Raw genomic sequence first — 72,089 nt, forward strand, 5'->3', positions numbered from 1 at the left:
TCTGAATAACCTGGCTCCCCACCTCACCTGCTTGGAGCAGTTCTCTTAGGGTTACTTGAGACGCTGTCTCCCAGGCTTGAAGTCCTAAAAATTCGCACTAAATAAAATATAACTCTCAGCTTTCAGGTGGTGAATATTTTTTGAGTCTACAGCACCTGTGGGGGTGGACGCCAGGCCTGGGGCCCTGGGGCAGGCTGTCGGGTTGGGGGAAGGTCTAAAGTCCAAAGCTCACTACTACGGGAAGTCCCGCCCCTGCAAACAGCCGCCAGTCTGGATATTCTCAGACTGCTGCCAAAGGGAGGGTGACTTCTGTGTCCCCACGAGGTCCTCACTCTCCAGACTGTCTCCCCTCCCCCCATCTCCAAGGTGAAAAAGCCCCTGGGAGTCACCTGCTCTATTCCCTTCATTTTACAAGGGAAACAGAGGCACTCGAGGAAACAGGGCTTGCTGGCGGTCCGCGGCCAGGCAGGGGCCAGGTGGGAACCCTGGTTTGCGGGTTCCCAGCCTAGAGCCCCCCACTTTGCCCTGGCAGGCTGAGTCCAGGGAGCAGAGGCCCCCAGGCACACTGCCGCCAGGCCTTTGTCCTTGCTCTTTGCTGGCCTGTTAGAGCTTTCTCCAAAGGCCGCTCCTCCTCATCCTTAGGGTCCCTGCTCAGCACGTCACCTCAGAGAAGGCGTCTCTGACCATGGTTTTGGAATGGCTCCCCACAAAGCCGGGCTCACATCCCTGATGGGTGACAATGGCTTAATCACTTCGCCCCTCTGAGCCTGTTTCTTCAGCTCAAAAGGCGATTAAAAAGGGCTGCTGTAGGCTGAGAGGTGGTAATGTAGCATAAGCGGTATGGTGTCACCCACATAGTAGGTGCTCAATAAATGCTGGTTTCCTGCCAGTTCCCACCCAATACTGGAAGGAACGTAGGACTCAAAACGTTCAGCACTGCCCTCAGGAGCACCTAGGTTACTTTCAGGGGTTGGGGTGGGGACGGAGGAGGCTGAAATGCTCAGCCCGATGGATACAATCACCTGGGCACAGAGAAGCCCAGTGTGGGCTTCCCTGCACTTGATGTGGAGTTCAGACCCCAAGCCCAATTCCGGTGTCTTTTATGGCTCTGCACAGTCAGGGTGTTGAAGCATTCCAAAGACACATCCAATTTCAAGGAGAGGGCACAGAGACCTCAGCTCTCGATGGAAAGAGTATCAAAGAATTTGTGGACATATTTTTGTGCTAAGTTGCTTTGGTAGTGTTCAACTGTTCGTGACCCCAATGGACTGCAACCTGCCAAGCTCCTCTGTCCACAGGACTTCCCAGGCAAGAATACTGGAGTGGGTTGCCATTTCCTCCTCCTGCGGGACATATTTTTAAAAGATCACAATTACAGAAAAGCAGAAAGTGGCTAGTGCTTCCCAGATGGAGCTCATGGTAAAGAACCCGCCTGCCAATCCAGGAGACAGGAGATTCTCGTTCGATCCCTGGGGTGGGAAGATCCCCTGGAGGAGGGCAGGCAGGAGTTCAAGGATTGGCCAAGTTGCCTTCCAACAACTTTTACCACCAGCAGGGTTTGAGAAAACCTGTTTCCCAATAGGAGATAGGAAGGACGGGATGGGGTGGGGAAATTTTTTTTACAGAAACAGAGTTGAGTATAACTCAACTGGCTTTGATTCCCGGTTCTGCCACCTGCCAGGGTGTGTGAGCTTGAGCCGGTGACATGGCCTCTCGGAGCCTCAGCTTCCTTGTCTATAAAACCCAGGACTTCCTGGAAATGAACGTGGGGCCTTTTTGTGAGAAGGGTGGACGGAGTGTCACCTGGACCCAGGTCAACCCACCCTCTCTCCCAGGCGGTGCCAACGGGGCTTTTAAATGACCCGTGACCCCAACAGTGTTGCAAGCAGGTTCCAGTCACTCAGCCTCCCCTTCCTGATGCCCGGAACACACCCCGCTCAGGAGCCGCCCTAGCCCTCAGGCCTCGGCTATTTAAGGGAGCTGGGCCCAGCCAGAGGCTGCGGCAGATCCAGAGCCCAGACCCCTGGGAATCCAGGATGGTGACCTTGGTGGGCACCCTGCCCTCCCTCCTGCTGGGAACGCTGCTCACATTCACCTTCGGGGCCCTGGGGGCCAATCCCGGCCTGGTTGTCAGGATCACCGACCGGGGCTTGGAGTACGGTAGGGAGCCGCAGCTGTCGGCTGGATTGGCTGACCTGCTTGGCCCCAGGCTGCTCTGGGGACAGCTGGGGACACAGAGGGGACTCTCTCACTCAGGGTGGTTGCAGGCTTCCCGGTCAGGCAGCCCTGGCTCGGGGTCTGGCCTTGTCACCCAACCGCTGGGCCTCGTTGGGCACGTTGCTTGTCTTAGCCAGGTTCCCACGAGCCAACAGAGATAAAGATTTGGGGGTGAATGTTTGGTTTGGGAGCTGATTCCAGGAAACACTGTAGCGGGATTGTTACATGAGATGGGGACAGAAGACAGCCAGGAGAGGCATGTCAGTGAGCCAGCTACCGCCCCTATGCTGGGAACAGTTTTGCTGGAGAATTCTTGCTCAAGTTTGGAAACACATGCCCTAGAACCAGAGGTTAGAATGGTGGTGACCAGTCAGAAGGGGCACAGAGAGCCTGCAGGGGTGCTGAGAAGGCCCGGTGTCTTGCTCGGGGTGTTGGCTACGTGGGTGCGTAAACATGTGAAAATTACCTCACAGTAGGTTCCCTGCGGGCTCTGATGGTAAACAATCCACCTGCAATGCAGGAGACCCAGGTTTGATCCCTGGGTTGGGAAGATCCCCTAGAGAAGGGTATGACAACCCACTCCAGTATTCTTGCCTGGAGAATTCAATGGACAGAGGAGCCTGGTGGGCTACAGTCCGTGGGGTCACAAAGAGTCAGACAGGACTGAGCAACTAACACACACCTTTAATAAGACAAGTGTCCTTTAGGTTGTGCTTCTACAGATGCTATACTTCAATTTAAAAGAATGGGCAAAAGTAGAACTGTATTTTATTTTTTATTGATGTATAGTTGATTTACAGTAATGTGTTAGTTCCAGGTATACAGCAAAATGACTCAGTTCTTTGCAAATTATATTCCATTATAGGTTTATTACAAGATATTAAATATAATTCCCTGTGCTATACAGTAAATCCCTGTTGCTATATATATAGTCGTTCATATCTATTAATCACATACTCCTAATTTGTCCTGCCATCCACATTCCATAATCATGTCTGTTTTCAATGTCTGTGAGCTTCTTTATGTTTTGTATAACAATTCATTTGTAATTTTTTTTTTAAGAAGTTAAAACAAAGCCTCAGAAATTATCTGTCCAAGGGGCAAGGGATTGGGGGTATTTATATACCACTCCCCACAGTACTTGATGGAGAGCTGCTCCTCACATATATGGAGCCTCAATTGCCTTATCTGTTCAAATGGGACAATAACATTCCCTCAGGAAGAGTTGTTGGGAGCCCAGATTGGCTGGAGACAGAGAAGACAATCAAGGAGGCCTTCTTGGAGGAGGTAAGGTAGAAATGATATATGAAGTTTAGCCAGAGACAAGGGATAGCGTCTTGGCAGAGTACCAGCTCCTGCGTGTGCAGGAGGGAGGGCTGTAAAGTGGTGAGAGGCAGAGTGCTCTTTCGGGGAACTCAGTGGTCAACTGTGTACACACACCCACTCCAAGGGCAGAATCCTGGGTCTCTCATACCTCCAAATAAACAGAAAGTCCTAGTGTAAATACTGCTTATATTGAAACTCTAGATCAGGCAAAATTTGCCTCTTGTTCCTTTCTGCTGTGTAAATGTAACCAGTCCTCTAGAGCTGGACATTTTGGTTCCTCTCCATATTTTTAGACAAGATCCACCCTGCTTTGACCTCCTGGGTGTTTACCGAGTGCTTCGTGCATGCCAGGCACCATGCAAGAGTGCTTTTTATCCTGCCAGACTCCTTTTGGCTTTGCAAAGATCTCTCTCTTTTTTTTAAACACTTTTCTTTTCTTAGATTTTTTTTTTTTTTGGTTTAATAATTTTATTTATTTATTTATTTAGGCTTTGCTGAGTCTTCACTGTTGTACGGGCTTTCTCTAGTTCTGGCGAGTGAGGACTATTCTCTAGTTGTAGCACGCGGGCTCCTCATTGTGCTGGCTTCTCTTGTTGTGGACCACAGGCTCTAAAGTGCAGGGGCTCAGTAGTTGTTTCACATGGGATGCTCGGCAGGTGGAATCTTCCCAGACTAGGGATTGAACCCGTGTCCCCTGCATAGGCAGGAGGACTCTTAACCACTGGACCACCACAGAAGCCATGCAGTGATCTCTTTTAATCCTCATGCCACCCCAGTGAGGAAAGTATTGCTGTGATTGCTTTTGGACAGACAGAGAATGCCAAGGTTGAGGATTTGCTCAAGGTCACCCAGCAAGAAAGACGCCAGTGCCAGGATCCTAGCCCTAAAATCTTTGCAGTCTCTTCTACACAGGCTAGACACTGTGAAGGACAGGAAAGAGGCCCAGCTACCAAGCACACAGCACTCCTTCCTCGTGGAGCTGCTGACGAAGACAGACACCCTGTCTCCTCATCCATAAAATGGGCATGAACACAACCAGCCCACCTGGAATGCCCTGATGCTCCTGAATATCTCTCCTGCCACTTGGTGCTCTTGGGCGTACATTTGTGCTTAGTCACTTCAGTTGTGTCCGACTCTTTGCAACCCCATGGACTGTAGCCCACCAGGCTCCTCCATCCATGGGGGTTCTCCAAGCAAGAATACTGGAGTGGGTTGCCATTCCCTCCTCCAGGGGATCTTCCCGACCCAGGGATCAAACCTGTGGCTCCTGCCACTCCTGCATTGCAGGCAGATTCTTTACCCACAGAGTTCCTTGGAAAGCCCCTGGTGTTCTAGAGGGGCTCAATAACCTGCAACCATAAGAATGCTAATCAGGAAGTTGGCCTCTTTCCCCAGGGCAGCTAGGAGCCACTGAAGGGTTTAGAGGGAGGGAAGCAGGCTGGCCAGGCTGACTCCCAGCTTTTTTGTGTCCTCAGTGGCCCAAGAGGAGCTGTTGGCCCTGCAGAGTAAGCTACACAAAGTCACGCTGCCCAACTTTGACGGGGACGTCAGGATCAAACATTTCGGCAGAGTGGACTATGAATTCCACAGGTGGGGCTCCACGGTGGCTGGGCAGGGGCTGTGGGGGGTGTCCAGAGAGGAAGGGCGAGAGAGCCCCAGGATGGCCTAAAACCTCTCTGGGGCAGGCAGTGGTGGGATGGTTCCTCGGAGAGTTCAGAGGGAAGTTCTGGAAGGAACTTGGGCCCTTCATTCGTTAATACAACAAATATTAATGAAGAACCACTAGCTATGTGACCTGAGCCTTTGTTTCCTTATCTGTAAAATGGGGATAACTTTCTGTCTCTTTGGAGTGATAATCCAGGCTCTGGCCTGACACTGGATGTAGTCTGGAAGGGAAGATAGACCTTAAATTGTTTTTTTTAAATAAACCTTAACTTAGATATAGTAGCCCAACTCTTGGAGCTGAGGTTGGCACATCTGGAGGCGTCAAGGAAGGCTTCCTGAAGGTGGTGGCATTTCACCTGAGTCTTCAAAGGATATTTAGACCGGAGCAGCTGATGCTTTAAAAAGAAACGCATCAGACTTCCCAGGTGGCTCAGTGGTAAAGAATCCGCCTGCAATGCAGGAGACATGGGTTCAGTCTCTGATCCTGGAAGATCTCACGTGCCTCGGAGCAACAAAGCCTGTGTGCCACCACTGTGGAGCCTGTGCTCTAGAGGCTGGGAGCCGCAACTACTGAGCTCATGTGCTGCAACTACCGAAGTCCAGGAGTGCTAGAGCTCTGCAACAAGAGAAGCCACTGCAAGGAGAAGCCGTCGCACCACAACTAGAGAGGAACTCAGCCTCACCGCAACCAAAGGAAAATTGTACGCAGCGATGAAGACCCAACCCAGCCAAAAATAAATAAGTAAACATTTCTTTAAAAAAAAGACATCAATCACTTTCTGAAGGATTGACAATGAAGCAGGGACAATTGAGCCCGTGACTTATCACACTCCTCTCTGCTCACCACTGACGGCTTCTTTCGGTCCTTCTTTTATTCAGTCCATCAGTAAACATCTATCAGGCACCTACTGTGCACCTCGCAAAGGAAAGGGAACTTGACCATTCCTTTCCCACTGACAGCCCCAGGATACGTGTGGTCTGGGTTTGCTTCTCCCAGGCCTTTCGTGTCTCTTCTTGAGGCTGCCCTCAGCCTTCTCTGAATGAGTTCCCCACATGGATGTGGGGAGGAAAGTGATGATGGGGTGCATCTCTGCACTTTACTTGGGGTCCCAGCCAGGGTCGTGAGATCTGTGGACTCTGATCCTGCCTGTGTGACTCTGGGCAAATGCATCCCTTCCAAGAAGTTCTCTTTCCCCCTGTGTGAAAAGGGAACCTGAACAGGGCCAACCCCATCTGTGAGGCCACCTGACACAATGCATGCAAAGTACTTGGCATTGGCTGCGTGGTTGGCTCGGGGCACACAGCAGGTAAGTAGGAGTTGGGTACCAGGTCCCAGGGTGAAAGCCAGACCCCTGCAGAGACTAGACCTGCCTCTGCCTCCTCACTGATGCCTCTTCTGTGGGTCTCTCTCCCCAGCCTGAACATTCAGAGCTGTAAGCTGCTCGGCTCTGCCCTGAAGCTCCTCCCCAACCAGGGCCTGCATTTCTCTATTTCCGACTCCTTCATCCAGGTCACAGGCGACTGGAAGGTGCGCAAGAGGATACTGTAAGTTGGCTGTGCTCCCAGGCCCTTGGAATCTTGACCTTGGCTTTCATTCCATCCTTCTTGGGTCCAGGGTGTTCTAGCTTTCCCCACAGCAGACCCCCAAGGCAAGAATTCAAGTCCAAGTACTTTATCTGGTGAGTGACTTAGGGAAACATCCAAGGGTTGTGCAGAAGTGAGGCGGGGAAGAAAGAAGTCAGCTTGGCAGCTACTGGAGCTCAACCCTCCCGGGGTCAACCCTCTTGGGGACATTGTAGGCAGAGCACGCCTCTGAGTTATCCCAGTCTCCTGTCTGCCATTGGTCAAGGTTGGGCTGACCTCTCCAGCATTTTGAACTGTTCTCTGACCTCTGAGGTTCTTAGATGGAAGGTAGGTTAGTCTCCTCAGGCTGCCATAATGGAATGTCACAGATCTCACACTTTCGGAGGCTGGAAGTTCAAGATCAAGATGTGGGCAGATTTAGTTTGCGCTGAGGCTTCTCTCCCAGGCTTGCAGATGGCTGCTCTGTCGCCACATCCTCACATGGCCATCCCTCCGTGAGCCTGCACCCCTGGTGGTTCTCTGTGTCCAGATCTCCTCTTCTTAGGAGGACAGACTGGGCTCTAGGCCACCCAAATGGCCTCATTTTAACTGGATCACTTCTTTAAAGGCTCTATCTCAAATACAGTCAAATTCCAGGTACTAAGTGGCCTGTAACGTATGAATTCAGGGGACACAATTCAACCTTTAACAGGAGGGCAAATATGGGTGACCTGGCCGTACTGACACTGTAGACCTGCCCTGTCCAATATAGTAGCCTTTGGCCCTACATCCTTACTGAGTACATGAAAAGTGGCCAGAACAGGTGGAGATCTGTTGTTAAGTGTAAAACACTAGATTTGAAGACTTAGTACAAAAAAGAACATAAGAAATCACATTAATAATGTTTATGTTGATCACACGTTGAAATGATAATCATATACTATTCAAATTATTCTCACTCCTTTAATTTTGCTTTTTTTAAATGTGGCTACTAGAAAATTTTAAATTTACCTGTGTAGTTCACATTATATTTCTGTTGGACAACACTGCTTTAGAAAGATGCTCAGGTATGTAGGTCAGTATATTGGGCTTCCCGGGTTGCTCAAATGGTGATGAATCTGCCTGCAATGTGGGAGATCTGGGTTCAATCCCTCAGTCGGGAAGATCTCCTGGAGAAGGAAATGGCAACCCATTCCAGTAGTCTTGCCTGGAGAATCCCATGGGCAGAGGAGCCTGATGGGCTACAGTCCATGGGGTCACAAAGAGTCGGACACAACTCGTGTCCAGCTCTGCAACCCCACGGACTGTAGCTTAACAGGCTCTTCCGTCCATGGGATTTTCCAGGCAAGACTACTGGAGTGGGTTGCCATTTCCTTCTCCAGGAGATCTTCCCGACCCAGGGATTGAACCCAGGTCTCCTGCATTGTAGGCAGACACTTTACCGTCTAAGCCACCATAGGTCATCAATAGTTGTTTTTCAGTAGCTAAGTCCTGTCCAACTCTTTTGTGACCCCATGAACTGCAGCATGCCAGGCTCCTCTGTTCTCCACTATCTCCTGGAGTTTGCTCAGAATCGTGCCCATTGAGTCAGTGATACTATCTAACCACTTTTTTCTCTATCAACCCTTTATCCTTTTGCCTTAAATTTTTGCCAGTGTCAGGGTCTTTTCCAGTGAGTTGGCTCTTCACATCAGGTGGCCAAAGTATTGGAGCTTCAGCTTTAGCAACAGTCCTTACAATGAATATTCAGGGTTGATTTCCTTTAGGATTGACTGGTTGGATGTCCTTGCAGTCCAAGGAACTCTCAATAGTCTTCTCCAACACCACAGTTCAAAAGCATCAATTCTTTGGTGCTCAGCCTTCTTCATGATTCAACTCACATCCATACCTGACTACTGGAAAAGCCATAGCTTTGGCTATATGGGCCTTTGTCAGCAGTCATTAATATTTGCATATTAACTCAATTTCCATGACAGGAATCAGGCCATACTCTTCAAGATCTCTTCATATGACCATATGAATATCTAGCTCATTCTTTTTTTAAATTTTTTTTAATGTAATATTTTTACTGAGGTGAAATTCACATAACATGAAATTAACCATTTGAAAGTACCCAATTCAGTGGCATCTAGTACATTCACAGTGTTGTGCAACCACCACCTCTACCTAGTCCCACAATATTTCCATCACCCCGAAAGATGCTCCACACCCATTAAGCACTCGCTCCTCATTTGCCCCTCCCCCAACCCTGGACCACCACCAGTCAGCCTCTGTCTCTATAGGTTTGCCTATCTGGGACCTTTCATATAAATGACATCATACAACACACATATTTTTCTGGCTTTTGTCATGCAGCATAATATTTTTTAAAAATATTAGTTAATTAATTTGGCTGCATCGGGTCTTAGTTACAGTACGTAGTATCCTCAGCCACATCATGTAGTAAACTTTACTCCCTGACCAGGGATCGAACCCAGGCCCCCTACATTAGGAGCGCAGAGTCTGAGCCACGGAACCACCAGGGAAGTCCCTTATGGAGCATGATATTGTTGAGGTTCATTCACGCTACAGCACATATCGGTGCTTTATTCCTTTGTATGAATGAGTAATATTTCACTGTATAACAGGACCACATTTGACCTCATTCTTTGTAAAGGCTTCATCACATAGATGCCCACGACTTATTGAACCTGTCCTGACTAGTTGACATTTAAGCTTAATTCCTCATTTCTTGCTATTCCCCATGATGCTTCAGTGAACTTCCCCACACAAATATCTTGACAGGATAGGCCACAGAGTAAAGACTTGGAAGTAAAATTACTGAACAAAATTATGTAATTACAATCAGGATCAGTTCAGTTCATTTCAGTCGCTTGGTCGTGTCTGACTCTTTGTGACCTCATGGACTGCAGCACGCCAGGCTTCCCTGTCCATCACCAACTCCCGGAGACTGCTCAAACTCATGTCCATCGAGTCGGTGATGCTATCCAACCATCTCATCCTCTGTCGTCCCCTTCTCCTCCTGCCTTCAATCTTTCCCAGCATCAGGGTCTTTTCCAGTGAGTCAATTCTTCCCATCAGGTGGCGAAGTACTAGAGTTTCAGCTTCAGCATCAGTCCTTCCAATGAATATTCAGGACTGATTTCCTTTAGGATGGACTGGTTTGATCTCCTTGCAGTCCAAGGGACTCTCAAGAGTTTTCTCCAACACCACAGTTCAAAAGTATCAGTTCTTTGGCGCTCAGCTTTCTTTATAGTCCAACTCTCACATCCATACATGACTACTGGAAAAACCATAGCTTTGACTAGACGGATATTTGTTGGCAAAGTAATGTCCCTGCTTTTTAATATGCTGTCTAGGTTGGTCATAGATTTTCTTCCAAGGAGCAAATGTCTTTTAATTTCATGGTTGCAGTCACCATCTTCAGTGATTTTGAAGCCCGAAAACATAAAGTCTATCACTGTTTCCATTGTTTCCCCATCTATTTGCCATAAAGTGATGGGATGGGATGCCATGATCTTAGCTTTCTGAATGTTGAGTTTTAAGCCAACTTTTTCACTCTCTTCTTTCACTTTCCTCAAGAGGCTCTTTAGTTCCTCTTCACTTTCTGCCATAAGGGTGGTATCATCTGAATATCTGAGGTTATTGATATTTCTCCCTGCAATCTTGATTCCAGCTTGTGCTTCCTCCAGCCCAGCATTTCTCATGATGTATTCTGCATATAAATTAAATAAGCAGGGTGACAATATACAGCCTTGGTGTACTCCTTTCCCAGTTTGGAACCAGTCTGTTGTTTCATGTCCAGTTCTAACTGTTGCTTCTTGACCAGCATACAGTTTTCTCAGGAGGCAGGTCAGGTGCTCTGGTACTTCCATCTCTTGAAGAATTTTCCACAGTTTATTGTGATCTACATAGTTGAAGGCTTTGGTGTAGTCAGTAAAGCAGAAGTAGATCTTTTTCTGGAACTCTCTTGCTTTTTTGATGACCCAATGGATGTTGGCAATTTGATCTCTGGCTCCTCTGCCTTTTCTAAATCCAGCTTGAATATCTGGAAGTTTTCAGTACTATTGAAGACTTTGCTTTGCTAGCATGTGACATGAGTGCAATTGTGCGGTAGTTTGAGCATTCTTTGGGATTGGATTGAAAACTGACCTTTTCCAGTCTTGTGGCCACTGCTGAGTTTTCCAAATTTGTTGGCATAGTGAGTGCAACACTTTCACAGCATCATCTTTTAGGATTTGAAATAGCTCAACTGGAATTCCATCACCTCCACTAGCTTTGTTCATAGTGATGCTTCCTAAGGCCCACTTGACTTCACATTCCAGGATGTCTGGCTCTAGGTGAGTGATCACACCATCGTGGTTTTCTGGGTCCTGAAGATCTTTTTTGTATAATTCTTCTGTGTATTCTTGCCCCCTCTTCTTAATATCTTTTGCTTCTGTTAGGTCCATACCATTTCTGTCCTTTGTTGTGCACAACATTGCATGAAACGTTCCCTTAGACATCTCTAGTCTTTCCCATTCTATTGTTTTCCTCTATTTCTTTGCATTAATCACTGATGAAGGCTTTTGTATCTCTCCTTGCTATTCTTTGGAACTCTGCATTCGAATGGGTATATCTTTCCTTTTTTCCTTTGCCTTTAGCTTCTCTTCTTTTCTCAGCTATTTATAAGGCCTCCTCAGACAACCATTTTGCCTTTTTGCATTTCTTTTCTTGGGGATGGTCTTGATCACTGCCTCCTGTACAATGTCACAAACCTCCATCCATAGTTTTTCAGGCACTCTGTCTGTCAGATCTAATCCCTTGACTCTATTTCTCACTTCCACTGTGTAATCATAAGGGATTTGATTTAGGTCATACCTGAATGGTCTAGTGGTTTTCCCTACTTTCTTCAATTTAAGTCTGAATTTTGCAATAAGGAGTTCATGATGTGAGCCACAGTCAGCTCCTGGTCTTGTTTTTGCTGACTGTATAGAGCTTCTCCATCTTTGGCTGCAAAGAACATAATCAATCTGATTTCGGTATTGACCATCTGCTGATGTCCATGTGTAGAGTCTTCTCTTGTGTTGTTGGAAGAGGGTGTTTGCTATGACCAGTGTGTTCTCTTGGCAAAACTCTATTAGCCTTTGCCTTGGTTCATTTTGTACTCCAAGGTCAAATTTGTACTCCAAGGTCAAATTTGCCTGTTACTCCAGGTATCTCTTGACTTCCTACTTTTGCATTCCAGTCCCCTATAATGAAAAGGACATCTTTTTTAGGTGTTAATTTTAGAAGGTCTTGTAGGTCTTGTAGAACCATTCAACTTCAGCTTCTTCAGCATTACTGGTTAGGGCATAGACTTGGATTAGTGTGATATTGAATGATTTGCCTTGGAAATGAACAGAGATCATTCTGTAATTTTTGCAATTGCATCCAAGTACTGCATTTCAGACTCTTTTGTCTGGAGAAATGGAGGGTTACTCCATTTCTTCTAAGGATAGGTCCCACCAATCTGTGTTCCTGGTATGTTCTCTCAACTAGTGTTTGGTTTTCCCATATCTTCACAAGCACTGGGTGTGAAAATCTCAACTTTTTCTCTCTCTGACAGATGAAAACTGGCATCATTGTTATTTTCATTTTTAATCATGTCCATGTGCTTATTTGCAATTGAACTTTCTGTTAACATCTTGAAGCTCTCTTTTCTTTTCTCTTTTGTCCTTTCCTTATTACTCTGTATAAGCTTGTTCTTTGTGTATTAAGGAAATTAACTCGTATATTAGCTCACGTGTTAAGCAAATTAGGTCTCTGGCTAGCTCACAATGCAATTTTTTAAAATTTGCATATGCCATTGTTTTTCTCTAAAGTTTTAATTTTCAGTGCTGGCAAGCTCAAAACCATTTCCATCATGGCTTCTGAGACTTGGATTTAACCTAGAAAGGCTTTTGCCCATCCCTGACCATGAATAAATGGACCCAAGCTTTCTTCTTGCTCTTTCATTGTCTTGTTTATAACAAATATTTATCTCATAATAACTATATTTGTAATAATTTCTGTAGTTAACTTCTTACTCTGGTTTCATTTAGTTGGGGGGTAAGAACTGAGATTTATATTTCCCCTCAAATGGTGGCCGACCATAGTCTATGAATCACTTACTACTTCTCCTTTCTCTTCTAGGAGACTAAAAGGCTCCTTTGATGTGAAGGTCAAAGGCATCACCATTTCAGTGAATCTTCTCTTGGACAGTGAGCCCTCTGGGAGACCCAAAATCGCTGTCTCCAGCTGCAGCAGCCACATCCATGACGTGGAGGTGCACATGTCAGGAGATTTGGGGTAGGTCACTACAGGGACACTGACCAGCTTGACCCCTGGCGGGAGCTAGAGGCCCATCCAACCTAAGGCCCAAGGCCTCTGATAAGCATGATGGTCCAGGGTCCTGCATGGGCACATCATGTGCACTTGGAGGTAATTCTTTGGGGGACCTGCTGAGATGAACAGAAGCAGATTTAAGCTCAGAGTAATGCTGGGTGAGCCGGGCTTCCCAGGTGGCTCAGTGGTAAAGAATACGCCTGCCAGTGCAGGAGCTGCAGGAGACACAGTTTTAATCCCTGGGTCCAGAAGAACCCCTGGAGGAAAGATATGGCCACCTATTCAAGTATTCTTGCCTGGATAATCCCATGGACACGGCGGGCTACAGATGAAGGGACTGCAAAGAGTCGGACACGACTGAGCATGCATTGGTGTGCCATTTTCACCAAAAAATAAAGAGCTTCACCACCATCAGACAAGTGCAGTTTGGCTACGGAAAGAACACAAAGGCTTCTGGTCAAATGAGAGTTTGTGAAAAACACACAAACCCTTGAGCCAATCTCTTCAAATCTCAGTTTCCTTGATTAGAAAAACATGAATTTGTGACTTCCCTGATGGTCCAGTGCTTAAGATTCCGCGCTTCCACTGCAGGAGGGGCCAGTTTGATCCCGGTCGGGGAACTGAGATCCCAGTTGCTGTGAGGCACAGCCAAAAATTTAAAAATAAGAATAAATAAAGATATATTCCAAAAAAAGAAAAAGAAAAACATGGATTCTCCAGGTGGTGGTAGTGTGCGTGCTCAGTCATGTCCGGCTCTTTGCAACCCCATGGACTGTAGCCCACCAGGTTCCTCTGTCCATGGAATTTTCCAGGCGATAATACTGGAATGGGTTGCCATTACCTACACCAGGGGATCTTCCTCATTCAGGGGTCAAAACTGTGTCTCCCTTGTCTCTCACATTAGCAGACAGATTCTTTACCACTGAGCCACCTGGGAAGTTGCATGGAGTCTCCAGCCCCTCCTCTACATCTATTGAATTTGGGGCTGGGCTGTCAGATGCACTGAATCAGGGGGTGTGCTGGGAAATGGGAGTCTGCATGCTCATCCCATTCAGGATTCTGGAACACCGCAGGGGCCAGGATGGGGAGGGTACCCTCTCTGGGGAACTGGTCTGACTCTCCCTGATGCCCCGCTTTCCCTGCATTCAGGGCCACCAAGCCGACCATCCACTGTGCTTCCCTCCCCAGGTGGCTGCTGAATCTCTTCCATAACCAGATCGAGTCCAAGTTCCGCAGGGTCTTGGAGAGCAAGGTAAGCTTGTCCAAGCAGCTGGCATTGAGGAGCTTCTCATGGGTTGGGTGCAGGTTCTCGGTGATCTCTGGACTTGAACAGCTCTAGGGGCTGACCCAGGCATATTTGGGCTCAAGGCCCAGAGAGGACAAATCAAGGTCATGGAGATGGTGTGCAGCAAAGCTGAGGGCAAGATGTAGGTGTCTGGACCCCGAGTCATTCAGTTCGACAGAAAATGGTCAGATGCTTGGCCAAAGGGTCAAACAATAGGGAATAAAGTCGGCTTGGCCTTGCTCACTGCCCGCCCCAGCTCTGCAGTCCACAAAAGCCAAAAAGGAAATCAACACTTAGGTGCCCGTGGAGACCAAGCAGGAAGCTTTGGGAGTGTGTGGACCAGGTAGGAGCTCTGGTTCCTACCTGGGTGAACGCATGAGCACCTGCTTTGTATTGCTTTGTAAAACAGCAACAGTGTCGGTTTTCCTCATTTAAAAAAATCCTGTGAAATCCCCAAATTTTGGAATCTGTGGCTAAAATAAGGAGGAGTATGTTAACTTTCAGTTCTCTCATTCACCTACCTCACCCTAAAATCCTGGCCCTGTTGTATCATATACCTGGAGCTGCATTTGTAGCGATGACTGCTTGGGAAGAGAGACAGTAACGAAGAGGAAAGGGGAAACACAGGCACCCGCCTCTCTTGATCCAAGTCTGGTTTGGCTTGGAGTGCCTCCTGGTGGTTGAAGTGAAAATAGCATGCAGACCCCAAGGATGGGACGTGGCAAGCAGTTCTGTTCCTTTTCTTGCTCTGGGGTCCCAGGGTCTAGGCGAGCTTGGGAAACACGCCAATCCTCTTCTCATGCACCCCGTTGCATGTTTCCATGCCTTTCCAGTGGGACATAGTATTCTTCATGGTGGTGTGGATTTATGCTCCCCTGTTGATGATGCAGACAATAATGACTAATAATATTATACAACAATAGTGCTGTGAATCCGGGTCTCCTGCATGGCAGGTAGATTCTTTACCATCTGAGCTACAACTTGTCCTGAAAGTGTCACCTCCTCATAGGAGCCATCAGTGACCCTCTCACTAGGCCAGGGCCACATGCGTGCTCTAGACCACCTCCCCCCGATAAGTCCCTCTCCTCCACTGTATGTGTGGAGGATAGGTGATAGCTGGTTAATCAAAAAAGCTGTTTAAAGTGAGGGCTCAGACTTCCCTGGTCGTCCAGTGGTTAAGAATCGGCCTGCCAATGCAGGGGACATGGATTCCATCCCCGGTCTGGGACTATTCCACGTGCAGCACAGCAACTAAGCCTGTAGGCCGCTACTATTGAGCCTGTGTTCTAGAGCCTGGCAGCGCGACTACTGAGCCCACATACCCTAGAGCCTGTGCCCCACAACAGGAGAAGCCAACGCCATGAGAAGCCTATGCACTGCAACAAAGAGTAACCCCGGCTCCCTGCAACTAGAGAAAGCCCGCGAGCAGCAAGGAAGACCCAGCACAGCCAAAAATAAAAATAAATAAATAAATGGAAAAAAAATAAAGTGAGGACTCACTCACACAGCCTTGAACAAAGAAAATATTTACATATGCATCCAAATATTTTAAGAAACAGTAAATGCACATTCCTTTGACCTAAGACGCAGAACCATTCTTTGTAAACAGTCTCTTAACTGGCCTAGCACTGTCCTTCAATTAACATGCATCAGCCACAGGTTCCGGCTTAGATTTCTTTAACCACAGTGAGAATCTAGACATGTTTGCTAAGCGATCTCAATGCAGAATCCTTCCGTATTTTTATAGTTGTTTTCCTGGTAAGCTTTTCTGGTCCAGAGCAGTTTACTGACATTTTCTTTAAGCAACTCACCTTTCCAATGCACTTACCATAGGTTTTTCAACTCTTTTCTCAGTCTTTATTTCATGGGTTTACATAAAAAAGAATTTTAAATATTTATTTATTTATTTGGCTACATCAGGTCTTGGTTTCAGCAGGTGGGATCTTTCGTTGTGGCATACAGATTCTCTAGTTGTCTCACATGGACTCAGTAGTTGTGGTGTGCAGGCTTAGTTGCTCCACAGCATCTCAGTTCCCCAACCAGGGATTGAACCCATATCCCCTGCATTGCAAGATGGACTCTTAATCTCTGGATTACCAGGGAAGTCCCTACGTAAGGAATAATTTGAGTGATTGCAATAGCAAGGAAAGCAAACAGGTTTGAGAGCATGCATTTCCATTTCTTGAGAAGCACACAATTTAACTGGGGCAACAAATTCTGAGTGTTTACTATGTGTGGTAGCCAGTTGGATGGGAGGATTCAGTCTTCCACAAGCAGCTGGGTTGAAACAAGTGTTGCAGGGAAAAGCCGATTCTGACTCTATGCTGGAACTGTTTCTTTGACTTGCTTTTCCTTGCTTTTGTTATTATACATAATGGCCTGCCTCAGAGAATCCTGCCCCTCTGCCTGACTGTTAAAGTGCCTTTGTTCAGAACCCTGGTCCACTTGTAGATGGCACAAAGGAAGAAATGAACACATCCCCTTTCCAAGGCTTGTCATTCTAGGACATATTTGCAAGATCAATGGCCTTTTTACTTTGTTTCCTCATCTCCCCCATCTCTGATCTATAAAAGAACCCTACATCCAGACCTGAGAAGATGGTTATTTTGAAGCATTAGTCTGCCATCTTCTTGGTCAGCTGGCTTTCCGAATAACATATTCCTTGTCTTACTACCTGTCTCCAATCCATTGGCCTGTCGTTCGGCGTTCAGCAAGCAGAGCGAGCTTGGACTCTGTAACACAAGGACTATTGATCCATCCAGCTAATCTGTTAAGTATCTGCATTAAGTATACACTTATTTGTGTGGCTATTGCTACTTAACTATCTAATTGTGCTGTCCAATTCTAGACCCTGAGAGACTAGGGATTCTCAAAGGAATAGGTCTTTCATGAAGGAGTTTCAGGCGGTGCCTCCAGCCATGCTGCCTCATCTGGCTGCATAGGCAATTACCTAGCTCTGATCTCCAGTCCTGTGATGGACTTTAACAGGCCCAACTGGACCCTATTGGAGTCCACGTGGGGGCAGACATGTTTTTGATCATTTCTATTTTCTCAGTACCTGGCACATCATAAGCACTTATAAATTTTTGTAGAATCAAGGACCAACTAGCAAAGATATGAAATGGGACTGAAGCAAATAGTACAGGGCCAGACCAAAGCCAGCAAACTCACTCGGGCTTTCTTTTCCCATATTTTTCAGATTTGCGAAATTATTCAGGACTCAGTGACCTCTGAGCTACAGCCTTATCTGCAAACTCTGCCAGGTAGGACACTCCACCCATCTTTGATTCTCATTAATTTTTATAAGTGCATACATTAATATGTACCTTACGAAAACTTACATGGAGCAACAGTGTTGAAAGTAAAAATTAAAAGTCCTCTTTCCTCCCCAAATTTTCTTCCAAGAGGTAAACTCTGTTTTGAGTGTGTACTCTCAGATGTTTCCTTTGCATGTACAAATATAAATATACACATACATAAGCATATGAATATACATTCACATGGGCTTCCCTGGTGGTTTATCAGTAAAAGAATCCACCTGCAATGCAGGAGTTCAATCCCTGGTCTGGGAGGATCCCCTGGAAAAATAAACGGCAACTCCAGTATTCTTGCCTGGGAAATCCCCCCCTGGACAGAGGAGCCTGGCAGGCTACAGTCCATGGGGTCACAAATAGTTGGACACGACTTAGCAGCTAAACCACCACCACCACCATACATTCACATATGTATTACTTTTGTTCATGAATATATGTGAATATGCATAATTATGAATATATACATTAGTCTATAATAGTAGAGACATTGTTCTTTTGTAGCCTGTATACCTTGGAGATCTTTTTCCATCAGCACATATAAACAGATCTCATTTTTAAAAATGTTTTTGTGGAAGTCAATACAGAGAGAAAAGTGCTCAAACTGTAAGTGGAGTTTTTAAAAATTTTTCACAAACTGAGCACACGCACTTATCAGCTTCCAGATCAATATACAGAACATGACTGGCCTTTCAGAGTCCACTCATGTCTCCTGGCACCACCCACCCTTCAAGGGTGACCATCCTCTCTACTTCTTCCAGCAAAGATCAGCTTTGCACTTGGTACATGAATGAACCTATACGGTAATCACAGTCTTTTATCAAAAGCAGAAGGCTTTCTCTGTTCAACTTTAAGATATGAGGTCACTCCAAGGACCTCCCTGGTGGTCCAGAGATTAAGACTTCGCCTTCCAGTGCCGGGGGTGTGGGTTCAATCCCTGGTTGGGGAGCTAAGATCCCACATGACTTGCAGCTAAAAAAAACCAAAACATAAAACCAAAGTAATATTGTAACAAATTCAATAAAGACTTTAAAAATGATTCACATAAAGAAAATCTTAAAAAAATAATAATAAAATATGAGGTCAATCCATATTGTTCCATATTGTGAGTTCATTCACTCTCCTGCTGTGTCATTCACTGTGTCCACGTCTTTCCATTTTTTTTTTTTTAATTTGGAGGATAATTGCTTTACAATGTCAGGTGGGCTTCTTCTGTACAACAACGTGAATCAGCCATACGTCTCTCCATTTGTTTATCTATAGACCTGTTGAAGGCCATTTGGGTAGTTTCAGTTCTAAGTCATTGTGGGTAGTGCTGCTGTGAATATTCTAGGTCATATGGACATGCATCTTGGGGTATATACGCAGGAGAGAAATTACAGGTTCTTGTGATGTGCCTAGGTTCAGCCTTACCAGATCCTGCCAAACAGTTTTCCAAAATAGTTATATAGATCTCATTTTTTTTTTTGGCCATGCCACTCAACTTGCAGGATCTTAGGTCCCCAATCAGTGATCGAACTTGTGCCCCCTGCAGTGGAAGCGTGGAGTAACCACCAACCGCTGGACTTCCAAGGAAGTCCCTAGACTTCATTTTAATAACTGCACAGTGTTCTATCTTATGGATGTGTCTCCATTTATTTAGTGAGCCCCCAGCTGCTGGACAGGTAGGTTTGTTGTCATCCTTTCCTATTACCAACAATGGGGCAGAGAGCATCTCATACTACCTCTTTGCCTGCACATAAGAGTATCTCTAGAACAGTTCTCTACAAGCAGAGGCTCCAGAGCTAGGCTACACAGGTAAAGTTGGCAGAGACAGGCCCTGGACAATTGGAGGTGTTCCCTGATGCCTTGGCCCCCAGGCCTCCACACTCACTGCTAACCTTCCCTTCAGCGGAGACCCACGTGGGCACAGAGGCCCCAGCATGTGGGAGAGAGAGCTCCTGCCCCCAAGGTCTTGGAGGGGAGTCTCTGGGTCCTCTGAACACGGCCCCGCCTTCCTGGTTATTTGTTGATATTGGTAGGAGGCTGGATTCCTTGAAGATCAAGGTCTTGGTTATAAAGTTGAAGAGCAGTATCTTCGGTTGGAGAATTTTCCCTATCATATGTCTTCTTTGGTGTGAAGTTCTGGGTATGGAGGGGCTGCCACACCTGAGCTCCTCCTGCGCTTAGGCTGTGTAGGTGTGTGTGTGTGTGTGTGTGTGTGTGTGTGTGTGTAAGACTCTGGAAACTGCTCAGGCTCTGGGCTAAGCACACCAGTCCCCTTGTGGCTAAATCATCAGCCAAGCAGAACAAACCATGTCACCTCTTTCTTGCCCCAGCACTGGGCTGGGTGGAGGGTCTTAAGGTGGAGGGGCAGGGGGCTCTGGAGACCTCTCCAGAGGGAGTGTGGGTCAGCCAGAGCCCTCACCACTTCTGCATCCTAATTCTGTCCCTTCCCCTGGTTCACAGTCACAACAAAGATTGACCATCTGGCTGGCCTTGATTACAGCTTAATGGGGGCCCCTCAAGCAACAGCCCAAATGCTGGATGTGATGTTCAAGGTAAGGGTCCTGGGTCAGGGGCTTGAGTGGGTCCAGCCTTGGTGTGGCATTCCCTCAGCTCAGCCCTTTCTTGGGGCCTCCTGTTCCCCAGCTTCAGATCTGTCCCTGTGTCCCCGTGGTTCCCACTGTGTCAAGGGCAGAGCAATATGGAGTGGTGGGGAGTATTCCCAGAGCCAGGATCCTCCCATGGTGTCTTACATCACTTAGACCTTGAAACTTCCTTCCTCCCCTGGCCCCAACTCCACTCCTTCACCTATCCCACCTTGCAAGTGACGTTAACCAGAGCTGGCCCTCGATGGCACTGAAGAGCTGGCCAAGAGGTCCTATAGGTTAAAACACCAAAGCTTCTGGTGAGCGTTTCATTAGGGGATCCTGGACATACACTTTGACCCAAAGGAAAGCATATTTTTTAAAACAATTTTATTGGAGTATAGTTGATTTGAGCGTCCCAGGTAACTCTAGTGATAAAGAATCCACCTGCCAGTGCAGGAGACGTGGGTTTCAATCCCACAGTTGGGAAGAGCCCCTGGAGGAGGAACATGGCAACGCATTCCAGTATTCTTGCCTGAAAAATTCCATGGACAAGAGGAGCCTGACAGGCCCCAGTCCCTGGGATCACAAAGAGTCAGACACGACGGAGTGACTGAGCACACACACGTAGACGATTTACAGTGCTGTGTTAGTTTCAGGCCTACAGCAAGGTGAATTAGTTATAGATAGACATATATACACTCTTTTTTTGAGGTTCTGTTCCCATATAGATCATTACAGACTACTGAGGAACGTCCCCTGTGCTACATGGCAGGTTCTCATCAGTTATCTATTTCGTATTTAGCAGTGTATATGTGTCAGTCCCAGGATCCCAACTTATCCCTTCCCCTGCCTCACCTTCTAGTGACCATGTTTGTTCCCTACATCTGTGACTCTACTTCCATTTTGTAAACAAGTTCATTTGGATCTTTTTTTTTAGATTCCAAGGAAAACATCTTTAATGGTGGAATTTCAGGCAGTGTTTCTAGCCAGTGTTCCCTCATCAGACTCTATAGGCTCCCAGCTCAGGTGTCTAGCCCTGGGATAGACTTAGAAAAGTTCAAATGGATTCTCTCTCTCTTTCTAGGGAGAAATTTTTAGCCAAGAGGACCGCTTCCCATTTGCTTTCCTTGCTCCTGTCATGAACCTTCCCGAGGAACACAGCCGAATGGTCTACTTTGCCATCTCTGATTATGCCTTCAACACCGCCAGCCTAGTTTATCATAAAGCGGGATTCCTGAACTTTACTATCACGGATGACATGGTGAGACTCGTAGCAGAATAGCTCTCACAGATGACTTTGTCACTTGGTCTTCCTTCCTCTTTCTTTTCCACCCATTTACATCAGTAAAATAGTAAACTATAACTAAGAAAAAAGATCAAGAGCAGGAAAAATATGTTAGCACAATTTCCCTTTTCACTTTGGTGGCCAGGAAGCTCAAAGTTCTTTCTCCATTATAACAATTGTGGAAGATTTTGTGGCTTGCTTGTCCATATTTTACTTTTCCCTCCTGTCTAGATCTGTTATCTTTGTGTGTGTGTGTGTGTGTGCGCGCACGTGCTGGGTCTTGTGGTGCACGGGGGCTTCTCTAGTTGTGGAGCATGGACTCTAGATTACATGGGCTCACTATTTGCAGCATTCAGGCTTAGCTTTCCCATGGCATGTGGGATCTTAGTTCCCTGACCAGGGATTGAACCTGTGTCCCCTGCATTGGAAAGCAGGTTTTTAACCACTGGACCACCAGGGAAGTCCCTAGATCTGTTCTCATGCATATTTTCTTTCATCCTGATGGTTTGTGGAGATTTAAAAAAAGATTTTAGTGAAGGAGGCAGGATAATAGATACACTGATAAATTCATAAGATTTCACAGAATAGAAAATAAAGACCAAGTTAGAAGTAAGGCACAATTATGGAGACACGGGACCCATAAATTGAATTTTTTAAAAACCACAGATCTGTGTGAGTGCTTCCTGTAGTCAAAATGGAAAGAGTACAGGATTTAGGGATTCACAGTGAAAAGGAGAGAAAACGTCACCTTAGCATTTACCTCTAAAACAAAACTGTCTCCAATGTGGCTTTGTATAAAGGTTACTACATTTTATAGTGGGTCACATCATGAAAATTTCTTTCAGTTTCTTTCAAATTTATGGGGTTTTAGGCAGCTGTTTCTTGTAGCTCTTTGTAAAAGCTGAAGCCTCGTGTTCCATGTCAGGATGGTGGAGGAAACACAATGCAGTCCAAATTGGATGGTCCAGCCAATCCTGGTAATAAATTGGAGACCAGCAGTGATGGATGGAGTGACATTTGTCCTTTGAATGATTTCTCATCCACGCCAGGGTCATTTACTTCTATTGTCATTTTTGAGTCACCCTTCCCACCTGTGGTACAGACCTTTCCTTCAGCGCAAGGGATCATAGTAGCTGTGTTTTATTGAATGCCCACTATGTGCTAGGCCTTGGGCTAGATGTTTTATACTCACCATTTCATTTAGCTCTCACAAGAACCCAATAAGTGGGGACTATAATTATCTCTTGGACTTCCCAGGTGGCACTGGTGGTAAAGAACCCACCTGCCAGTGCAGGGGACATAAGAGACACGGGTTCAATCCCTGGGTCTGGAAGATCCTCTGGAGGAGGGCCCAGCAACCCACTCCAGTGTTCTTGCTCGGAGAATCCCATGGACAGAGGAACCTGGTGGGCTACAGTCCATGGGGTCACAAAGAGTCAGACACAAATGAAGCAACTTAACACACACACACACACACACACACACATACATGCACACACATAATTATCTCCATTTCATAGGTGAGGAAGTTGAGGCTCAGAGAGGGAAAGGGACTCAGCTGGGATTACATAGTAACAAAGCCTAGAGTCAAACCTAGGTCTGTGAGACTGCAAATCTCACTCTTGTGGGTCCTCTGATTGAGTCCTGCATGTCACCTATGCCCCAAGGAGAGCATCCAGGACCCCAGGGATTCATGTGCTCACGGTGAATGCAGAACAAGCATCTCGTCGTTGCCATGGTAACCGCAAGCCGTCAAGAAGCTACATTATTAAATACCCTCTCACTTCCCCATCTCTCTTCAGACCTTCAGCTCTGGCCAGAGCACCTAAAACTTCTCTATGTCCCTTCATTGCAGATTCCACCTGACTCTACCATTCGACTGAACACCAAGTCCTTCCGCGCCTTTGTTCCCAGGGTAAGGCTTCCCTTAGCCCTCAGGGTGCAGGTTGAGCCCTGAAAGCCTTCAGGAGTATTCTTTAAAACCTGCAACCTCCTCTCAGCTTTATCAAGAGTCAGAAGGCACAGCGGGGTCCCCACTGAAGGCTGGGGTGCTACAGGTTTCCCTTCAAAGTCAAAATGACAGAGGCCCAAACCCTGTGTCTCCTGGGGCCACAGGCCACCCAGTCTCTTACTGATGATCTCTGACAATCCCAAGGAATACTGACAGGCCCCACAAAATGTACCTCAATTAAGGACACCAAGCAATCACAGAGGGTGTAGTAGGGGTCAGGCCCTGTTCTTGGAGCTTTACAAAAATTATCTTTTGAATGGATAATAAATTCTCATGGTTCAAGATTCAGAAGACCTAAAAAGTTATAGAGTGAAAATTCCCATCCACTCCTGTCCCCTAAACATCCAGCTCACACCCCAAGTCTATCAATATTATCAGATTGCACACATCCTTCTGAGGAGATTGTGTGTATATATGAACAAATGTTATTTGTCTTTCCTCTGTTTTTTTTACACAAATGGAGTTATATTTTACACATCAGTTCTCATCTTACTTTTTCCCCTACTGTACCAGGAGATGATTTTGTATAGGTAAATAAAAAGCTTCCTCACTCTTGTTTTCCTGGGAATCCTGTCTGCCATTGTATTATGGACTGAGCACAGTTTGAGTATCTGGGTCTCCCATGGAAGGACATGTACGTTTTCTCTTTGCTACATCAGTGACACAGTGAATAACCCTGTAGCTCTGTCATTGCTGGACTAAGCTCTTTATGTGCAATGTCTCATTTAATCCCAAAGAAATCTACCTGTCTTCTCCTCTACCTTCTGAGTCCCCTTAAGATGCCGCTCAGATAGGCAGTAGTGTTTAAAGTTCCTTTCAGAAGGCTTGATGATGGCTGAGAGGAATTATAATGATGGGAAAATTGTTAAACTTCAAATGCTGCAGTACCTGGGTCACCTCCTTCCATAAGGCACCCGTGGAGCAGGCCCCTTCTCTCCCTAGAACCCCACAACAGCCCAACCTGCCGCCATATTGTTGGCACTAGCTTTGGGACCTTGGCCACATCCTGGCTCCAACAGCCCTTTTTGCCCAGAAAGAGAAGGAAACTCCCCCTCCTCCTTCCTGCTCACATCATAATCAACCTGACACAGAAGCAGATCCTTTTGAGGGAAAGAGATTTACCTCCTCAACCTTCTAAACATCTCCCTTTTACAATAGAATGTAGATTTTATATCTGCATAGTTAAAAGGCTCTTGGGACTGTTCCTCCACCAACTTCCCCCCTATGTGGAACCGTCTTGACCCCAGATTAAATTTTAATTGAACAGAAAATTGCCAGAGCTTTTTAAATGCTAGAATCTAGGTGTGTCACATCTCAAAAACATTGGCGTCTGCAGTTATCAGACTAGGGGGAGGGGAGCCAGGTGCACCGGTTCTAGAGAAGCAATAGCTCTCAGCGATGGTCCAGGGAGGGGCGTGGAGTGAAAAAATTCAGTCCAACCTTTCTGGAGGATAGTTTGGCAATACTTGGCAGAAGCTTTAAAAATATTCTTGCCCTTGGACTCGGCAGGGAATGTATCCCCCAAAATAATAGCCAAGGGTACACAGGGGAGTAGTCATTAAAAGGCAACACTTTGGAGACAACTTGATGCACAATAAGATTAGATCATTTGCAGTACCCTCACACAGTGGAATAGAATACAGTTCAGCCAGGAGATGATGCAGGCTCTATATGTCTGACATGGAAGGATGTCCAGTGATACCTTTAAGAGAACAAGGCACAGAGCATTTTGTGGAAATTAAACCAACAGGTGGTCTCAGCTTGCTCTAGCTCCCTCCAGGCTGTCCCAGCAAACCTGCATATTTTCTTCTCGACATAATCTCTTCATTCCACCCTCAGATAGCCAGACTGTATCCCAACACGAACTTGGAGCTCCAGGGAGCAGTGATCTCTGCCCCATGCCTGAACTTCAGCCCTGGGAATCTGTCCACAGCCGCCCAGATGGAGATCGAGGCCTTTGTGCTCCTGCCCAACTCCGTCAAGGAGCCTGTCTTCCGGCTTAGTGTGGTAAGGTTCAAAGCCTTTGCAAATGTTGTTGCCTTTTTCTGCTGGTTCTTCCTTGCACTGACCACCTGGTTAATTCCTTAAAATTGATCTCAACTTAAGGATCCTCAGATAGGCTTTTCTCCTTTTTTTTCTAAGTTTATTTATTTATTTATTTTTGGTTGCTATGGGTCTTTATTTCTCTAGTTGCAGAGACTGGCGGCTACTCTCTAGTTGCAGTGCATAAGCTTCTCATTGTGCTGGCTTCTGTTGTCATAGAGCGCAGCTTATGGGGCATGCAGTCTTCAGTCGTTGTGATGCACAGGCTTAGTTGCCCCACATATTGTGGGTTCTTAGTTCCCAGACCAGGGATTGAACGCATGTCCCCTGCATTGGCAGGCAGATTCTTAACCACTGGACCACCAGGGAAGTCCCAAGATTGGCCTTTCTTGATTGCCCTTATCCCTGATCTATCTTACAACACTTGTCACTTTTTTTCTTATGGCATCCTATTATTTTTCTTCATAGGACTTATGTAAAGATACTTATGTAGCTCTTTGCAGGTTTATTTACTTAATGTATGCTTGTTCCACTAAGTGAGTCCGTAAGGAAAAGTCCAGATTTAGCGGCTAAAAAGTAACAATTGCTCCCAGATGTTGATGTGAAATTTAATGGTTGTCATTGTTATCGAAACTGTCATCAACATATTTTAAATTAAAACATAATTTATTATTATTACTGTTATTATTTCCTAGAGCTGAATCTTGGCCCTGAGATAGCTAGAAAGGATCCCTTTAGAGATCTCCAGAGATAAGCCTCTGCACCTTGGTGGCTCAGATAGTAAAGAATCCGCCTGCAATGCAGGAGACTGGGGTTCGATCCTTGGGTCAGGAAGACCCCCTGGAGGAGGGCATGGCAACCCACTCCAGTATTCTTGCCTGGAGAACCCCCATGGATGGAGGAGCCTGGTAGGCTGCAGTCCATGGGATCGCAAAGCACTGGACACGATGAAGCAACAAAGCACCGCACATCTTCTCTGGGTAGTCTGTTCAAAGTTTAATTGCTATCATAGTCAGCCATGCCATGCTAAGTCACTTCAGTGGTGTCCAACTCTTTGTGACCCTGTGGACTTTAGCCCTCCAGGCTCCTCTGTCCATGGGGATTCTCCAGGCAAGAATACTGGAATAGGTTGCTATGCGCTCCTCCAGGGGATCTTTCCAACCCAGGGATTGAACCTGGGTTTCCTGCATTACAGGTGGATTCTTTACCACTAGTGCCACCTTGGAAGCCCATCATAGTGAGCAATTTCAAGTAAAAATGTTCAAGTCCAAGTTCAAACATTTATTGAGCACCTACAATGAGCTTCCTGGTAGCCTACAGTCCAGTGGGCAAGTTCCTGCTTTAACTCAGTGAGGTATTTGCTTAGAGGAGACAGCCAGTTCTCATAGTTTTGCATCCTGTACATGACAACCTCCTTCATTTAGACCTGTTTCTTTTTACTGGAATTTCCAGGCCACTAATGTGTCTGCCATGTTGACCTTCAACACCAGCAAGATCACTGGATTCTTGGAGCCAGGAAAGTAAGTCAGCCTACTGCCCACGTGGGGGCGCTCAACTGGGCTCACTCCATCTGACACCAGCTGATTCAGTGCAGCTGGAGGTGGGATGTAATTGGATCCTCCTTCAACCTTAGGGCCCACCACTGGGTGAGGAAGCAAACTTAAATTTTAGCCCAACTGGCCCAATTGTTTTCCCCCACTGGACCTGTCTCCTTAAACTTCCTTTCCACCATTACTTCCAAACTTCTAAAGAATTTACCGTTTTCCCCTTATCTATGAATTTTAGAGATCAGCAATACTGACTTCCTGAAATTATAGAGATTGAGTGCTTTTACACTACACACTTCTCTCTGCCAGTCTTCCCAGTAAGGCCGTATCATTGTTTTTGGTTCCTCAATAATCTTTCTCTCTCTCACTCTACCACACCCTTGGCGCTATGCCTTCTCCAGTTGGGTTTCCTTCTGGGGAATCCCCACATTAGGTTTCCCTTGAACATAACGCCCACGTCTCTGAATCTTCTCTGATTTGTTATAGGATACAAGTGGAACTGAAAGAATCTAAAGTTGGACTATTCAATGTAAGTTATTGTTGTTTTTATGTAAGAAATGATTAGGGTAATAATTTAGAGTATTTACTAAGCAATGCTTTGGCACCTGTAATAGAGAAGGAGAAGAGTTACTCTCAGCCCTAGAAATCATAGAAGTCCCTGAGGACAAGAAACATTGGGCAGAAGAACAGTTACTTCCCAAAATTAGGCAGTGTACAATTAAATCATTTGGTGGACAGAATTCTTTTAATTGCAAGGAGAAAAAGGCTAACTAAAAGTGTCTTAAGCAAAGAGGAGCAATGAATAGGATCATACAACTAAAAAACAAAAATAAAAAAGCTAAGGCTAGAGGTTTCAGGCATAGCTGGATCCAGGGGTTCAGATTAGTGCATCAGTTTGAAAAGGCAGGGGAAGTTATTACAGGACCATATGAAATCGTGTGTGCGAAACTTCTTAAAACTGTATCACACTATAGAGTTTAAAGAATCTTTCATGCAGTTTTTTAAAAAGAAAAAAGAACATGTATATATATTAAGAGAAGAATCTCTGCCTCTCCATTCTGTTTTTAATCTGTTGGCTTCATCCTTAGGCAGGTTCTTCCCATTGGTGGAAAATTCCCGAATTTCCTGTAGTTTTATTAAAAAAAAGAAAAAAGATGGTGTGCTAGTCCTCATTGGATTATTCTGAATCAAGTGCCCATCTTTAGCCAAACATCTTGGCTGGAAACTGGCCAAAGCCAATCAGCCAGCATGAGTTTCATCTACACTCCCAGGACCGATATTTGCAGTCCCAAACCACATGCGCTGAGAAAGGAAAGGAGCATTCCCCTGAAGAAAATAGGAATTCTGTTATTTAAACAAAAGGAACTGATGGCTGGGCAGGCAAAACCAAGAGACGATTTCCGCAAAGAGGAAACGTGGCCGTGGCGAAAAGTCCCCATATGAAAGGAGAAAAAAGAATGGGAAGATTTGCGTGGGCTGAAACACTCAAGGAGAGATTTCTGAAGAGGGAGTGTGGTGATGTTCCTCCTCACAGGTCAAGGAGGAGATGGGAAGATTTACCCTACAGTAGTTGGCTACCTTTTTACCATCCTATGGATACTGGTCCTCTCGGACCCCCCTCTACCTGCCCTCCACCGACCAGACTTTCCCTTAGGTGCCAGGGGACATAAACACCTAAGTGTGAGGAGAGACACTGCTCACAGGGGCCCCGCAGGATGACTCCTTTCAGAGATGAAGGATGAAGTGAATAACAACACACTAATACTGTATCCGTGCGTGGCATGTAAAAATGTGTTGTGAAGTAAATTATTCATATGTAAAGAGTCACAAAAAGTCATCCTGGGACTTCCCTGGTGGAACAGTGGATGAGAATCCGCCTGCCAATGCAGGAGACACGGGTTCCATCCCTGATCCAGGAAGATTCCACATGCCACGGGGCAACCAAGCCCGAGCGCTGCAAGTACTGAAGCTCATGCGCCTGGAGCCCGTGCTCTGCAACAAAAGAAGCCACGACAATGAGAAGCCCGTGCCGCGCAGCTAGAGAGGAGCCCCCACTCACCACAGCTAGAGAAAGCCTGCGGGTAGCACCAAAGACCTAGCGCAACCAAAAAAAGATATTTTACACTAAATAAATATTTGTTTCAAGTCATCCTATCAGGTTTTCCCAACACCGACTGTAAAAAGCAAGACTTGTAGATTCATATAAATCTGGATTCAATTTCTAGAAAGTCACTTTCATTCTGTGGTTCTTAGTTTTCTTATCTGTGAAATGGGGGCGTTAATATTAACTTTGAAGACTTACAGTGAATCCAGTATATATATATATATATATATATATATATATCATACTCTGAGTCCTATACCTGGCACACAGTGAGTGTTAAAATTGGGTTTCATAATTTTTGTTTCAACTTTAAAATCATTTTTGTTATATAAGTGATTTTGGAAAACATTTTCACTGCAAAAAGAAAAATTAAATACTAAATTTAAGGCTAAGTCAAACCTTGATGTTCTTCCTAGAGGAAAGATCGTGTAGGCGTGGTGGTTGTGTAGTCTTCCAAAATTTTCTATCACTTTGTACACATATGAATGTGCATCTCAAAATAGTTTTATCTTATAAAGCAATAGCATGATGTAGGTATCTACGTGAAATTTGCTTTTTTTTCCCCCAAGGCTTTTGCCGTGTCAGCACTTAGAGGACCACCCCACCCCTAAGGGTGGTTCTGTGGGTTTGTTGGTGGGCAAGATAGTACATGGGATTATGGTGTAACTCTCCTACTCTCCACTAGGCGGAGCTGTTGGAGGCACTGCTCAATTACTACCTTCTCAACAACTTTTACCCCAAGGTCAATGGTAAGAATCACTATGGACTTTTCTAAGTCAAGAGTGGACACTGCTCTTTGGGGGAAAGAAAGCTTGAACCAGGGCTCTCCTGCAGGCTGCGTGATCTGAGCGAGTCACTTATCCTGTCAGTTTCAGTGGCCTGTCTGTGAGATGGGAGTATTGAAGTCCGCCTCATCTTCTTCCATTGTTCTAAGGAGGGTTGGGGACACGGGCAGTTTTGGGAGCACAGGAAACCTCCTCCTAAGGGAGAAAGAAGGGCTCACAGAAGTCCCCACACACACCCTGAAGTGACAGGTGAAAGACTGAGAACCAAATTAACATGCAGAGCACAAGGCAAAGTGGGTGGATGCTTAGTCGTGTCCAACTCTTGGTGACCCCATGAGTTGTAGCCCGCCAGGCTCCTCTGCCCATGGGAATTCCCAGGCAAGAATTCTGGAGTGGGTTGCCCTTTTCTTCTCCAGGGGATCTTCCCAACTGAAGGATCAAACACGTATCTCCTGTGGCTCCTGCATTGGCAGGATTCTTCAGCACTTGAGCTACCTGTCCACCTCTAAATTTACATTTCCCAGTTAGTTGCCAACTCCTTAGTCAAAAACAAAAGCTTAAAGACCTAAACCCTCTTTCCATGAGGCCCTGCTTCATTTGGCTGCAGTAGAAAGCAGGATACAGGTAGGGGGCCGAGAGCAAGTACCCACTAGCTTCTTATCATGAGTGGACACTGCCCTATCCTTGCCTCTACCTCCACGGAGCACCATGGCTGAGAGTTCAGGCTCCTGTGTCAGCCTGCCTGGCATCAAGCCTCAGTTCTTCCGCGTTCTAGCTGTGTGACCTAGCACAAGTTACTTGGCCATTCAGTTTCCTTATCTGAACTTGAGAATAGTAATCCCAATCTTCAGTTATAATTAAATGGGAATATACTGTGTATGGAGTTTGCAGAGAGGAACTTGTTTTTGGTAAAATTTTCTCCATAATTATTTACTAACAAATCTCTAAACGTTCTGCCTCTACCTCCAGATAAGTTGGCAGAAGGCTTTCCCCTCCCTCTGCTAAAGAGAATTCAGCTCTACGACCCCATCCTCCAGATCCACAAGGTCAGTGGGTTCAGGGGGGTTCTGAGGATTTGGGGAGGGAATTGGTGAGCTTTCCTGCTTGGCAGGCTATAACTCAGTGGGTGGGACCCAGCCCAACCCTGCAGCTGGGAAAGCCTGGACTGGGGTGGAACAATTTGGGGTCAGCTGGGATGCCTTGAAGACATCCACGTGTGCTTTATAAGTGGCACCTAATAAATTGTCCTTTATTAGGGCAGGAAGGATTTGACACAATCTGTGTCACAAATTTTCCACCTCCACCCCTCACCATGGGTGACCAAGGAGAGCCTCAGGATGAACTCATTTTGAAAATACAGCAGTCCTAAACACACCACCAGTTCAGGTTCTGAAAGGCATTTGTGCATTTTTGAAATTTCTCATTTCTTGGGATTTCCATAGTGGTCCAGTGGTTAGGACTCAGCACTTTCGCTGCTGAGGGCCCACGTTCAATCCCTGGTTAGGGAACTAAGTTTCCGCAAGCCTCACTGCACGGCCAAAACATAGAATGGAATAGAATGGAATGGAATGAGATGGAATGGAATGGAAAAGAATAGAAAAAAGTGGAATAGAATAGCATTTCTTCTTATTACTTAAGTGCAAGAGGTTTGTCATGGATTCATGTTTGGTGTGCTGACCCTCATAAACCCATTGCCCCACCACACCCACAGCCTGACTTACGGTGTCCTTCCTTCCAGCCTGTTGTTTTCTCTAAGCACTTTTTGAAATTGTTTTGGATAGTTGCCTTGCTAGCTCTCAGACTTGTTATTCTTTCTTCTCTTTTTTTCTTTTTGTTGCAATTGAATCTCCTCTCCACCTATGTTGAATACTGTCCCAACCAAGCCGTGAACCATCATTTATAACTATTTGAATACCGAGGAATATGTCTTATTCTTCATTAGACTCTCCACTATTCTGGCCGAGCATTTTATGCGCCTTCTGTGCCCCACAGTTCAGGTTATCTTTCTAGAACAGCATCTGTGAGGTGGGATGACTGGGTTAGCAGGCTTGTGAGCATTTAAGGACATACTGCTTTGTGCCTGATACATAGTCAACATCTGGCAAATAACAGCTACTGAAGACAGTGACAGGAAGCAGAGTGATCAGAAACATTGGAACAGACATGGCCTGGCACATATGAAAAACAAATGGAGCCCTTCTAGACCCAGAGATAGTCAATATCCAACTCTTATTGAGAGCTTGTGAGGAGTGAGATAGATCATTGTTGAAAGCAAGGACTGAGTGACAGTTCACTCAGCTGGCCTCAGTTTTCTCCTCTGTCAAATGAGGTGTAGCCAAACCCCCCTGGGCTCCTGTGAAGATTATTGCTTTTAGCTGTTTGGCGTAATGCAAGTCATTAGACAATTCGTTAGATTGACCCTTAAGCAACACGGGTTTGAAAGTCCTCAGATTGGCTTATATGCAGATTTTTTTTCAACGAAAAGTGAAAGTCACTCAGTTGTATCCAACTCTTTGCCACCCCATGGACTATACAGTCCATGGAATTCTCTAGGCCAGAATATTGGACTGGGTAGCCTTTCCCTTCTCCAGGGGATCTTCCCAACCCAGGGATAAAACCCAGGTTTCCCACACTGCTGGCAGATTCTTTACCAGCTGAGCCACAATGGAAGCCCAAGAATAATGGGAGTGGGTAGCCCATCCCTTTTCCAGCAGATCTTCCCAACCCAGGAATCAAACTGGGGTTTCCTGCATTGCAGGTAGATTCTTTACCAACTGAGCTATCAGGGAAGCCCTTTTTTCCCCATAGTAAATACTAAGTTATTACACCATCTGCACAGCTGGTTGAATCTGAGCATGCTGAACCACAGATGCGAGGAATCGTGGATACAGAGAGCTGACTGACTATAAGCTCTACATGGATTTTCCACCCATGGAGCATCAGTGCCCCTAACCCTCATTTAACAACTGGTCAACTGCATATATAATCAACATGCGTTAGAATTTTGAGGTCAATTTTGCCAATGTGTTTTCACGCCAAAAACCAGGGAAAGAATTGGATTTTGCTCTGAGTTCAGAATTCCCGTGCCTTAGGTGATGGAAACTTACGAGGGGGTGGGAGAATAAGCCCCAGCAGCTCACAGTTTTGTGTTATTTGCCAAGGAGAGAGAATTTAGGTGACACGAAGGACATTTATGAGGTCTGCCAGAAAGCAGCAGCTTGGGAAATGACAGCTAAACTGCCACCTTAGAGAAGGTAGCCGGCAAAAGCTGTGCTTTATGGAGACCTTGGGACAGAGACACACGCTCGATTTATGCGCTGACTTGGTTTCTGACACAACGTGTGCTTCCCCAGATGTGGGCCTCCCTTTAAATCAGAGATGCGTCTTTTTGGAGCAGAGGATGCTTTCACCATCCCATCCTGTCTTGTCTCTCCTAGGACTTCCTGTTTTTGGGGACCAACGTGCGGTACCTGAGAGTTTGAGGGCAACGTGAAAGACAGGGCTTAGAGGCCGCAGCTGGATTGCCAAGTTGCATTTCCAGATGTGCAGCACTTTCCTGGAGATTCTGGGAAGATGAAGACATCTCTGTTATCAGCTGTGGGAACCTGGCCTCTGACCCTACCCTTTCAGCTGGTGCTCCCACACCCTCTCTGACTCCAGACTTTACTTTCTCACCAGGGTAGACCATCCCCACCCACTGACCTGTCCTGTCTTTAAGGGCAGGCACTGTCTTTTTTATTCACCACCGAATCTGTGCCTAGAAGAGTGCTGGCACGTAGTAGGTCCTCAATAAATATTTATTGAATGATTCAATGAAAGAACCACCTGGTACTTCAGCTGAACTGCTGGACCACCCACCTTCTGCTACCTAAGGGGTCTTTGGATGGTCAGCTCCTTCTATGGTCTCCAGGGATGAGCCCTGGCTGCATTCTCATTTCTCAGCACTGCTGCTGTGGAAACCTCCAGGAGGGAACACGGGATTTTGCTCCCTGCTCAGCCCTGCAGCTGGTGCTGATGCTGGCTCTCTCAGGCACTTATCTGTCTCAGTTCATGGACAGTTCATGGGCTCCTTTCAAGATGTCCCCCCTCCTTCCCTCCCTCTCTGCCTGCTACAGACAGAGGAACCAGGGGATCTCCCAGAGCAAAAATTCAACCTCCTGCTGCTTTCTCCCCATTGAAACTGGTATAAATTAGGGGGAAATGGATCCGTCTAGATTTTGGGTCCAACCCAAATATAAAGCTCATCCAACTGATGTTTATGAGTCTCAAGCCTGGAGGAAGAAACCATGATTTCTGATTACTGAACAACCTACCTCTGATCAGACTTTATCAAAGAGTCATTTCCAAGTTATGTAGTGGCCCCCAGGGACTGGGAATCAGAAAGCTTGTTGGATATTTTTTTAATTGTGTTATTGAGCAGATGAATGGAGCTGCCAGCTAGCAGATAATTCACAGGGAATAGACCCATTTACCCTGTGTGTGACAGAGATGAATTCCAAGTTGGTACGATGCACTGTCACCCAGCCAGCGGTGGGGTAAGCCGTGACTTCACCTCATCCCTTTTGTGCACTTGTTCACCATCATCCACCCCAGTGATGGACTGTGAAGAGCTTGGCTTCATCCAGCGTTGGCCATGTGACCTTGGGCAGGTCCCTTTCCTCTTTGCCCCACTTTATCCTATAAAATAAGGATGCTAATAAAAGTATCCATGACCCAGGACTATTATAATGAGAATATTAGTTGATCCATGTAAAAGGATTTATTTAGCCCTACTGGGGATTCAGCATTTATTGGCTGGACATCCTTACTAAGCATCTCCTGTTTGTAGGCCCTGAGCTGGTCAGCACAGGGGAAGGAGAAGCAGTAAAAACCAGCTCCAGCGCCTGCTTTTCAGAACTTTGCCTTATGGTGGAAAGAGCCAGTCTTGATCCCAACACACTTGCTTTGGGCCCCAGGGCAAGGGCTCTCTAAAGTCCTCATGTGTCAAATTTGCTGGTAACTCCTCCTTGCATGGTGACTAGGGACACAATGGGTTCACATCCAGCTTCCAGAGGTGGGGGAAGAATAGGGCATAACCAGGTCCTGGTAAACAGCTGATGCATTTATCACCTGCTTTTCTCTGGCTCCCCTGGAAGGAGACTCTGAGACAAGGAGGTGGGAACAAGTAGTTTATTGGGAAGAGGATCCCAGGAAGCAACCAGTGGAGGAGAGGAAGTGAGTGGAGAAGGGAAGGCAGCCTTTAAACTCTAAAGTCCAAAAGATTCATGATCAAACCAGTGTCCACCTTAATCCCACTGAGGGGACCCTGGGAGCCAGTGTTGGACCCTCCCCAGGGATCCACCCAAGGGCCAAGATTGCCAGGATGCTGTACATCATCTCCCATCAGTCACTGGTTGAGGGGATCTCCTAGAGGACACTAGTTCTCCAGTTCTTCTAGTGTAGACAGACCAGGCTCTGGCAGTCATAGAAACATCTCAGGCAAAGTGCCAGCAAGTACCAGCAAGTAGAACTCAGGTTGTCATGACTGACTAGTAAGATAGGTGGGGCCTGCATCTGGGCCCAAACTTCTGGATGTGATATGAGACTGTTCCCCACATTGCTTGTAAAAGCCATGGTTTGGTCTCCTCTGCATATTTTAATTTTTTAACGTTTATTTATTTGGCTGCACCGGGTCTTAGCTGCAGCATGTGAACTCTTAGTTGCATTAGGTGGGATCTAGTTCTCTCAACAAGGATCGAACCTGGGCCCCCTGCACTTGGAGGGAGGGATCTTAGCTACTGGACCACCAGGTATCCCTCCTCTGTATATATATTTTTTCATTTATTTTTATTAGTTGGAGGCTAATTACTTTACAATATTCCTCCGCATATTTTTAAGAAACTCAGCCTACTTTGCAAGCAAGTCCTCATTTCATAGCATTCTAGGTCATTCCAGGGCATTCCAAGGAATGGCTCCAAGAAAGGACTTGGGGAAGCCCAGTACTTGATGAGTATGGAGCAACCAGGTTTGCTATGAGACAGGGGAAACAAACACTTATTTATGAAAGTACAAAGTATTTCTCACTCACAGAGCAGGAGAGGCCATTTCTACCCAGTGAGAATAAACACATTCACTCAGTAGCAGAGCCTCAAGTTAGACAGTCATCTGTCTTGCTGGGGTGGTTCCAGGACCACCATTGCCAGCCCTGGGTCCTCTAGCAGGTTCTGACACCTTGAGACAGAATTTTCTAATAGTAACAGTCAGAACTCTGGGCTATCAGAGAACCATCAAGAGACTATAGAAGAACCACTGATAGCCACTGTGTCATAGACTCCACCCCACACAAACTAAGATGCCACCTTGGAGATGCTCTTCCTAGCTACGAAGTGCCTCTCCCCCTCTTCACCAACTTCCCAAGAACCCTCCCACAGCCTCATACTGTTCCACATTTGTATACATACACAGACAGCTTCCCCTTTCTTAAAGATGCATTGGATTTCCTGGTGAGGATGAACCACATTTTTTTTTAACCAACCCACTATTAACTGGTCCTTAGGTTGTTTCCAATAATTGGTTTTTATAAGTGAGAAGCCCAACTCCTCATTTTAACTGAAGTCCAGACGACAGAGGATGAGATGGTTGGATGGCATCACCAACTCAATAGACATGAGTTTGAGTAAGCTCCAGGAGTTGGTGATGGACAGGGAAACCTGGCGTGCTGCAGTCCATGGGGTCGCAAAGAGTCGGACACGACTGAGAGACTGAACTGAACTGAGCACTTAACCAAAAACTTATGTGAGATTTCTGAGGCCTTACTGTAGGCAATGACAAAGGCTTGACCTGATGGGCCTCGTGGAGGAAAACTACTCTCCCCACACAAGTCTTGGTGCCCAGACAATTCACTGCGGTCCCCAAGGGGGGCTGCAGTTAGAGACTCAGACACCCTGGCTGGCATGCTCCTTGCATATGTGCATTCCTAACCCAGAAGCCTTCATTCCTAAGTCTCTTTATCTGAAACCTTGGGCCAAGGTCTTTAGATGCCTCTGCCAAGGACCCTATCAAAGAGCGAAGTGGGGAACATTTTTCCCCACAATGACGTGTTGTTCAGTTGCTAATTCTCCTCTGACTCTTTTGCAACTCTGTAGCCCGACAGGCTCCTCTGTCCATGGGATTTCCCAGGCAAGCATACTGGAGTGGGTTGCCACTTCCTTCTCCAGGGGATCTTCCCAACCCAGGGACTGAACCCATGTCTCCTGCATTGGTAGTTGAATTCTTTACCACTGAGACACCAGGGAAATCCATAATGACTCATGCTCAGTACTTGTCCACTCCAAGCACTCTCCCCACCCCCACCCCGGTGGCTTAGGGCCCAGGAACCTGCCAGAGACTTCTGTTTGGGGATCCCCATCAATGAGATGACCCCAACATCTACACCAATCCCCCTGACCCACCTGCACATTGTCCAATGGAGGAAATGAAACAGGGGCATCAGCGCTTTCTCTGGTTTGAGCCTCTTGCTTATATTTCGGGTTGAGTGACTAAAGGCTTCGCTATGACTTTCATTTGGGCTTGCTGTTGCTTTAATCAACCACTCCGACAGCCCAGGTGGCAGCCCAGATATCTCTCCAACTCAGCTGAACTCATGACAATAAATAATGTTTCAGGAAATAACCTTATCCATACATCATTTCTTATTCATGCATCCACACATGTACAGGAGCCAGCTCATCCATGAAATAAATGTCCAGAAATGGAATTCAGTCATTTAAAGAGACTCTTCCATCAGTTTAGCAGCTGGGTATTTGCTCTCAGTCTCCTCTTTCACCCTCCCCGCTCCTCCTGAGTATACAGAAGAAGGGGCTCCCTCAGACTCACAGCGTTGACTTGAGGAGGGTTGCGTAGTAAAGAATTCAACTTGACTCAGAGAGAGGTCTGGGCTTTGTTCTTCTGGGGACTAGATCCCTCATTCCATGGGGCACCTAAGCCTACACATCACAGCTAGAGAAGCCTCCAGGTGCCACAACTAAGACCCGAGGCAGACAAATACATAGACAGTGGCTCTCCAAGAATTCCCCCTGAGAAAATCCAAGTGTTGGCAAGAACGTGGAGTAACTGGAACACTCGTCTGCTGCTGGCAGGAGTGTAAGTTGGTACAACCACTGGAATGACCTGCTATAGTTGAACGTGGCTATGCCCCAGCGGTCATATATCCAACTGAAATGCCCGCACATGTTCACCAGAGACACTTACTGGTGTGTTCATGTACGCTCATCATCATAGCCTCCAATTGAAAATAACCCAAATGTCCATCAGCTGTGGATGGACACAGGTGAAATAAATATCCACACAATGGAATATTAAGCAGCAATGAACACGAAAGAACTTCAACTGAACATTTATATGCCAACAATTCATTTAGCCACCCCATTTACAGTCCCTCTCTCAAGAAAGCTATGTAACTTCATTTTCTGGGAGGTGAGGGAGGGGGTCGTTGTGTCTCACTGCACAGCTTGCAAGATTTTGGTTCCCCAACCAGGGATTGAATGGGGCCACAGCAGCCAAAGCACCAAGTCCTAACCAGTGGACCACCAGGGAATTCCCAGTAGCTTCATATTTTTGGCTTCTCTGTTGGTCAGTTTATAATTTCAGATACTACATCTGCACTTTTGTTTCCTGCTTCGTCAACTACATATAGATTGCATCTCTTAATTTCTTTTTACTCATGGTGACCTAGGACCTCTCTGAGCCCATGTTCCCTCAACTGTAAAAAAGCAGATGGGAAAGAATTTAACTTGATAGCTACTCATGAATCCATTTCTCCTTCTTCCTGGGCACATAACTGTTTCCCAGCCTCCCCTGCAGTTAGACCTTGTAACCGAGCTTTGGCAGATGGAATGTGAGCAGAAGTAATCTATGCCACTCCAGGTGCAGCCCACAAACACCTCCATATGAGTCTGACTCTCTCTCTCTCCCCTCCCCCTGCCCCCAGTCAAATGTTCACACCCAAGGTAACGAGATAAATGTCCTAAAGATGACAGAGCCTGCAGCAACCTGGGGCCCTGATTGATGGCTGTGTCATGAACTTCCAGTATTATGTTGAATTGAAGTGGCAGTAAATGGTCACCCTTGCCTTATTCCTAGAGGAAAAGCTTTCAGTGTTTCACCGCTGAGTAAGATACCTGTGGTGAGCTTTTCATATATGGGCTTTATTAGGTTGAAGTAGTTTCCTTGTTTTCCTAGTTTGTCGAGTGTTTTATCATGAAAGGCAGTTGAATTTTGTCGCATGCTTTTTCTGCATCTACTGAGATGACCATGTGATTTCTATCCTTCATTCTGTCAATATGGTGTATCATTGGCATCTGTTGAACCATCCTTGCCCCAACACAGGTAAATCCCATTTGGTCATGTTGTATGATCATTTTAATGAGCTGTTGAATTTGATTTGCTAGTATTTTTTTTTTTTTTTGAGGATTTTTGCATCTATAGTCATCAAAGATATTGGCCTGTAGTTTTCTTTTATTGTTTTTGTTTGGTTTTGATATCTGGGTAACACAGGCCTCATGAAATGAGTTTGGGAGTGTTCCCTCTTCTTTAATATTTTAGAAAAGCTTGAGCAGTATTGGCACTAATTCTTTAAATGTTTGGTAGAATTCTCAGTGAATCCATCTGGTTCTGGCCTTTTCTTTTGGGGAACATTTTTGATGATTGATTCAATCTCCTGACTAGTTGCAAGTCTGCTCAGATTTTCCATGTCTTCATGATTCAATCTTTGTTGGGTATATGTTTCTAGAAATGTTTCCATTCCTTCTAGCTTACCCAGTTTGCTGGAATATAATTGTTCACAGTAGTCTCTTATCATCCTTTTTTTATTTCTGTGTCATCAGTTGTAATGTCACCTCTTTCATTTCTGATTTCATTTACATCCCTCTTTTTTTTGGTCAGTCTAGTGAAAGGCCTATGAATTCCATTGATTTCTGTAAAAAGACATCTCTTAGGTTCATTGATTTGCCCTGCTCAGTTAACCCTTTTTTTCTCCCAGCAAGAAAATATGCTCCTAATTAGACCATAAACAACCGAATAATCTCTCCTGGTACAGAGTTTTAAAAGCTTGTCATCAGCTTTACAGCTCATTTAGCAATCAATTGTGAGGCACTGTGAATTCCTATTTAAATATTTTGTTATCTTATTTCTCCTGAGTTTTATGTCTAACCTCTGTAAGTAGATTATACTTTCCTTGAGGGCAGGAAACAGATATTATATGCCTTTGTATCACCCATGGCTCATTGAAATACTGAGCCGGGCACTTAATATGTATCTGGTGATTTGATTTGAAGTCTCTTGCCACTTAACCTAATTTTCCAATCTTTTCCCCAGCTGTGGGCTGCCCCAGGCCCTTTTCACATAGCTTTTCCAGTTTAGTCTGTTGTTAATTGTCTCTGTACCTCTGCCTTTGCTATACCACACATGCTCAGTGGCCCTGTATTTCCCTTTTGTATCACTTCTGTTCAGGGCATAGAACTCCCCAAAGGATGTCTCACCTGGTTCTCACTCTTTTCAATGTCTCTAAGCTCTCTGTTGATGCTCCAGGGGGTACTCAGGAGGCAGGTGAACCATGAAATGTTAACTCAGGAGGGTGGAAACCCCAGTCAGCAGGAAGAAAGAGAGGACCTAAAAAGTCTACACTTTAGAGGGTAATCAAGATTTCAGAGATTAGCATAGTTAGTATTTTGGGAATTTCCTGATGACTTTCCATTTCAGGAGAGTCTAGGCATGGTTAAGTCATGCAGAGAGTGAGTATCCAGTGGGGTGGATACTTCAACAGAAAAAGTCTCTTTTAGCTCTAACAAGGAGATGAAACCAGTCAATCCTAAAGGAAATAAACCCTGAATATTCATTGGAAGAACTGATGCTGAAGCTGAAGCTCCAATACTTTGGCCACCTGATGTGAAGAGCTGACTCATTGGAAAATACCCTGATGCTGGGAAAGATTGAGGGCAGGAGGAGAAGGGGACAACAGAGGATGAGATGGTTGAATGGCATCATCAACTCAATAGACATGAGTTTGAGCCAACTCCAGGAGATAGTGAAGGACAGGGAAACCTGGTGAGCTTCAGTCCATGGGGTCACAAAGAGTCAGACATGACTTAAGAACTAAACAACAACAACAAGCTCGAACATTCTTTGATTCAAACTTACTTACCATTATGTGTTGAATTGTATCCTCCAAAACAGATGTGATGAAATCTTAACCTCCAGCAACTCAAAATGTAATTTTATTTGGAAATAGGGTCTTGATGGAGATCATCAAGTTAAAATGAGATCATTTAAGGTGGTCCCTAATCCAATATGACTGAAAGTGAAACGTGAAAGTGTTAGCTGCTCAGTTGTGTCCTACTCTTTGCCACCCCATGGACTGTAACCCTCCAGGCTCCTCTGTCCATGGAATTCTCCAGGCAAGAATCCTGGAGTGGGTAGCCATTTCCTCCTCCAGGGGATCTTCCTGACCCAGGGATCGAACCTGGATCTCCTGCATTGCAAGCAGATTCTTTACTGCCTGAACCCCAAAGGAAGCCCCAATACGACTGGGGCTCTTAAAAATTTGGACACAGAAACAGACACCCACAGAGAGAAAAGATGATGACAAAGGCAGAGATTAGACATGCAGCTTCAAGCTAAAAAGTGTTTGGGGCTCCCAGAAGCTAAGAAGAGACAAAGAAGAGCTCTACCCAGAGTCTCAGAGGAAGCTCAGCCCGGTGGATACCTTAATTTCAGACTTCTGGCTTCCAGAACTGTGAGACAATAAATTTCTATAGTTTTAAGCCACCTAGTTTGTGGTACTTTTTTAAAATTTATTTTCTACTCTGATAAAAGTCATATAATATAAAATAAACTATTTTAACCATATTTAACTGTCAGTTCAGTGGCACTAAGTATTTTGCATCATTCAACTCTCACCATCATCCATCTCCTGAATTTTTCACTTTCCTAAACTGAAACTCTGTCCCCATTAAACACTAACTCCCCATTCCCCATCCCGATCCCAGCCCCTGGCATCTACTAATGTACTTTCTGACTCTAGGAATCTGACTCTTCTAGGTCTCAGCAGTCCCAGGACACTAACACACATACCTTCTCCATGCTGCCTCCCTGTTACCCATAAAACAGGGATTTGATGTCAACTTCGGGCTTCCCTGCTGGTTCAGCAGTAAAGATTCCACCTGCCAAGGCAGGAGATGCAAGTTCAACCCCTGGGTCAGGAAGATCCCCTGGAGAAGAAAATGGCAATCCACTCCAGTGTTCTTGCCTAGGAAATCCCCAAGGACAGAGGAGCCTGGCGGGCTACGGTCCACGAGGTCACAAAAATCAGACACGACTTAGCGCTAAACAACAACGTCAACCTCACAGGAGTGGGAGGGTTTTCACTGAGATAAAGATACCAATGGGCTCAGCTTCTCACTGAGTTTGCAAAATAAGCACAGCTGTTCCAAGGGTGCTTTTGAGAGGAAAATCTTCTAAAGTGTTCCTTGGGAGATGGCCTCCCAGTTTGCCATGTTCTTTTCTCAGAAGACCCCAGACTACTCAGCTCCCTCAAGACCAGGCCTGCCGGGTCCTGTGAGTCTCAGAGGTGCTGAGGAAGACAATCTGCTGGTGGTAGCTGCTGATGCTTAGTGTTCGATTCTTTGGAAAAATTCTTTTTGCTTCTTAGTAGATTCAGTTTCCCTAGTCTATGTGCCAATATCCACAATATCCATAAACAAAACAGAGCCCCTTCCCAAACATCACTCTCTAAAGTTTATATTCAAGTGGGGAGAACGAGGTAATAAAAAAAACATAATAAGTTAATTATACAGTAGGTTAAGACATGATAATGGTTTTGGGAGAAAACTGAACAAAGTTATAATCCAACCTTCATTTTGTTGCTTGAATAGTCCCAGCTTTAAACCATTAGGAATGACTTCAGGTTGGTTCCTGGGTCCTTTCACTACAGCCCTATCATCTTCTGAACACTTCCTTACTTGCTAACATCATATGTTCCAAGCTCATGGTTTACTTTCCTTGCCCAAGCTCTGGAATTAAATATTTCTCCAAGAAACCTTAGTGTGTGTGTGTGTGTGTGTGTGTGTGTGTGTGTACAGGCTTCCCTTGTGGCTCAGACAGTAAACAATCTTCCTGCAATGCAGGACACTCAGGTTTGATCCCTGGGTTGGGAAGATCCCCTGGAGAAGGGAATGGCTACCCACTCCAGGATTCTTGCCTGAGAATTCCATAGACAGAGGTGCCTGGCGGGCTACAGTCCACGGGGTCACAAAGAGTTGGAAATGACTGAGCGATTAACACACACAAAAACGCACACACACACATGTGTGTGTTTATATATGTGTATATATATGTGTGTGTGTGAAAATGGTATTTAGAAACCATAATCTGAGCACTACATCTCTAAATGTGCTCATTGCTACTGGCTTGTCCGTGCCTTCTGAGAAGACAGAACTAGGAAATACACATGGGTAGGCTAACATTCATACACATATTTGTACTTATTTCTATGTTTCTACTACTACTAAGTCGCTTCAGTAGCGTCCGACTCTGTGGGACCCTATAGACAGCAGCCCACCAGGCTCCGCCATCCCTGGGATTCTCCAGGCAGGAACACTGGAGTGGGTTGCCATTTCCTTCTCCAATGCATGAAAGTGAAAAGTGAAAGTGAAGTTGCTCAGTCACGTCCAACTCTTAGTGACCCCATGGACTGCAGCCTACCAGGCTCCTCCGTCCATGGGATTTTCCAGGCAAGAGTACTGCAGTGGAGTGCCATTGCCTTCTCCTTAGCAATCTATAAATGTATGAAAACAGAAATTGGGCTTCCCTGGTGGCTCAGTGGTGAAAAATCTGACTGCCAATACAGGGGCCACAGGTTCAATCCCTGGCCTAGGAAGATCCCACATGCCGAGGGACAACTAAGCCTGTGGGCCACAACTACGGAGCCCACACACTGTGCTACCGAAGCCCACTCACCCTAGAGCCCGTGCTCTGCCACAAGAAGTCACCGCAATGAAAAGCCCGCACACCACAACTAGAGAAAGCCCACGAGCAGCAATGAAGATTCAGTGCAGTCAAATAAATAAATAAAAATAATAAATGAATAAATAAAAATTTTAAAAGAATCCATCGATCAGGAATTCCCTGGTTGTCCAATGGTTAGGAGTTCATGCTCTTACTGCCAAGGGGCCGGGTTCAATCCCTGGCCCCGAAAGACATGCCAAAAAAATAATCAGTGGATCAACTTGTGTGGGTCTATTTCTGGATTCTATTTTGTTCCCTTGATTTGTGTCTATCCCAATGCCACTGTTTTGATTACTGCACCTATATAGATAAGTAGTAAAATCAGGTACCGTGATTCATCTAAATTTATTCTTCATTTTCAAATGTTTTAATTATTCTATCTCTTTTGCCTTTAGGTATACATTTTGAAATCGGCTTGTCTGTATTTACAAAAATCCCTGCTGGAACTTTGATAGGAATTATGTTAAACCTATAAGTAAATTTGGGGAGAAATGTCATCTCCGTTATATTGAATCATCCAATCTGTGAACACAGTCTGTCTCTCCATCTATTGAAGCCTTTGATTTCATAACATTTCATTGTTTTTATCATAAAGATCCTGTACATATTTTATTAGATTTATATCTAAGTATTGCATTTTTAGAGCTATCATAGATGGTATTGTGTTTTTAATTTCTGTTTCCAATTGTTCATTGGTAATATAGAGAAATAAGACTGATGTGACTGATTTCTGCATGTCAGCCTCCCATCATTTGACTATAGGTTTTTTTTATTCCATAACAGCATTACTGGATTTCACCTCTTAATCTCTCATGAAGAAGTTTTGCTTCAATATTCATAGATTAAATTAGCCCGTGAATTTCCTTTTGCTGCTTTGTCAGGTTTTGATACTTGTCTTTGCTCAGGCTGCTATAACAAAACACCACATATGGTGTGGCTTTAACAACAGAAACTTGTGTCCCACAGTTCTGGAGGCTGAGAAGTCTAAGATCAAGCTGCCAGCCAATTTGGTTCCTGGTTAGGTCCAATTCCTGGCTTGCAGATGGTCATCTCTGGCTGTGTCTTAACACAGCAAGAAGAAAGGAAGATGTTTCTCATGACTCTTTTTATAAAGGCTCTAAAGGAAATCAAGCCTGAATATTCATTGGAAGGACTGATGTTGAAAGCTGAAGCTCCAATACTTTGGACACATGATGTGAAGAGCTGACTCTTTGGAAAAGACCTTGATGCTGAGAAAGATTGAAGGCAGGAGGAGAAGGAGACGACAGAGGATGAGAAGGAGACGACAGAGGATGAGATGGTTAGATAGCATCACTGACTCGATGGACATGAATTTGAGTAAACTCTGGGAGATCATGAAGGACAGGCAACCCTGGCGTGTTGCAGTCCGTGGGGGTTGCCAAGAGTCGGATTGGACTTAGCAAGTGAACAACAATCCCTTCCCAAGGGCTCAGCTATTTCTATAGTTATTAGTCTTTTGGGTTTTCAATGTTTTCTTAAGCCAATCCTGGTAATTTTTATTTTTTTAATTTATTTTGGTTTTAACTCATCCTGATTTTCAAGAGGATTAACACTGCATCACATTAAATAGGCTTTCATTTTCCCCCTTACCTTTATTATGCATGATATCATGCATCAATGGAAAAGAACAAAGTAGATCTAGCTGTGCTGACATGGAAAGATCTACAAGACAGAATGGGAGAGGAAAAAAGCAGATCTCAGAAAAAGAGAGAATTCATTTTTAAAAATAAGCTTTTAGGGACTTCCCCAGTGGTCCAGTAGCTAAGACTCAGCACTCCCAATACAGGGGTCTGGGTTCAATCCCTGGTCAAGGAACTAAATCCTACAAGCCACAGCTAAGAGTTTGAATGCCACAACTAAAGAGTCTGCTTGCCGCAACGAAGTGAGAAGATCCCACACACTGCAATTAAGACCCAAATAAGAACTGGTGAGCCAAGATGGCGGAGGAATAGGACTGGGAGACCACTTTCTCCCCTACAAATTCATCAGAAGAACATTTGAACGCTGAGCAAATTTCACAAAACAACTTCTGATCGCTAGCAGAGGACATCAGGCGCCCAGAAAAGCAGCCCAGTGTCTTCGAAGGGAGGTAGGACAAAATATAAAAGATAAAAAGGGAGTCAAAAGAGCTACGAACGGAGACCCGTCCCAGGAAGGGAGTCTTAATAGAGGAAGTTTCCAATCACCAGGAAACCCTCGCACTGGCGGGACTGTGGGAAGTTTTCGGCAATCTAACTGGGAGGAAAAATTAAACAAGGCCCACAGATTACGTGCCTAAAAGCAACTCCCAGCAGAAAAGTACCCCAGACGCCCGTACCCGCCAGCAACAAGCAGGGTGGAACGGAGAGGAGCGGGCGGCATTGCTTACGGTAAGGACCGGCCTGAAGACCCTGAGAGCAATCGGATGGAGCTTTTTTAAACTATGAGATAGCAAGGGTCAAAATTAACTGGCCCGAACACACTGCCAGCGGTTCGCAAAACAAAGGGACTGAGAAACTCCAGAGAAGAGCCGGCCCATCCCCGCTGGAGGTAGGAGGCAGGGGGGAGGGGGAAAGGGCAAACTCAGCCCCAGAGAGGCCACCCCCTCCCACACTGCAAACAGGCCTCCGGGTTCTAGCTAAAGACTTCCTGAGACCCGACTGGCGGCGCGCGCTGGGGCCGCGGAGGGAAAAAGCGCGCCGTACCCAGGAAGATTGCGCCCAAGCCTCTGGCTGCCTGAGCCGCTCGCCGCGGAGGGAAAAGGCGCGCCGCATCCGGGGAGAGTGCGCCCAAGCCTCTGGCTGCCTGGGCCGCTCGACGCGGAGGGAAAAGGCGCGCTGCACCCGGGGAGAGTACGCCCAAGCCTCTGGCTGCCTGAACCGCTCAGGCCGGGGAAGGCACAAAACGCAGGCGCAACGGAATCCGCGCTTTTGTGGAGTACCCGAAAACTGGAACCGCACTCAACGCAGGGCCCGCTCCATATAGAGCAGCCGGGAGCCTGAGCAGTGTAGACGGGGAAAGCACTGACACCGTGAGCGGGGCAAACCCAGTGTGACCGGAACAGGGTGAGTGCTATCCACACGGAGCGGTATCTGTCTGCAGCGCCCCGCCCTCCCCGTAGCAGGACTGTACTGAACAAGCGAACCTAAATAAGAGACCACCTCCGCCCGCCTGTGTCAGGGCGGAAATTAGACACCGAAGAGACAGCAAACAGAAGCCAAATAAACAAAGGGAACCGCTTCAGAAAGGACCAGTGCAACAGATTAAAATCCCTGAAGGTAACACCGACTACACCGGAAGGGGCCTATAGATACCGAGAAGTGTAAGCTGGAAAGAGGAGCTATCTGAAATTGAACTGAACCTACGCTGACCACAACGACTCCAGAAAAATTCCTAGATATATATGTATATATTTTTTTTAATTAAAAAAATTTTTTTTCTTTCCTTTTTTTATTTTTTATTTTTTCTCTTTTATTTTCTTTTAAAATTTCCTATTACTCCCCCATTACTCCTCAACTTTCATTTTCATATATTTTTACGATTTTTTTAATTAGGGGAAAAATTTTTTTTTTCTTTTTCTTGTTTTTCACTCCTATTTCCTTTTAAAGTCCTCTAATACTCCTCTATTATTCCTTAATTTTCATTTTCATTTCACTATAACCTTGCCAAAAAAAAAAGAGAGAGAGAGAAAAACCCTGTTTTTAAACCAAACTTCATATACAGTTCTAAATTTTTTGTGTGTTTTTGTTTTTAAATATTGTATTTCAAAGAGTCTAATCTCTACACTAGATTTTTAATCTTTGTTTTTCAGTAGTATGTGGTATAAATTTTGGTCATTTAAGAATCCAATATTCAGTTCCCATTTCTATTCAGGAGTGTGGTGATTACTCTCCCACTTTTGACTCTCTGTTTTCTACCTCAGAACACCTCTATTTCCTCCTTTCCCCTTCGCTTCCCAATCCAACTCTGTGAATCTTTGTGGGTGTCTGGGCTACGGAGAACACTTTGGGAACAGATAACTGCGTAGATCTGTCTCTCTCCTCTTGAGTCCCCTTCTCCTCCTGCTCACCTCTATCTCCTTCCTCCCTCTACTGTTCTTCATGTAACTCTGTGAACCTCTCTGGTTGTCTCTCACGGTGGAGAATCTTTTCACCATTAACCTAGAAGTTTTATTATCAGTGCTGTATAGTTGGAGAAGTCTTGAGACTATTGGAAGAATAAAACTGAAATCCAGAGGCAGGAGACTTAAGCCCAAATCCTGAGAAAACCAGAAAACTCCTGACTACACGGGACATTAAGGAATAAGAGACCATCCAAAAGCTTCCATACCTACACCAAAACCAACCACCACCCAAGAGCCAATAAGCTCCAGTACAAGACATACCACGCAAATTCTTTAGCAACGCAGGAACATAGACCTGAGTGTCAACATACAGGCTCTCCAAAGTCACACCTAACACATAGACCCATCGCAAAACTCATTACTGGACACTCCATTGCACTCCAGAGAGAAGAAATCCAATTCCACGCACCAGAACGCTGACACAAGCTTCCCTAACCAGGAAACCTTGACAAACCAATCGTCCAACCCCACCCACTGGGTGAAACCTCCACAATAAAAAGGAACCTCAGACCACAAGAATACAGAAAGCCCACTCCAGACACAGCAATCTAAACAAGATGAAAAGGCAGAGAAATACCCAACAGCTAAAGGAACATGAAAAAAGCCCACCAAGTCAAACAAAAGAGGAGGAAAGAGGGAATCTACCTGAAAAAGAATTTAGAATAATGATAATAAAAATGATCCAAAATCTTGAAAACAAAATGGAGTTACAAATAAATAGCCTGGAGACAAAGATTGTGAAGATGCAAGAAATGTTTAACAAGGACCTAGAAGAAATAAAAAAAAGTCAATTAAAAATTAATAATGAAATAAATGAGATCAAAAACACTCTGGAGGGAACCATGAGTAGAATAACAGAGACAGAAGATAGGATAAGTGAGTTAGAAGATAAAATGGTGGAAATAAATGAAGCAGAGAGGAAAAAAGAAAAAAGAATCAAAAGAAATGAGGACAACCTCAGGGACCTCTGGGACAATGTGAAACGCCCCAACATTCGAATCATAGGAGTCCCAGAAGAAGAAGACAAAAAGAAAGGCCATGAGAAGATACTCGAGGAGATAATAGCTGAAAACTTCCCTAAAATGGGGAAGGAAATAGCCACCCAAGTCCAAGAAACCCAGAGAGTCCCAAGCAGGATAAACCCAAGGCGAAACACCCCAAGACACATATTGATCAAATTAACAAAGATCAAACACAAAGAACAAATATTAAAAGCAGCAAGGGAGAAACAACAAATAGCACACAAAGGGATTCCCATAAGGATAACAGCTGATCTATCAATAGAAACCCTTCAGGCCAGAAGCGAATGGCAGGACATACTTAGAGTAATGAAAGAGAATAACCTACAACCTAGATTACTCTACCCAGCAAGGATCTCATTCAGATATGAAGGAGAACCCAAAAGCTTCACAGTCAAGCAAAAGCTGAGAGAATTCAGCACCACCAAACCAGCTCTTCAACAAATACTAAAGGATCTTCTCTAGACAGGAAACACAGAAAGGTAGTATAAACATGAACCCCAAACAACAAAATAAATGGCAACAGGACCATACCTATCAATAATTACCTTAAATGTAAATGGGTTGAATGCCCCAACCAAAAGACAAAGCCTGGCTGAATGGATACAAAAGCAAGACCCCTATATATGCTGTCTACAAGAGACCCACCTCAAAGCAAGGAACACATACAGACTAAAAGTGAAGGGCTGGAAAAAAATATTCCACGCAAACAGAGGCCAAAAGAAAGCAGGAGTCGCAATACTCACATCAGATAAAATAGACTTTCAAATAAAAGCTGTGAAAAGAGACAAAGATGGACACTACATAATGATCAAAGGATCAATCCAAGAAGAAGATATAACAATTCTAAATATATATGCACCCAACATAGGAGCACCGCAATATGCAAGGCAAACGCTAACAAGTATGAAAGAGGAAATTAATAGTAACACAATAATAGTAGGAGACTTTAATACCCCACTCGCAACTATGGATAGATCAACTAAACAGAAAATGAACAAGGAAACACAAACTTTAAAGGACACAATGGACCAGCTAGACCTAATTGACATCTATAGGATGTTTTACCCCAAAACAATTAACTTCACCTTTTTCTCAAGTGCACACGGAACCTTCTCCAGAATAGATCACATCCTGGGCCATAAATCTAGTCTTGGTAAATTCAAAAAGATTGAAATCATTCCAGTCATCTTTTCTGCCCACAGTGCAGTAAGATTAGATCTCAATTACAGGAAAAAAATTATTAAAAATTCAAACATATGGAGGCTAAACAACACACTTCTGAATAACCAACAAATCATAGAAGAAATCAAAAAAGAAATCAAAATATGCATAGAAATGAATGAAAATGAAAACACAACAACCCCAAACCTATGGGACACTGTAAAAGCAGTGCTAAGGGGAAGATTCATAGCATTACAGGCCTACCTCAAGAAACAAGAAAAAAGTCAAATAAATAACCTAACTCTACACCTAAAGCAACTAGAGGAGGAAGAAATGAAGAACCCTAGGGTTAGTAGAAGGAAAGAAATCTTAAAAATTAGGGCAGAAATAAATGCAAAAGAAACTAAAGAGATCATAGCAAAAATTAACAAAGCTAAAAGCTGGTTTTTTGAAAAAATGAACAAAATTGACAAACCATTAGCAAGACATTAAGAAACAAAGGGAGAAGAACCAAATTAACAAAATTAGAAATGAAAATGGAGAGATCACAACAGACAACACTGAAATACAAAGGATCATAAGAGACTACTACCAGCAGCTCTATGCCAATAAAATGGACAACTTGGAAGAAATGGACAAGTTCTTAGAGAAGTATAACTTTCCAAAACTGAACCAGGAAGAAATAGAAGATCTTAACAAACCCATCACAAGCAAGGAAATCAAAACTGTAATCAGAAATCTTCCAGCAAACAAAAGCCCAGGACCAGATGGCTTCACAGCTGAATTCTACCAAAAATTTAGAGAAGAGCTAACACCTATCTTACTCAAACTCTTCCAGAAAATTGCAGAAGAAGGTAAACTTCCAAACTCATTCTATGAGGCCACCATCACCCTAATTCCAAAACCAGACAAAGATGCCACAAAAAAAGAAAACTACAGGCCAATATCACTGATGAACATAGATGCAAAAATCCTTAACAAAATTCTAGCAAACAGAATCCAACAACATATTAAAAAAATCATTCATCATGACCAAGTGGGCTTTATCCCAGGAATGCAAGGATTCTTTAATATCCGCAAATCAATCAATGTAATACACCACATTAACAAATTGAAAGATAAAAACCATATGATTATCTCAATAGATGCAGAAAAAGCCTTTGACAAAATTCAACATCCATTTATGATTAAAACTCTCCAGAAAGCAGGAATAGAAGGAACATACCTCAACATAATAAAAGCTATATATGACAAACCCACAGCAAGCATCACCCTCAATGGTGAAAAATTGAAAGCATTTCCCCCGAAATCAGGAACAAGACAAGGGTGCCCACTCTCACCACTTCTATTCAACATAGTTTTGGAAATCTTGGCCACAGCAATCAGGGCAGAAAAAGAAGTAAAAGGAATCCAGATAGGAAAAGAAGAAGTGAAACTCTCGCTGTTTGCAGATGACATGATCCTCTACATAGAAAACCCTAAAGACTCTACCAGAAAATTACTAGAGCTAATCAACGAATACAGTCAAGTTGCAGGATATAAAATTAACACACAGAAATCTCTTGCATTCCTATACACTAACAATGAGAAAACAGAAAGAGAAATTAAGGAAACAATACCATTCACCATTGCAACAAAAAGAATAAAATACTTAGGAGTATATCTACCTAAAGAAACAAAAGACCTATACATAGAAAACTATAAAACACTGATGAAAGAAATCAAAGAGGACACAAACAGATGGAGAAATATACCGTGTTCATGGATTGGAAGAATCAATATTGTCAAAATGGCTATACTACCCAAAGTAATCTATAGATTCAATGCAATCCCTATCAAACTACCAACGGTGTTTTTCACAGAACTAGAACAAATAATTTCACAATTTGTATGGAAATACAAAAAACCTCGAATAGCCAAAGTAATCCTGAGAAAGAAAAATGGAACTGGAGGAATCAATCTGCCTGACTTCAGACTCTACTACAAAGCCACAGTCATCAAGACAGTATGGTACTGGCACAAAGACAGAAATATAGATCAATGGAACAGAATAGAAAGCCCAGAGATAAATCCACGAACCTATGGTCACCTTATCTTCGACAAAGGAGGCAAGGATATACAATGGAAAAAAGACAACCTCTTTAATAAGTGGTGCTGGGAAAACTGGTCAACCACCTAGTAAAAGAATGAAACTAGAACACTTTCTAACACCATACACAAAAATAAACTCAAAATGGATTAAAGATCTAAATGTAAGACCAGAAACTATCAAACTCCTAGAGGAGAACATAGGCAAAACACTCTCCGACATAAATCACAGCAGGATCCTCTATGACCCACATCCCAGAATTTCAGAAATAAAAGCAAAAATAAACAAATGGGACCTAATGAAACTTAAAAGCTTTTGCACAACAAAGGAAACTATAAGCAAGGTGAAAAGACAGCCCTCAGATTGGGAGAAAATAATAGCAAACGAAGCAACAGACAAAGGATTAATCTCAAAAATATACAAGCAACTCCTCCAGCTCAACTCCAGAAAAATAAATGACCCAATCAAAAAATGGGCCAAAGAACTCAACAGACATTTCTCCCAGGAAGACATACAGATGGCTAACAAACACATGAAAAGATGCTCAACATCACTCATTATCAGAGAAATGCAAATCAAAACCACAATGAGGTACCATTATACGCCAGTCAGGATGGCTGCTATCCAAAAGTCTACAAGCAATAAATGCTGGAGAGGGTGTGGAGAAAAGGGAACCCTCTTACACTGTTGGTGGGAATGCAAACTAGTACAGCCGCTATGGAAAACAGTGTGGAGATTTCTTAAAAAACTGGAAATAGAACTGCCATATGACCCAGCAATCCCACTTCTGGGCATACACACTGAGGAAACCAGATCTGAAAGAGACACGTGCACCCCAATGTTCATCGCAGCACTGTTTATAATAGCCAGGTCATGGAAGCAACCCAGATGCCCATCAGCAGACGAATGGATGAGGAAGCTGTGGTACATATACACCATGGAATATTACTCAGCCATTAAAAAGAATTCATTTGAATCAGTTCTAATGAGATGGGTGAAACTGGAGCCCATTATACAGAGTGAAGTAAGCCAGAAAGATAAAGACCATTACAGTATACTAACACATATATATGGACTTTAGAAAGATGATAACGATAACCCTATATGCAAAACAGAAAAAGAGACTCAGATGTATAGAACAGACTTGTGGACTCTGGGAGAAGGCGAGGGTGGGATGTTTCAAAAGAACAGCACTGAAACATGTATATTATCTAGGGTGAAACAGATAACCTGCCCAGGTTGGGTACATGAGACAAGTGCTCGGGCCTGGTGCACTGGGAAGACCCAGAGGGATCAGGTGGAGAGGGAGGTGGGAGGGGGGACTGGGATGGGGAATACATGTAAATCCATGGCTAATTCATTTCAATGTATAACAAAAACTACTGTAATGATGTAAAATAATTAGCCTCCAACTAATAAAAATTAAAAAAAAAAAAAGTTAAGAACTCAAAAAAAAAAATAAATTAAAAAAAAAAATATCATACATCATGACCAAGTGGACTTTATCCCAGGAATGCAAGGATTCTTTAATATCCGCAAATCAATCAATGTAATACACCACATTAACAAATTGAAAGATAAAAACCATATGATTATCTCAATAGATGCAGAAAAAGACTTTGACAAAATTCAACATCCATTTATGATTAAAACTCTCCAGAAAGCAGGAATAGAAGGAACATACCTCAACATAGTAAAGGCTATATATGACAAACCCACAGCAAGCATCACCCTCAATGGTGAAAAATTGAAAGCATTTCCCCCGAAATCAGGAACAAGACAAGGGTGCCCACTCTCACCACTTCTATTCAACATAGTTTTGGAAATCTTGGCCACAGCAATCAGGGCAGAAAAAGAAGTAAAAGGAATCCAGATAGGAAAAGAAGAAGTGAAACTCTCGCTGTTTGCAGATGACATGATCCTCTACATAGAAAACCCTAAAGACTCTACCAGAAAATTACTAGAGCTAATCAACGAATACAGTCAAGTTGCAGGATATAAAATTAACACACAGAAATCTCTTGCATTCCTATACACTAACAATGAGAAAACAGAAAGAGAAATTAAGGAAACAATACCATTCACCATTGCAACAAAAAGAATAAAATACTTAGGAGTATATCTACCTAAAGAAACAAAAGACCTATACATAGAAAACTATAAAACACTGATGAAAGAAATCAAAGAGGACACAAACAGATGGAGAAATATACTGTGTTCATGGATTGGAAGAATCAATATTGTCAAAATGGCTATACTACCCAAAGCAATCTATAGATTCAATGCAATCCCTATCAAACTACCAACGGTATTTTTCACAGAACTAGAACAAATAATTTCACAATTTGTATGGAAATACAAAAAACCTCGAATAGCCAAAGTAATCCTGAGAAAGAAAAATGGAACTGGAGGAATCAATCTGCCTGACTTCAGACTCTACTACAAAGCCACAGTCATCAAGACAGTATGGTACTGGCACAAAGACAGAAATATAGATCAATGGAACAGAATAGAAAGCCCAGAGATAAATCCACGAACCTATGGTCACCTTATCTTCGACAAAGGAGGCAAGGATATACAATGGAAAAAAGACAACCTCTTTAACAAGTGGTGCTGGGAAAACTGGTCAACCACTTGTAAAAGAATGAAACTAGAACACTTTCTAACACCATACACAAAAATAAACTCAAAATGGATTAAAGATCTAAATGTAAGACCAGAAACTATCAAACTCCTAGAGGAGAACATAGGCAAAACACTCTCCGACATAAATCACAGCAGGATCCTCTATGACCCACATCCCAGAATATTGGAAACAAAAGCAAACATAAACAAATGGGACCTAATGAAACTTAAAAGCTTTTGCACAACAAAGGAAACTATAAGCAAGGTGAAAAGACAGCCCTCAGATTGGGAGAAAATAATAGCAAACGAAGCAACAGACAAAGGATTAATCTCAAAAATATACAAGCAACTCCTCCAGCTCAACTCCAGAAAAATAAATGACCCAATCAAAAAATGGGCCAAAGAACTCAACAGACATTTCTCCCAGGAAGACATACAGATGGCTAACAAACACATGAAAAGATGCTCAACATCACTCATTATCAGAGAAATGCAAATCAAAACCACAATGAGGTACCATTATACGCCAGTCAGGATGGCTGCTATCCAGAAGCCTACAAGCAATAAATGCTGGAGAGGGTGTGGAGAAAAGGGAACCCTCTTACACTGTTGGTGGGAATGCAAACTAGTACAGCCGCTATGGAAAACAGTGTGGAGATTTCTTAAAAAACTGGAAATAGAACTGCCATATGACCCAGCAATCCCACTTCTGGGCATACACACCGAGGAAACCAGATCTGAAAGAGACACGTGCACCCCAATGTTCATCGCAGCACTGTTTATAATAGCCAGGTCATGGAAGCAACCTAGATGCCCATCAGCAGACGAATGGATGAGGAAGCTGTGATACATATACACCATGGAATATTACTCAGCCATTAAAAAGAATTCATTTGAATCAGTTCTAATGAGATGGATGAAACTGGAGCCCATTATACAGAGTGAAGTAAGCCAGAAAGATAAAGACCATTACAGTATACTAACACATATATATGGAATTTAGAAAGATGGTAATGATAACCCTATATGCAAAACAGAAAAAGAGACTCAGATGTATAGAACAGACTTGTGGACTCTGGGAGAAGGTGAGGGTCGGATGTTTCAAGAGAACAGCATCGAAACATGTACATTATCTAGGGTGAAACAGATCACCAGCCCAGGTTGGGTGCATGAGACAAGTGCTCGGGCCTGGTGCACTGGGAAGACCCAGAGGGATCAGGTGGAGAGGGAGGTGGGAGGGGGGACTGGGATGGGGAATACATGTAAATCCATGGCTAATTCATTTCAATGTATGACAAAACCCACTGCAATGATGTAAAGTAATTAGCCTCCAACTAATAAAAATAAATGGAAAAAAAAAAATAAAAGTAACTGGTATTTAAGGAAAAAAAAAAAAGACCCAAATAAATAAAGCACAGTCAAATATATATATATTTTTAAAGGTAATTTAAAAATAAAACAAGACTTTATTTTGGAATTAAGATCTCCTTTTTATATATAAAATGGATATAAAATGGTCTGAAAAGATACCCACTAATATCTAGTTGTGAGCAAGAGGGACTTCTCCTGTGGGCTTCTTTTTAGAGGGGCTGCTCATATTCCCTCCAGGTGCACCCCACCCACAGAGAACACACCCATCTAGGGCCTGAGACTTCCTTCCAGACCAGCCTTCATATTCCTGGGGCCCAGAAATTCCTTCCAGAATCTGGGGGGGTGAGGTGCCTCGCCCTAGGTACATCCTCCTGAGGTTGGAGTGCAGCACTGTTGTGACCACTGCCAGGCCCAATCAGTCACCAATGGGCACTGTTTGAGGGGCGTGGAATGTGCAAATCGGAGTCTCCATGTCTGTATGCAAGAATCTCTGGCGGTATAGACAGAGCCAGCCTCAGGAAGAGAAGGGAGGCCCTACCACCATGTTCTGGGAAGGAACTCTGGAGAGTCCAGAAATTCTAAATCCAAACCTGGTTTCCCAGGTCAAAATGAAAGTATATTTGTCCAGGTAGGAGGATAGAACATTTTATTTAACTGTTTGGTGGCTGGATTTACAAAAAATATATAGATCTATGGCAGGTGGGCCTTGGTTTGACTCTTGTCCTGGACACCACCAATGTCACGGAGGGTCTGGTTCATGCTTGCTTCTTCTGGACTTCCCCAGTGGTCCAGTGGTTAAGAATGCACTGCCAGTGCAGGGTACTTGGGTTCCATCTCTGGCCCAGGAAGATTGCACATGCCACAGGGCCACTAAGGCCCTGTGCCACAACTACTGAGCCTGGGCCTTAGAGCCTGCAATTACTGAAGGCCACAAGCCCTAGAGCCCATGGTCCACAACAAGAGAAGCCACCACATTAAGAAACTTGTGCGCCGCAACTAGAGAAAGCCTGTGTAAAGCAACAAAGAACCAGTGCAGTCAATGCTTAATTAATTTTTAAAAATCATGTTACTCCTGGGAGAGAGGTGGAATTTGAAGGAGGAACGGTGAGAAAGGGTGTTATGGGTTGAACTCTGTCCCCACCAAAATTCATACATTAAAACTCTAAACCCCACCCCCACCCGCTGTATCTCAGAATGTGACTGTATTTTAGAGATGGAGCCTTTTAATGGGGGTGAGTAAGTTAAAATATTGGCTGGGCCCTAATCCAAAGTGAGTGGTGTCCTTATAAGTAGAGGAAACTTGGACACAAAAGAACTCCATAGGCTCATGGACAGAGGGGCGACTGTGTGAAGGGGCAGCAGGAGGGCAGCTGTCTGCACCCCAAGAAGAGAGACCTCAAAAGAAACCAGCCCGCAGGCCCCTTGAACTTGAACTTCCACCCTCCAGAACCACAAGAAGGTAAATTTCTGTTGCTTAAGCCACCCAGCCTGTGGTATTTTCTTCTGGCAGCCTGAACTGACTTTAATTTTTCACTCTACTTTTTCTTCTTCTTTGACTTTTATTTCTAGTGCCTGTGTATCTGTGCATTATTTATGTAATTAGAAGATACATATTAAAAAGTTCCTTTATCATGCTTATCTTTCATTTCTCATCCTAATTATGTCTTCTCTGTATGTGGTCTTTTCTGCTTTGATTAGGCTAGCTAGTGGCTTCTCTGTTTTACTGTGTGGGCTTTTTTCCTGCAATGAATCAGCTCTTCCATTTACCAGTTCTACATTTGTTTTGTATTTCGATTGATTATTTTCTGCTTGTCTTCATTCTGCCCTTCTTTCCTTAGAAGAATTTTGCTGCTCATTTTGTATTCCTGGTTGGAATGCTTATTCACTTACATTTGTCTTTCTTTTTCAGAAAAATAAGTGTTTACGATGAAATTTCCCTTTCATGATGGTTTTAGCTATATCTTATTGCTTTAGACACAGAGTGCTTGCATCTTTTCTTTCCAAACTGGTTTCAACTTGCAATTTTGACTTTCTTTTGTTCTCAAATGGAGTTTTTAATTTTGAGGGGGGGTGGTTTGCAACTAGAGATTATTATATTAAGTGAAGTAAGTCAGAAAGAGAAAGACAGATAGCATAAGATATCACGAATATGTGGAATCTAAAATATGACACAAATAAACCTATCTATGAAGCAGAAATAGAATCACGGACGTAGAGAACAGGCTAATGGTTGCCAAGGGTAGGAGGCTGGGGGAGGGATGGAGTGGGAGGTTGGGGTTAGCAGATGTGATCTTTTATATATAGAATGGATAAACAACAAAGTCTTACTGTATGGTACAGAAAACTATATGAAATATCCTATGATAAAGTATAATGGAAAAGAATATTTTAAAAAGAACTTCTATATATATATCTATATATATAAAATCACTTCGCTGTATAGCAATACTTAACACAACACTGTAAATCAGCTATATTTCAATTTTAAAATGAATAAACTTTGAGGAAGAGGTTTTAATTTTTCCATGTGCTTGGGCTTTTGCCTCATTTCTACTTTTTAATTCCTGCTTTTTTTACTTGATAGTCAAAGCGGTCTCTACTATATCTTTTTGAGGAGAAGGGTGCTGATATTTTCTCTATGCTGTGCTTTGCTTAGTCACTCAGTCATGTCCAACTCTTCACAATCCCTGGACTGCAATTCACCAGGCTCCTCTGTCCATGGGGATTCTCCAGGCAAGAATACTGGAGTGGGTTGCCCATGCCCTCCTCCAGGGGATCTTCCCAACCCAGGGATCAAACCCAGATCTCCCACATTGCAGGCAGATTCTTTACTGTCTGAGCCACCAGGTAAGACATTTTCTCCATAGCCATGGTCAATTTGTCTGAATATTCTCATGGGTATTTCAATGAAAGATACATTCTCTGTTTATGTTTTCATTTATTGACATCATGCCATATTATCACTCATATCAACCTGATCCCTCGTTTGATTCAGATCCTCTGTATACCCCTGTGGCTCCTGGTAAAGCCCTTTTAGCCAGTGTGGTTCAGAGGATTCATCTCTGTTCAGCTGGCATCGTATAAGGGTAATGGCAGAGTGTCCTTTTCACCTCTCTCTCACCTTGCCCTTGGCTTGTTGGTTTGATACAGGAGCCAGCTCAGAGAACACAAGGCTGTTAATGTTATGGGGTCCTCCTGCCAGCCCAGGTTCCCATCACCCCAGGCCTTGGGGACAGTCACAAGGTATGACCTTCACTAACACTCTAGAGTCCTCCGCTGCTCTGGGTTCTCATCTTTCCAAGTAAAGATGTTGGTCAAACCCTTCCAAACCTTCTCACTTACTTTTAGGAAACCTGCACCTACATGATATCTGAAAGATAGACAGGGGCTCCCCAAGTCTTCCTTAAACATGTTACAGATAGTTCTGTGTGTCTAGAGGTGCTTTTGACCATTTGCTCAACTCTGCCATGTTCATTACAGATGACACACTCTTCTGTTACTTGCTCCGTCATTTTGTCTCGCTGCTGCTATTGCTCACCTGAGAGGTGTTGGAAAGGGTCACCAGGCCTGTCACTCTGCCACCTTCTCCTCCTCATACACATCCAAGCCAATTGCTTCTGTCTCTTGCCACTTTCTGTGAAAGCCTATATCTATTTGGATCTTCACTAAATTGAGAGACTATGTGCTGAAGTGTCTGACTCAAAATAAAAGCTATTAACTCCGCAGATCCCTGGGGACACCTCAAAGGTCATTCTGAAACTAGAGTTCAGCGGAAAGCCTGTGCGCCTGCTGATGAGGACAGACATGGCATGTTAAGACGCCATTGAGACAGAATACAGTGGCTTCAATCATATACCTTGGGGACAAAGAGATGCTCCCTATTGTGTCCCCCACAGGCAATTCAGTGTGACTCCCAAGTAAGCAGCCACCGTGCTGCTCTGGTTTAATAATATTCCTCTTATTTTCCCCAGCAATACCAAGGAGTCTGTTGAGCTGTCTATAAACACAGTATTCTCGAATCTCCTTTGCTTATTCTTTACTGTTTTACCTTTCTCTTTCCCATTTTGTTCTTTTTTTCTTTCTTCTCCTGTTCCTGTAACAAATTCGGAAGCACCAGTGTTTCCAAAATCCAGGAAGTATTTTTATGACTCTTTTTCTTTGCTGAAGGTCTTATTAGCTCTTTCTTCTTGTCTTGTTTTTGCTCAGTTGTGTCCGACTCACCATGACCCTTTGGACTGTAGCCCACCAGTCTCTTCTATCCATGGGATTTCCCAGGCAAGAATACTAGAGTGGGTTTCCATTTCCCGACCCAGGGATCAAACCCATGTCTCTTGTGTCTCCTGCATTGCAGGCAGATTCTTTATCTGCTGAGCCATCAAGGAAGCCCCTATTAGCTCTTTCTTTAATCATAATTCTCATCTTCTCATAGTATTTTACAAAACAGAGGAAACTCTCATTTACTGTAACCGGCAGTTATTATATAAAACATTCTTCGTGTGTATTGGTCAGCTTTCAGCAGGTTGTGCTGCAGAACAAACAGCTCCAAGATCTCAGCAGCTGAGCCCCACAGTGGTTTATTTCTCACTCACATGACATGTTGGTCGCAACTCTGTGCTGCGTCTTCTTCCTTCTGGGTCTGGGCTGCAGGAAGAAAGGGAAGATCAAAGTGCAAAAGGGTCAAACTAGCCAAATCTAATCCCTTTTAGAGGGTTTTTCCAGGGAGCCCACCCTTTCCTGTTTTGGGTGGGTCACCCATAAGCCTCCAACAGTGCAGGCAGCTGCTCTAGCACCTGTTCCTGCAGTATACAGAAGCCAACAGCACAAAAGATGCTAGTAGCTTCCCCCAGCATCCTCACCTTTGGCAATTTTGTATTCAAGTAGCTTCATTGAGATACATCAGTGCTATCAGGAAAGCTCTCCCTGGTATGAGAGAGGGCAGTTTTCTGGCAAGTTCTACCAGCACAGAACTCAGGGATTTCTCTGCAGCCCAGTGAACCACAGTTCTACCCAATCCTACAGTCTGGACCTCCAGCTGGAGAAGGGTGCATGGGAGGGGAAGCTCTGTCTCAGCCCTGAGTGTGGAGACTGCTCCTTATATCTGCTACTTCACTGTATTCTTCAGAGTTCTCTTTACTTCTTACTAGCCAACCTCTCCATCTCCCAATTCATCCCACACCCACCCTTTTCCATTATTTCAATCCTCTGTACTAGTCAACACTCCTTTATATTAAACTTTTCCTATTCAAATTACCATGTGGTTTTTCTCCCCTGATTGAATTCAGACTAATACCCTGGTCCAGCGCACATCTCATTAGTCAGAACCAGCTGCCAGTATCAGGAAAGGTAGCTCCTTAGCTAAGTGATGGTCACGTCAACTAATCCAGGGTTCTAGTAAGAAGGAAGAAGGGGAGTTGAGATCTTTCATAAACAACAGTCAGTGTCTGCCTAAACAGCAGTACGTATTGATAAGGACGACTTCCAGATCTCCAGACAAACTTCTCTGTTTTCTAGGACACTTCCCTTGATCACATCCATTGGGGAAAACCCCCACCTGCCCACATCTCCAGGTGAAAATTCTTACCTGTCCATGTCTCTAGGCTCATTTCACACCATCTTCCCCAATACCATGGATCCCTTCCCTTGAAAATCCCGTCGATGCAATCTCTTAGAAAAGGATTAAGTAAGCAGAAACAAATCCAACAAGTATGGTTTGTTCTATTATGAGCATTACACAGACTGAATGTCCCACAGTGTCCCCATGAAACAAGAGGGAAGGGAGCTGGGCACAACCTTTAAAAGAATGACATAGTCTTTGGATACAATATAAACTGGTTAGAACCAACTAGGTCCAAGATGGTGGAAGATTCGACTTCCAGTAGACCTTGAACTTCATTTTATGCTCACTGTAATACATTAGCATATGCTAAATGACACCAGGGCCCTGACAGTTCCAAAAGAAAAGTGAAATGTAAAACTGTTAGTCACTCATACAGTTCTGAGGATAATCACATAAGACCAAAAAGTGGGTGGTATCCTAATTTCTGGAAATCTCCACCCCTTCTGCAAAATAGTTGAAATAATCTTTCCACTCATTAACCTATGAAATTACCCAGCTCATAAAAATTAACCACCTTATATTTCGGGGCCTCTCACCTGAGATGGCCCATACTCTATGGAATGTGTATCTCTCCAAATAAAACCACTTCTTACCTATTGCTTTGTTCCTTGCTGAATTCATTATGTGCTGAGACATAAACAGTCTGAACTGCGTAAGTGAGAAAGGGAAAAACAAATATTGTACATTAATGCATACATGTGGAATCTAGAAAAATGATACAAATGAACCTATCTGCAAAGCCAAAATAGAGACACAGAAGTAGAGAACAAACATATGGACACCAAGGAGGGAAAGGGAGGGTGGGATGAATTGGGAAATTGAGATTGACATTTATACATTACTATGTACAAACTAGATAACCACTGAGAACCTACTGCATAGCACAGGGAACTCTACTCAATGCCTGCGGTGACAAAGAGGCAGGATATGTACACATATTGCTGACTCACTTTGCTATACAGCAGAAACTAACAACACGCTGTAAAGCAACCAAACTCTAATTTTAAAAATGAAGAAGAAGAACCTGAACTTCAGTAGGTCGTGAGACCAGCTGTGTGATTTTAATTAAAAGACAGTGGGTTCAATCCCAGTCTGGGTTTTGGCCGAGTTCAAGTCCCAATCCAAGTTGCACAGTTTCACCTCCAGTCTTTGAAATCTCCCCAGTCCTTCCAGCCTCCCGGGGTCTAAAAGACAGCCGTCCCATTGGCCCTCCAGGTGCTATGGCCCAAGTTGGGACTGCTTTCCTGGACATTTGAAGCCCCCTTAACAGGGACTTACACTGTGTCTGTTCTTTGCAGCTGCCTGCTCAGTCCCCCGACCCCAAAGCAGGAAAGAGCATCCCTTCTTTGCTCAGGAGGCTCTCCAAGCTCTCAGAGCCTGTGCCTTGATGCATTCACTATTGCCCTCCATCTGCTCCTCTAACTTAAGTTTAAGTTCCAGTCAAGATGGTAGCAGGAGGTGGTGACAGAGACTCACTGTGTGCCTGTGAAGAGGTTAACAATCCCCTCCTTGGGGGTAGTTGTGAGCGTTAAAAGAGAAAGTAACAGTCCTGCCAGTCACCCAATACATGCTAAGTACATGCTGGTTGGAGTATTATTGGGGTATTATCTTACAGTTTCTGGCTAATTCTTCAGAAAGAGGGGTTTTACCTCGAGGAGCTTAGGAAACTCCAAGTGAGTTCTGACTACTTTGAGGTCCTGGGGCATCAAGGGAAGTAACTGTGAAGGGACAGGGAGGGATAGCGGAAGACAAGCTGCTTAAGCACGTTAGCTTGAATTCACAGGACGCTTCCCTAGATCTTTCCAGAAGCAACATTCAAAGGGTAGACTGCACTGCCATCTACTGGCCATGTGTTATATTGTTATGGCTGAAAGGAACATAGGCATGTAGACAACTGGTTGCCTAGAATGCTGGTTAACCACACAGTTTCCCCAGCCGCATTCTCAGGGGGTACTGGGTATGTTTATCAAGTTCCTCAGGGGAATCTAATTATAATTATATGTAATGATTATATATATCTATTATATATAATGATTACACATATAATTTTGATAAAGAGTATTGAGGAACTCTTTGTACTATTTTTGCAATTCTTTAGCAGTCTGAAATTAAACTAAGTTCAAAAAAATTTTTTCACAGCCCCACTGAGGAAATGGTGACGTAACGCTCCCATAAGTTCAGTCACACATTAAAACCTCACCTTTTTACAGAGCTTAGTAGACACTGGGCTTGTGCTAATTGTCATGGTTTATCACAGCAATCCTATAAGAGCAAGGTTATTATTACCTTCCAACTTTCACAGGAGGAAAGCTTCGCCTCAGAGGGGTGAAGTGATCTGCCCAAGGTCACACCGCTAGTAGGTGGATGAACTGGAGTGGGATCTCTCGATCCAGAGTCATAAAAACCCAACTAGCAGCACCCGGAGGCCAGGGTTCAGGTTACTGAAGGGGCTGGGGCCCCCTCCTGTGGTTGCCAGGTTGAACTCTACCGTTTTCTCAAACACACCTGGCCTTGACTCTGCCTCTGTCCTGCCCATTGCTCCCGGATGCCCTTCTCGCTGTCTTCAATGTCCCTCCCCTATGTATTCTTGTGGGCTGAGACACCTCTTCCCCCATAGTTCCTTCCTAAGCCCTGTACCTAGGCAGGCACTCTGCCCACTCTGCAGCCCTGTAACCCTACACTTGTCTCTCAGACACTGTCCCATTCTCCTTCTCCCACTACAATTCTTTGGCAGAGGCAAAAGGGTGTAGTTATTGCTGGCTCCAGCTCTGGACTCGGACAGGCCTGGCTTCTAAGCCTGGCTCTGCCATTTACTGGCTGTGTGTTCTCGGGGAAGTCACTTCACCTCTCTGAGCATCTTAGAAATAAAACAGAGCTATGATAACCCAACTCATTATAAAGAGAAAGAGAGGACTTCTCTGGTGGTCCAGTGGTTAAGAATCTGCCTGCCAATGCAGAGGACATGGGTTTGATCCCTGGTCCAGGAAGATTCCACATGCCATGGGGCAAATAAGCCCATGCGTCACAGCTACTGAGCCCACACTCTAGAGCCCACATACTGCAGCTACCGAAGCCTGCATGCCTTAGAACCCACGCCCTGCAATGAGAAACCACCGCAGTGAGAAGCCCATGCCCCACAACTAGAGAGTAGCCCCTGTTCATTGAAACTAGAGAAAGCCCTAACACATCAGTGAAGACCCAGCACACCCAAAAAATAAACAAATTTTTTAAAAAAGAGAGATGAGCTATTACACAATGTTTCCTATAACATCTGGCAAACAGCAAGTACTTAAAAAATGTTAGTTACTATTCTGATGTCCTATCTCCATAATGACTATTTTAAATTTCTTCAGATAAATCAGTTATAAACACGTGCCGAAGTTTTATTTCGATCATGCCACAAAGCCAAGTCACAGTTCTCTTTTGTTAAGGACATTCCCCAGGAAAAGAAGATGGCTGGATAAGCATTATTAAACTGAATACAAGACAAAGAATGTCTGATAATCAGCTGAGTGTTTGGGTAGCTGATTTCCCCAAGGAGGTTTTAATCTTGTTAAAGTTTATCAGAAAATTGCTTAAGCATTTATCAAGAATGCTAATTTCCTCCCAGAAGGCATTTGTGAATTGCATCAAGCAAGAGAGTTCTATACTGGATCGTGATGGGAACACTCTTCCCTTAATCAAATTCATAATAATCAAGGCTGACATTACTTGAGGATTCACTATATGCCCAGCCTGGAGCAATGTCACAGGCCTAGCCTTGAAGCAGTCCTGGGTGCATTTTGTCATTGTCCCCTGCTCCCACTTCGTTCAGGGTCAGACCATGCAGGAGGCGACAAAATGCTGATGGAATGGGTGAACAGGAGCAGCAGTCATCACAGCTCAGCCTTTTGCATGATGTGGGATACCCTTTCCTGTCCTGCAGACCACCGAGATGGAAACAAATGGGTTTCTGAGAGTAGAAACCATCCACTGTGCCCCCCATATAATGGGATATAAGTAGGTGCTATTTGGAAGGACATGACCTGCTTAGACTTTCTGGTCCAGTACCGTCAACTAAGTCCTTTACCAGCTAGATAACAAGGTGCTTAATTCTGGCCACAGAGCCCAACAGAGCAACCAAAGCTCAATACCAAGCATGGATGCCTTTCCTTTGACAGACAATAAAGAGTTGGATCCAAGTTGCTCATTAGCTTCTTTAGGGACTTGTTGGACATCTTGCCACTGTATGAACAAACAGATGGACTTGGCTGTTTGCCGTGAGGATATTTAGGAAGGAGCAGATCTACCTACTCATTGTGAGAAGCAAAACACTGTATCTGAATGGGGTGCACTGCCTCCCAGCTGGTTTTGGAGGAAGTCAGGGGTCTTCAGAGTGTGGTGCCCTAACCAGCAGCATCAGCATCACCTGGGGATTTGTTAGAAATGAGAAGTCTTCGTCCCTACCCTAAATCTACTGAATCAGTCTGAGGTGGAGGCCAGCACTCTGTGCTTTAACAAACCATGTAGGGACTGCCCTGATGGTCTGGTGGTTAAGAGTCTGCAGGGGACATGGGTTCCATCCATGGGCTGGGACGATTCCACATGTCAAGGGGTAACTAAGTCCATGGGCCACAACTACTGAGCTCATGCTCTAGAGCCTTTGCTCTGCAACAAGAGAAGCCACCTCAATGAGAAGCTCAGGCACCACAACTAAGAATAGCCCCTGTTCATTGCAATTAGAGAAAGCCTACACATAGGAACAAAGATACAGAGCAGCCAAAAATAAATTAATTAAATATTTAAAAAAACAAGCATTTCAGGTGCTTTGGGTGCACATTCAAGTTTGAATTGCTAGTTATTTCAGTCACTCAGTCGTGTCTGACTCTTTGCGACCCCATGAATCACAGCACGCCAGGCCTCCCTGTCCATCACCAACTCCCGGAGGTTACTCAAACTCATGCCCATCAAGTCGGTGATGCCATCCAGCCATCTCATCCTCTGTCATCCCCTTCTTCTCCTGCCCCAAATCCCTCCCAACATCAGGGTCTTTTCCAATAAATCAACCCTTCGCATGAGGTGGCCAAAGTACTGGAGTTTCAGCTTCAGCATCAGTCCTTTCAATGAACACCCAGGACTGATTTCCTTTAGGATGGACTAGTTGAATCTCTTTGCAGTCCAAGGGATTCTCAAGAGTCTTCTCCAAAACCACAGTTCAAAAGCATCAATTTTTCAGCACTCAGCTTTCTTCACAGTCCAACTCTCACATTCATACATGACCACTGGAAAAACCATAGCCTTGACCAGATGGACCTTTGTTGGCAAAGTAATGTCTCTGCTTTTTAATATGCTATCTAGGTTGGTCATAACTTTCCTTCCAAGGAGTAAGCGTCTTTTAATTTCATGGCTGCGATCACCATCTGCAGTGATTTTGGAGCCCCAAAAAATAAAGTCTGACACTGTTTCCACTGTCGCCCCATCTATTTCCCATGAGGTGATGGGACCAGATGCCATGATCTTAGTTTTCTGAATATTAAGCTTTAAGCCAATTTTTTCACTCTCCTCTTTCACTTTCACCAAGAGGCTTTTTAGTTCCTCTCCACTCTCTGCCATAAGGGTGGTGTCATCTGCATATCTGAGGTTATTGATATTTCTCCCGGCAATCTTGATTCCAGCTTGTGCTTCTTCCAGCCCAGTGTTTCTCATGATATATTCTGCATATAAGTTAAATAAGCAGGGTGACAATATACAGCCTTGACGTACTCCTTTCCCAATTTGGAACCAGTCTGTTGTTCCATGTCCAGTTCTAACTGTTGCTTCCTGACCTGCATACAGGTTTCTCAAGAGGCAGGTCAGGTGGTCTGGTATTCCCATCTCCTTCAGAATTTTCCACAGTTTATTGTGATCCACACAGTCAAAAGCTTTGGCATAGTCAATAAAGCAAAAGTAGATGTTTTTCTGGAACTCTCTTGCTTTTTCGATGATCCAGCAGATATTGGCAATTCGATCTCTGGTTCCTCTGCCTTTTCTAAAACCAGCTTGAACATCTGGAATTTCACAGTTCACGTATTGCTGAAGCCTGGCTTGGGGAATTTTGAGCATTACTTTACTAGTGTGTGAGATGAATGCAATTGTGCGGTAGTTTGAGCATTCTTTCGGATTGCCTTTCTTAGGGATTGGTATGGAAACTGACTTTTCCAGTCCTGTGGCCATTGCTGTGTTTACCAAATTTGCTGGCATATTGAGTGCAGCACTTTCACAGCATCATCTTTCAGAATTTGAAATAGCTCAACTGGAATTCCATCACATCCACTAGCTTTTTGTAGTGATGCTTTCTAAGGCCCACTTGACTTCACATTCCAGGATGTCTAGCTCTAGGTGAGTGATCACACCATTGTGATTATCTGGGTCATGAAGATCTTTTTTGTACAGTTCTTCTGTGTATTCTTGCCACCTCTTCTTAATATCTTCTGCTTCTGTTAGGTCCATACCATTTCTGTCCTTTATCAAACCCATCTTTGCCTGAAATGTTCCCTTGATATCTATAATTTTCTTGAAGAGATCTCTAGTCTTTCCCATTCTGTTGTTTTCCTCTATTTCTTTGCATCGATCGCTGAGGAAGGCTTTCTTATCTCTCCTTGCTATTCTTTGGAACTCTGCATTCAAATGGGAATATCTTTCCTTTTCTCCTTTGCTTTTCACTTCTCTTCTTTTCACAGCTATTTGTAAGGCCTCCTCAAACAACCATTTTGCCTTTTTGCATTTCTTTTCCATGGGGATGGTCTTGATCCCTGTCTCCTGTACAATGTCACGAACCTCCGTCCATAGTTCATCAGGCTTTCTGTCTATCAGATCTAGTCCCATAAATCTATTTCTCACTTCCACTGTATAGTCATAAGGGATTTGATTTAGGTCATACCTGAATGGTCTAGTGGTTTTCCCTACTTTCTTCAGTTTAAGTCTGAATTTGGCAATAAGGAGTTCATGATCTGAACCACAGTCAGCTCCCGGTCTTGTTTTTGCTGACTGTATAGAGCTTCTCCATCTTTGGCTGCAAAGAATATAATCAATCTGATTTTGGTGTTGACCATCTGGTGATGTCCATGTGTAGAGTCTTCTCTTGTGTTGTTGGAAGAGGGTGTTTGCTATGACCAGTGTGTTCTCTTGGCAAAACTCTATTAGACTTTGCCCTGCTTCATTCCGTACTCCAAGGCCAAATTACTCCAGGTGTTTCTTGACTTCCTACTTTTGCATTCCAGTCCCCTATAATGAAAAGGACATTGTTAGGTTAAGTTGTAATATATCTCTTCTTCTCTCTCTTTGCCTCCATCTTCTCTACCTACCCGCCTCCCATCATCCCCCATCCTTTCTCCCCTACAAAACAACACCTTCTCTGAATCCCCTGGGATTGAATCTAAGTACTCAGTTGGATTGTGAGACTACTGGGGGATCACCGAGAAAGATGCAAGATGATTAAACTCCAGAAAATTGTCACATTCTCTCAGCTGAACCTTTGACAGCAGGCCTACCTGGATGAGCTAGAAGACAGTTTGATGTCTGAGGCCACAGTACCACATGCTTCTGAGGCAGAAACAAGATCAGGCCAGAGTTTGGAGTCTGTGCTCTCCTGGAGCCAGCCTTACCTGCTCAAAGATGTTTGGAGCAAATAGCTTAAGGGAAGAACAGCAAGTGGGAGAAGAGGTGGAAAATGGCTGTAGGTGACCACAAAGAGGCCTGGTTCAATGGAGCCACTCAGAGAAAAATACAACCGTTGCAGCATCGATCTATGGAAATATATCAGCATGTACTGGGCTCTTGAGTTGATTTTCTGAAGGTCTGGGGGGTGATACTTATGAGATGTTCAAGGAAAGGGTGGCTCTTGAAGACTGGAGAACTTGGGACACTCATGAGACACCCACAAAAAGAAGACACAGTCCACTGATTCTTTCATATATTTATATTTATTTACTTAATTTTTGGCTGCTTCAGGTCTTAGTTGCAGCTCTCAGGTTCTAGAGTGTAGGCTCAGTAGTTGAAACATGTAGATTTAGTTGCCCAGTGGCACGTGGGATCTTAGTTCTCTGACTAGGGATCGAACTCACATCTCCCACACTGGAAGGCAGAGTCTTAACCACTGGATGACCAGGGAAGTCCCCACTAATTCTTTTATTTACTTATTTTTTAAAGTTGCTCAGTCGTGTCTGACTCTTTGCAACCCCATGGACTATACATTCCACAGAATTCTTCAGGCCAGAATACTGGAGTGGGTAGCTGGTCCCTTTCTCAGGGGATCTTCCCGACCCAGGAATTGAGCCAGTGTCTCCAGCATTGCGGGTGGATTCTAACTCTTTTAATAAACATTTGCAAATCGCCATGGCGCATGTTGGATTTTAGGCATAGGGCAGATCTAGTACCTCACTCTGGTACTGTGATCCCTTCTAGCAAGCTCTCCAGCCAGCTCCACAGCCATCTCTGGGTCTGCTTAGACCACTCAGGATCCCTGGCAGCTCATGGAAACTAAATTCCAAAGCCTCCTGCTCTGGACTGAGCCGAAATCAGATGTTAAAGCCTAACCCCCAATCGATGGTAATAGGAGTAAGAAACTAATTAAGCTTAAATGAGGTCATAAGAGTGGAGCTCTAATCTGTTAAAATGAGTGTCCTTACAAGAGACACTGGGCATATATACAGTGGAATACTACTAAGCCTTAAAAAATGAACTATTGTCATCTTCAACATCATGGATGCACCTGGAGGGTATAATGCTAAGTGAAATAAGTCAGACAGAGGTCAAATGCTGTATGTTATCACTTATATGTGAACCCTAAAATATAAAATAGGTGAGGGACTTCTCTCGTGGTCCAGTGGTTAAGACTTCACCTTTCAATGCAGGGTACAGGTTCAAGCTCTGGTGGGAGAGCTAAGATTCCACATGTCTCTGGCCAAAAAATCAAAACATAAGACAGAAGCAATATAGTAACAAATTCAATAGAGACTTAAAATGGTCCACATCCAAAAAAATCTTTTAAAAATAAATAAGTAAATAAAATAGGTAGAACAACAACAAAAGACATAAGGGAAGCCTTTCTCTCTCCTCTCTCTGTCATGTGAGGACATGGTGAGACGTTAACCATCTGCAAGGCAGAATCTATGGCCAACAGGTGCATGAAAAGATGTTCAACGTCACTAATCATCAAGGAAATGCAAATGAAAACCACAATGAGATATCACCTCACACCTGTTACAATAGCTATTATAAAAAAAGACAGGAAATAATAAGTTTCAGTTGATGTGGAGAAAAGGGAACCCTTGTGCACTGTTGGTGGGAAGGTAAATTGGTGCAGCCACTATGGAAAACCATATGGAAGTTCCTCAAAAAAATTAAAAATAGGGCTACCATACAATTCAGCAATTTCATTTTTGAGTATTTATTCAAAGAAAACAAAACCACTCATTTGAAAAGATATATGCATCCCCATGTTCACCACTACATTATTTACAAAGTATGAAAACAACCCGAGTGTCCATCAGTGGATGTATGGATAAAGGAAGTGTGGTATAGATATTCAGCTATAAAAAAGAAGGACATCTTGCCAGCTGTGAAAACATGGATGGACCTTGAGGGCATTATGATAAGTGGAGTAAGACAGACAGAGAAAGACAAATACCGTATGATCTCACTCATTTGTGGAATCTAAAGAAAGAAGAAAAAAAATAAGCTTATAGATGCAGAGAACCAATTGGTGATTGCCAGAGAAAAGGGCAGGGAGTGGGCAAAATGGGTGAAGAGAGTCGAAGGTACAAACTTCCAGTTATAAAATAGGTAAGTCATGGGGATATGATGTACAGCATGGTAATTATAATGAATAATACTGTGCTGCATTCTTTTTCTGCATTTTTATTTATTTACCTTTTTAAAATTTATTTTCGCTGCATTGGGTCTTCATTGCGGTGTGTGGGTCTCTCTTGTTGTGGAGCACAGTTTACAGAGCGAGGAAGCTCA

General features: G+C 44.2%; 1 protein-coding gene and 1 non-coding gene across 2 annotated transcripts; both read left to right on the forward strand.

Annotated features, from left to right (window-relative positions):
• Window positions 1–1,947: 1,947 nt before the first annotated feature.
• Window positions 1,948–34,313, forward strand: LBP (lipopolysaccharide binding protein). Its single transcript, XM_020909069.2, has 15 exons — window positions 1,948–2,160; window positions 5,019–5,133; window positions 6,625–6,753; window positions 12,925–13,080; window positions 14,305–14,368; window positions 17,601–17,664; window positions 20,161–20,252; window positions 21,370–21,546; window positions 23,426–23,485; window positions 25,421–25,588; window positions 27,077–27,144; window positions 27,658–27,700; window positions 29,961–30,024; window positions 31,030–31,106; window positions 33,498–34,313. The coding sequence occupies exons 1-15, from the start codon at window positions 2,037–2,039 to the stop codon at window positions 33,540–33,542; spliced, it is 1,446 nt and encodes a 481-aa protein (XP_020764728.2). The 5' UTR covers window positions 1,948–2,036; the 3' UTR covers window positions 33,543–34,313.
• Window positions 31,496–31,568, forward strand: TRNAE-UUC (transfer RNA glutamic acid (anticodon UUC)). Its single transcript has one exon. It is a non-coding gene; the product is annotated as a tRNA-Glu (tRNA).
• Window positions 34,314–72,089: the final 37,776 nt, after the last annotated feature.

The sequence above is a fragment of the Odocoileus virginianus genome, chromosome 9 (assembly GCF_023699985.2).
Source record: "Odocoileus virginianus isolate 20LAN1187 ecotype Illinois chromosome 9, Ovbor_1.2, whole genome shotgun sequence".
Lineage (NCBI taxonomy): Eukaryota > Metazoa > Chordata > Mammalia > Artiodactyla > Cervidae > Odocoileus > Odocoileus virginianus.

Coding starts and splice junctions, on each gene's coding strand:
- LBP (XM_020909069.2), top strand. CDS start 2,037: ATGGTGACCTTGGTGGGCACCCTGCCCTCCCTCCTGCTGGGAACGCTG. Junction 2,161..5,018: donor CGACCGGGGCTTGGAGTACG/GTAGGGAGCCGC, acceptor TTGTGTCCTCAG/TGGCCCAAGAGGAGCTGTTG. Junction 21,547..23,425: donor TTACTATCACGGATGACATG/GTGAGACTCGTA, acceptor CCTTCATTGCAG/ATTCCACCTGACTCTACCAT.